Source organism: Dendropsophus ebraccatus, chromosome 1, assembly GCF_027789765.1.
Source record: "Dendropsophus ebraccatus isolate aDenEbr1 chromosome 1, aDenEbr1.pat, whole genome shotgun sequence".
NCBI lineage: Eukaryota > Metazoa > Chordata > Amphibia > Anura > Hylidae > Dendropsophus > Dendropsophus ebraccatus.
The window spans coordinates 82,118,192-82,190,280 of NC_091454.1; the positions used below are offsets into that span (position 1 = coordinate 82,118,192).

Below are 72,089 nucleotides of genomic sequence, written 5' to 3' on the forward strand. Positions count from 1 at the left end.
CTCTGTAAAAACTTCTCATACTGATATATTGCCCTGTAATGTGTCACAATGGGATCACACAGACACACATCAAGGTCCCAAACTGGGCTGAAATTACATTATTTATACCATTAACTTATTTATTACTGGGATTTAAGGCCAAAGGTGCCTCTAAATGGAAAAAAGTTTTATTTTATTCATCTGCATTTTTACATCTCATAAATAGTTTATCGTTCTATTCATATGTAGCTTAACAATTAACATGACAGAAGTATTTTTTGTCTAATTTCAACCTGTTTCTACTATTTACTTGCACTATACCATTATAAATGATGGCTGCACCATGATAGAAATGAAGCATTAGCCCCTCTGCCTTATGTCTGGGACCCTTTCGTTATAGATTGCAGGGTCCTCACTCCTTATGGTTATGTGTGTCTCTTTATTGTCTGATTTGTCTGTTTATGTGCTACCCTCAGATTTGTACAGGGCTGCGGAACATGCTTGCGCTATAAACATAACATGATGATGACTATGATACTGAAGATTATGATTATTATTATTATTATTATTATTATTATTATTAGGTACTATTGAGTAGTCACTGCAGACAAAATAAGCCTTCCCATAGGATATCCGACTAGGATGGCCTGGAAGAGAATAACTGGGGGCTATTAGCGATTATAATCCACGTCAATGATGTTGCAGGACATGGCTGTTTCTGTGTGTACAGACTTCTGCTGTACAATTCTATACAAATCTATAGGGGAACTATATCTGGAACAGTACTGCAAGATGTCTTGTAATTGTATGGAAAGGAATATGTGCAGTAGCTTCTATATTCTTCTATAAAGGTGCCGTTTACTACTATCGATATAGTTCAAGCACGACTACTACTGTACAGTAAATGTAACTAGATACTGTACTATCATTATGTATGTAATATTACTTTTCTTTTTACTATTATTACCTCTTTTATATTTTTCTATTACTTCAATTTCTTTTTGTTACTTTACAATTCAGATTTGCTACAACTACTACTATTACTGTTGATTCTATTATATTATTATTGCTATTATATCCGCTTTTTCTGCTACTTTTTCCACTTCCTGCAACATTGCGGAACCCTATTCATTTAGTTTCTTTTCCAAATCCAATTCATTTCTGTTCATATGAGTTAATTCATCTATTATATATGCCCCCAAGCCCTTCTTATTGCAGGGGCACCGGCTACAAAGTGTTCACCTCTCCTCTGCCAAGCTGTACAGGCCAGTCCTGTTATCATGTACAATGAGGTGAGGAGGGAAAGGCCACTGGGCTCTCTATTCCTCAATGACATCCCCCCTGACAGGTTGGCTGATTTCCCCCACTCATCATTAGGAAGATTGATGACAGGAGGTTCTGACACACTGGACTGGACACTGTCAGAGTTTATGCCTTTTTTTGTAGCTGTTTTATTTCTACAACCTTTTCTATAGAGTCGTCCTGGTAACCACAACCCCACCATATATATATATATATATATATATATATATATATATATATATATATATTTATATATATATATATATATATATATATATATATATATATACATACATACATATATGTATATATATATATATATATATATATATATATATATATATATGTATATATATATATATATATATATATATAGATATATATATATACAGTCCCTCATTCCAGTCTGCTGTCCGCCACAGATTGGTAAAGCCTGGGTTTCCGATGAGTGGCCCCAATGAAGGTAACATAGCCTGGGTGTGTATGGGCTCCTGCTGTTTACTAGCCTCCTATAAAGCGTGCACTTTTATTGCCATATAAAATCACTGTTGGGTTTCACATATGAAATCCATTTCAGGCAATCCCATTCTCTAATAAGGAATGGAGGGCTCTAGAAACAACTACCTAGGCGCTTGGCAGAGAGAGGAGAATACGTTGTGTAAGGAACCGATATCAGAAAGCGATGGGTCAGATGGGATGGACATGAAATACTGGATTCCATCAGGTGGGTCTGCGAACTTGGTCACATATCGTATTTTTCCTTAAAAAAAAAGACAAATTTCCAAGGTGAGTGTAAAGCATGTGCTTAGGATGCAAGGTCAGCTAGAAGGAGATCAATCCGAAATCTCTACCGGGGTCACTGATCTCCCAAACGTGGATAGCAATTTCCTATGAGCTAAGTGCATAAAATGAGTGCATGCCAGATAGATAGATAGATAGATAGATAGATAGATAGATAGATAGGAGATAGATAGATAGATAGATAGGAGATAGATAGATAGATAGGAGATAGATAGATAGATAGATAGATAGATAGATAGATAGATAGATAGATAGATAGGAGATAGCTAGATAGCTAGATAGATAGATAGATAGATAGATAGGAGATAGATAGATAGATAGATAGATAGATAGGAGATAGATAGATAGATAGATAGATAGATAGGAGATAGATAGATAGGTAGATAGATAGATAGGAGATAGATAGATAGCTAGATAGATAGATAGATAGATAGATAGATAGATAGGAGATAGATAGATAGATAGATAGGAGATAGATAGATAGATAGATAGATAGATAGATAGATAGGAGATAGATAGATAGGTAGATAGATAGATAGATAGATAGATAGGAGATAGATAGATAGATAGGAGACAGATAGATAGGTAGATAGATAGATAGATAGATAGGAGACAGATAGATAGATAGATAGATAGATAGGAGATAGATAGATAGATAGGAGATAGATAGATAGATAGATAGATAGATAGGAGATAGATAGATAGATAGATAGATAGATAGATTGGTAATAAATAAATAAATAGATAGATAGATAGATAGATAGAAGATAGATAGATAGATAGATAGATAGGAGATAGATAGATAGATAGATAGATAGATAGATAGATAGATAGGAGATAGATAGATAGATAGATAGATAGATAGGAGATAAATAGATTGGTCATAAATAGATAGATAGATAGATAGATAGATAGATATATTTATATGAGATAGATAGATAGATAGATAGATAGATAGATATATTTATATGAGATAGATACTGTATGAGATTGTAGAGGCGCTATCTTTGCATCATTCACTGGAACACACTATACATGCACACACACACACACACACAAATACACACACACATATATATATATATATATATATATATATATATATATATATATATATATATATATATTGCACAGTTTGAATAAGTCTTTGATCATTCACAAAGGACACAAAAAGTGTTTGCAGGTATGGGTACGAAACGTCTTACCAGCATGTCCAGAGCAGCTTTTGTTGTGTTGCTTTGCTAGTAGCCATTTACCTATTGGTATAAATTGATATTCCTCCCAGAAGCTCAATCGTTTGTGCATGTTTATCAAATCAGTAGCATAATGTAAACTCCATCTATCTCCTATCTATCTATCTATCTATCTATCTATCTATCTATCTATCTATCTATCTGTCTGTCTATCTGCCTGCAGCAAAGACAAAGTGAAGGTGGATGGTAGATAGGAAAGACTGAAGTAATGGGAAGCTTTGCTGGTCCTGGAGAATGGTCGCCCTGCTATATACAGCGGATATCTGCACATTACATAGGGATTATTAGTCTCTCTATATATAAGTAATCTCAGTGACATGTTAGGGTTAGGATTGCTTCAGATAATAAAGAGGGCTTCCTATTTACTGTTGGGATCCCTGAATCATCCCCTTGTTTGGCTTGGGATCTCGGGGCAGGGGGCAGGGTGGAGCCTGATGTTGGTGATGGGAGGCCTCCCCAGGCCCCTCAGCTGTATATAAGCCCCCTGTGGTCCCCCCTCCTGGACACACTGTTACTGCCTGGCTATAATAGGAGAAGCAGCAGCAGCAGGCTACATGATTATGGATTATCATCTAAGCGACAAATATTCGATAAAGAGCCAGGGTGGTAAAGGCGGCAGCGACTTCTACCTGGGGGCAGGGGGCGCCCTGGAGCATGTGATGGACACTCTGGACAATGACTCCTTCTACAACAAGAACCCAGTGGGCAAATGTGTGCAGGCCTTCAGTGCCATCCAGAGGAACGAGCACCATGTGCACAGGATAGACAGGAGCTCCCCTTGTCAGGACAGCAATGGTAAGGACACTGGCAGACAATGGGTTAATATTCTACACAATGCATAGAGCCTGGGATAAGGGGGTGCTCCTATGACCAGGGCACAACATGACCCAGGAACCTCTGTAACCTTCATAACATTGACTTTATAACCATTCTGTCTGTAATAACCAGTGATCTGATATCATCATCATTTATACCATTGTACTCATTATTACATGTGTGTATACTAACAGATTAAAAGGAAAAAATAAATGTATATATATATATATATATATATATATATATATATATATATTATTAATAAATATATTAGGAGATAAATGTGACAACTGATATAAATTTAAATATTATTCTGTAGTTATCACGTTATATGTTGAATCTACAATTATCACTACAATGCATGCTCATCTATCTATATACTGTACCTTATATATGCACATGCATTATATGTAGAATCTACAATTATCACTACAATGCCTACAATGCATGCTCATCTATCTATATACTGTACCTTATATATGCACATGCATTATATTTTGCATCTACAATTATCACTACAATGCCTATATTGCATGCTGACCTGTCTATATACTGTACCTTATATATGCACATGCATTATATTTTGTATCTACAATTATCACTACATTGCCTATATTGCATGCTGACCTGTCTATATACTGTACCTTATATATGCACATGCATTATATTTTGTATCTACAATTATCACTACATTGCCTATATTGCATGCTGACCTGCCTATATATTATACCGTACATGTGCCCAGGTCTCTATCTCCTGCTATACACCGTTGTCAGTAGGTAGGAGGCCAAGCAGTGATGGCTGTGTAATTTATCAGGTGTGTACTGGAGCAGAGTAATGGTGGCAGAATATAATGGGCACACATAGGCTTTCTCGTCCAGTTATCTGTCACGACTACTTCTTTTACCACTGGAAACAGAATACACCTTCCTTCATTATTATCTTCTGATGTAAGTGACAAAAGGACAACATACAGTCTCACCATAGTGTTCTCTCTGTCTATAAGCCGCCTCACAATACCTTGTGTATAAGAGTATTATCCAATCTGCCCTCATAGTCAGCCATTAGAACCTAACATAGACTGTTGTTGTGATGATGATGATGATGATGATGATGATGATGATGAATGATGATAATTCTTTTTATTGTCGTTGTCATCATCATCATCGTCATCATCATCATCATCATCATCAGTTTTCCGCTATTTGTCAGTATCTGGGATAAATCGCATTATAAGTTCTACAGCTAAAAGTTACTAACTAGGGATAGATAGATAGATAGATAGATAGATAGATAGATAGATAGATAGATAGGAGATAGATAATAGATAGATAGATAGGAGATAGATAGATAGATAGATAGATAGATAGGAGATAGATAGATAGATAGATAGATAGATAGATAGATAGATAGATAGGAGATGGATAGATAGATAGATAGATAATAGATAGATAGATAATAGATAGATAGATAGATAGATAGATAGATAGATAGATAGGAGATGGATAGATAGATAGATAGATAGATAGATAGTTAGATAATAGATAGATAGATAGATAGATAGATAGGAGATAGATAGATAGATAGATAATAGATAGATAGATAGATAGGAGATAGATAGATAGATGATATTAGATAGATAGATAGATAGATAGATAGATAGATAGATAGATAGATACTGTAGATAGATAGGAGATAGATAGATAGATAGATAGATAGATAGGAGATAGATAGATAAATAGATAGGAGATAGATAGATAGATAGATAGATAGATAGATAGGAGATAGATAGATAGATAGATAGATAGATAGATAGATAAATAGATAGATAGATAGATAGATAGATAGATAGATAGGAGATAGATAGATAGGGGATAGGAGATAGATAGATAGATAGATAGATAGATAGATAGATAGGAGATAGATAGATAGATAGAAAGGAAATAGATAGATAGAGATAGATAGATAGGAGATAGATAGATAGATAGATAGATAGATAGAATAGATAGATAGATAGATAGATAGATAGATAGATAGGAGATAGATAGATAGATAGATAGATAGGAGATAGATAGATAGATAGATAGGAGATAGATAGATAGATAGATAGATAGATAGGAGATAGATAGATAGATAGGAGATAGATAGATAGATAGAAAGGAAATAGATAGATAGATAGACAGACAGACAGATAGATAGATAGATAGATAGATAGAAAGGAAATAGATAGATAGACAGACAGATAGATAGATAGATAGACAGACAGATAGAGCTGCGACATTCTAGCTAGCCAGACAGAGCCAGTTGCAGGCAGGTAGTATCTCTGTAGAGAGGTGCCCCTGTGTAATGTTTCTGTGCAATCTGTGTCTCCGTCTCTGGCAGTGAACTATGGCCTGGCTAAGGTGGAGGGTCCGCAGCAGCCGCCGCAGCAGCAGGGGGTGCCCCTGGAGACGTGCTGCAGTGTGCGGGGGTCGCCGGTGAAGGGCATCCAGCAGCAGCAGCGGGAGGACAAGGGAGAGCTGGACGAGCTGGCGGATAAGTGTGACAGCAATGTGTCCAGCAGTAAGAAGCGGCGGCACCGCACCACCTTCACCAGTCTGCAGCTGGAGGAGCTGGAGAAAGTCTTCCAGAAGACCCACTACCCAGACGTCTATGTACGGGAGCAGCTGGCGCTCAGGACCGAGCTGACCGAGGCCCGGGTACAGGTGGGTGCCATCACTATGCCACACAGCCACAGGCACGGCTCACCATAGTGATAGCAGGGATCAGCCAGGTACTCTGGGCGACAATTGTGGCGTTTACTTATCCGCACTTACTGGGGAGGTAGCCTACCATTATATTTTATTTTGTATGAGATGTGGTTTTACGGCATTTTGCTCCACGACATGATCCTAGACACAGCAGGCTATTCAGTAAGTCGCATTATATGGAAAGGGATGCGTGAAAAACTCCACTCTGTGCATAGGAGAGATACAGCCAATGTCATGTTACTTATGATTTACTGACTGATTAAAACCCATAAAGATAGTCGTGAATATACATCATATCATCTGTAAAATAGAAAATATTAATGTGGTAAGAGGGATTGAGGGGTACAAAGAGAGTTTCCCTTGGATTTGTAATAATCACTTATTCCTGTCATTTTACAATTCATATTGGACGTGCTGTTCATTTTTTGTTTGCCTTACTCCCCTGGATACTCCATAGTGGAAAGGATGGTATACCAGATGCTATGTGCACTCCTCAGACATTAGTATGGGGCAAATGCAGTCTCCTTCTGGGTCTAATACAACTGCACTATATAAATGTATTGGAGGGGGGGGGGGGGGGGTTGGTCTGATAAAAAATGTTCCCAATAAATGTGCCACTTGTCAGTATACACACTCTGTAGCTACCAAAGTAAACAGTCTGGCCCATAGAGTAGGTTCCCATACTTCCACCAGACATCTGCACCTTTTCCATACTGTAAATCTGCTGCCTGTCATCTGGCTCTAGCAGTCATGTTCTGTATGAATATATTGTTATATACAGCACATTATAGAACTGTTTGTAAATCTGATGTAATCTCAACTGCAGGAAAGTCTGTAAGACAAATGTTATGTTCATACTGACATATTTCTTCATCACATTTATGGGATACATACTGATTCATAAATAATAAGTAATCAGGATCAGATTTTATTTTATTATTTTTTATGTATAGAATACAAAAAATGTATCTACCAATACTGGGGTCCTGTAAATAAAACAAACAAAAAAAAAATTAAATATATTAAATTAAAGTAAAAAAAAAAAGTGAAAAGTCAGCTTTTTCTTTTTAAAAAGACATCCTTTACTACAGCATTTTAATTGAAGTCAATGGAATGACGCATGTCCAGTGCACACAATGTATACAATAGCGGACGTTGTTTGCGTGGACGTCAAAATAATGGTCATGACAATTATTTTTGGATGGTTTTTGTAAACGACAGACGTTATTTTTTTGGTTGTTTACACAGTTTTTTTTTTTTTTACCATCCTTTCACCATCTTTACTATTATATTCAATGGACTTTTTAATTAAAGACACACCCAAAGGCCAATTAGTCCACCTGAACTAGAATAATGTATCAGCAGCTGTTATTGAAACACGAAATGACTGACGTAATTTTGAAAATAGCCACAGAGCGATATAATCTCAATTGCTCAGTCAGTGTTGAACAGTAGCACAACTAGCATTACAATGTTCCTGTATTTTACCTTTGCTGGTTGTACATATAATCATACAAATGTTGGCATATAAAGAATTCTTAGCTATACAGTACCTTCAGATGAGTTTGGCCTTAACCTGAGTAAAGAATCTTTAGTAATCATGTCATACAGCCTGTCCACTATTTACTTGGAAATATTTATTCAATTTCTGTGTCAACACTTCCTTGTGACCCCCATTGCTGATAGTGAGTGTAATACATATCTAAGCTGTCATCTGTGTGCTCATTGCTCTTTTTTGGTGCTACAAGTAAATGTTATTGAAAATATATTGGATTCCGTACATGTTAGGTAGTCCACACATAGTGGGACATTTACTAAGCAGTCTAATAAGTGCAACTATTCTAATGGGGATTGGTGTGTATTTTGTTCTAATATCTTGTGACTGATTCATTAACATGTAGTACTGCCATAGTAAATGCATCTAAATAAAAAGGCGCAAAAAAGGTGCAATTATAAAAAAATAGCGCAGTTTTATTTACCTGGTTCTGACCAGACATAAGCTTGCGCCTGTTTATGCGACTTCTCAAAAATTTGCAAATGATAAATTGGGCGCTAATCCTGGATTATGCAAACTTTTGGGTGAATACTTAAAACAGGCAGATTAAAAAAAAGTTGCATCTTAAAATATTCACCTGTCGAATACTGGTTCATAAATCGAACTTAGACCAAAAATGGGTGAAAAATGCAATTCACCAAAAATTAGGCGCAAAGCCCATGATAAATGTCTCCCATAGTATTTTGATGAGTATTTTTTAAGCAAAACCAGGAGAAGAACTGACACAGAAAAAAACGTGCACTTTTTGTTGTGTTTTGGACCCACTCCTAGTTTTGGGTAAAATACAGCCTGAAACATTGCCCATATAAAAAGCCAGCCCAAGGCTGTTTTTGCAATGGCTCTTTCTTTTGTAGTAGAAAGCTAAGTTCACATATGTTTTAGAGGCTCTTTTTGGATCCAGCATAAATTCTGGTAAAAAGCTGGAAAAGTAGTGCAGCATGCTTTGCAAATTTTTTTCTATTAACATTACCCCCACCATAACAGAAACCTGGTGTTCCCCATTACAGTCAATAGGGTCTGTCTGGCGCCATTGGTGTCTGTTGTGTGATGGATCTGGCACTTGCTTTATTTTGATTTTCTGTTCTTGTAACATAACAGAATAATGGAATTATGAGCACAGATGTGATCTTAGCCCTATGTTTGTATTTTCGTAAAGTTTCTTCACATGAGCCTGGTCCTCCCTCTAGATAGTCAGTTTTGCATCCGAAGTCATCAGTTGTGTTGGCTGACATCTTCCTAAGTTAAACAGATCAATGTATACAGTGTTTCTTTCCCCAGCTAATGGAAGCTGGACAGGTGCACAAAGTGTGTCTTTTAATGTAAGGGTCCATTTACACACAAAGATTATCTGACAGATTATCTGCCAAAGATTTGAAGCCAAAGCCAGAAACAGACTATGAACAGGGATCAGGTCATAAAGGAAAGCCTGAGATTTCTCCTCTTTTCAAATCCATTCCTTTCTTTGGCTTCAAATCTTTGAAAGATAAACTGTCAGATAATCTTTCTTTGTAAATTGACCCTAAGTTATTTATTGAGGCTTTTTTTTTTCTTTTGCTTAACTTATTAATTGTCCCACAAATTAGTATTATAATTATATATTAACGCTAACATCACTTTCCTGTATGTTTTATATTTGGCAGCTTATGTAGAAGCGCTGCTGATCTGATCCATAAAATAAGGTTACATCAGTTCAGCCATTTGTTTTTAAACCCTAAGCAGGATTCACAATTTTTCCACCAAATTTTCTCTTGATTTTTTTCACACCTAATCCCCAGCAGAAACTGAGTTACCCCAGCACAGTGGCTTATAGGGCAGCCAAGGGCAAATCCCACCAAGGGCAACAAAGAGCGCAAAGAGTTTGTATGTTCTCTCCATGTTTGCGTGGGTTCCTCCGGGTATTCCGGTTTCCTCCCAAAACATACAGATAGGTGAATTTAGATTGTGAGCCCTATTGGGGACAGGGAGCAATAATTGGCAAAAACTATGTGAAGTGCTGTGGAATCTGTGTGCGCTATACAAATAAAAAAAACATAAAAAAAAAAAAAACAAGCATTACCCCCAAAAAGGAAACGATCCAGCGGGGGTTAAAATTCTTCACTTTATTTCACCAGCATTACAGTATATAACATCCATAATTTCATAGTTGCTTGATATAAAACCTACGTGTTTTAGTTTAATTCAATCCAATCATAATCATGGTAACTGTGATTAAGATTGCTGGAAAGCAACTGAAACACATAGATTTTGTATGGTATTTGTATTACTATGGATATTATTCGTTTTAATGTTGGCAAAATAAAGAAGAGAAGAATTTTAACTCCTAGAAGTTCGCCAGATTGTAGGAGGGAATTTTAATTTTTGATTTTTTTTCCCAAGCTGCACTTTCTCTTTTATGCCATGTGCAAAATGTATAAAATTGTTACATGATGTATAATGAAATTGCATATTTTTTCCCTGTGCCACAGAAGTTGTGGTCGCTGTGGGAAAAAACACACATTGTGAGTTTCAGGAAGCTTAATAAATCTTGTATATAAAAAAGGTTCAGATAAGGCTGGGTCTACATGGCGATTCCTGGTCGCATAGCCAGAAAATGCCAGGCCATGGTTGCAGAAAATTCATATATATGGATTTTTTTGTGATTGTGGGGTCGCAGGTGCAGCTGTCTATGGGTTGCAACCCCATTCACTTGTATGAGATAAAGGTGTTGTGGTACTGGGAATCGCCATATAGCCCCCCTTATTTAATTCTTTTTTTTTTTTTTTTTACACTTTGGCCCAGATTTATAAAGCTTCCTGAGGCCCACACTATGTGGTTTTTCCCACAGTAACCATTTGCAACTTGTGTTTCTATATACCACAGCTTATTAAGCCATTAAACCTGTATTGTTCTTGCCTGTTGCCTATCTTTTGTATAGCGCTCTGGAATTAAGGGCGCTTTATAAATAAATAAATAAATTAATAATAATAATAAACCATGAGCTATGATTGGTTGCTCTGGGAAAAATAGACTGCATGGGTTTCAGGTACAGTAGCTTGATAAATATGGACCATTTCTTTAATTAAAAGGATCAGTTCCCTTTCTTTAGGATTGCTATAGGATAGATAAGATAGATAGGATAGATAAGAATAGAATACTATGTAAGCTCATGCATGTGAGCAGGGCCCTCACTCCTCATGTATGGATAATTATATGTAGATCTCTGTGATGTCTGATTTCTGTCTGTGTATGTACCCCCAGAATTGTAAAGTGCTGCGGAATCTGTAAAATCTTTCCTTTAGGATGGTTTCACATGGAGGACCAAGAAAAAAAGTGCATTTTTTGTGGCTTTTTTCAAGGCAAAAAACCCCACAAAAAGTATGTGTAAATGAAGCCTTTTTCGTTTATGTTCCACTTCTAGCTTTGGCTTACAAGTTCTGATACAAAATGCTGACCAAAATACCGCTGTGTGAAAACGGCCTTAATGAAATAATATCATTTCCTATTTACAAGAATAATATTTTTCAAAGTGGTTGACTTAGAGTTGTCTCAGTGTGTTCAGAGAATGTCTCACTTTATGAAATCACAGCACACTCTAGGTGTTGGCTTATTGCGCCTTTTTTTCCCCATTGTCTGCCAGATACGTTGGGAAAATTTCCTGACATTTTTGGCTAACATGTCTACAAAGCTTCATTGTACTGTATGCCAAAAGAGTGTCCCATTCCATACTTTTCTTTTGTATACAGTACCATTTCATCAACTGGAATGAAAAAAGCAAATGACAATGCAATTAATACAATTATATATATATATATATATATATATATATATATATAATGTGTATATATATACATATATATATATATATATATATATATATATATATATATAATATTTTCATGATCGTTAATATATCTGGGGCACACGTCCAGCAGGCCGCTATTTCAAAAATACTTCATATGTTATTTCCTGTGTACACAGGAAAACACAAATCCCTAAATAAATAACTGCTGTATGAACATAACCTGTAAAATACATATTTTTTAACAGTATTTTATTGTTTAAAATCAACTCATTATGACAGATTCTATTCATCCACCATGCAATTTATACATTCAGTAATTGGTGACTGGTTTACCTACCTTTAGGATATGTTCACACCCAATAAAATTGGAAAAAAAATAGTCAATACTTTTGAGGTTAAAATAAGGTCATATTTCAATAGGCTATATTCCCACTTCGGGAGCACAGTGGGAAAAGTCGTCTGTCTCGTACTATAGATGACCACTAGTAATGATCTTTATAAGCGGCTCTCTATATTATGAAAACCTTTCCCCGCTATGTTCCCAAAGTGGGAACATAGCCTTATAATGTTGCACTCCATTGACGTCAATACGAAATTAGATGGCTTTAAATTGTATTGCTGTTTCCATGGAACACATTACCGTTAGTGTAGTGAAACATTTTGCAATAGTGAAAAAAATATAGTGGAAAAAACTCTAGTGTAGTTGTGCTCGGGCCTTGCTTCAACTTGTACGACCATGTGGCTCATTTTTCCTCTGGTTTGTAAAATGCTGGGGGGAAACTAATGCTAAACTGATCTCACTGTTCTCAATGAGTTCATTAAAGGCATCTGGTGTGTCAGTGGGGACCCCAGACTGGTCTGGATGCCGGATAGGAAGATGCATCTTGAAGCACCTCACTATCTGGTGCTAACATTTCTGTACCAGAAAATATGGAAACACCTGATGATAACTGTTGCATTTTTGCATCCGTTGGCGTCATATTTTGCACAAAAAAAGAATACCCATACAGCATACTGTATATGTGAACCCAAAAGTGTTATGCTGACCTTTGGGTCCTGCTTTTTAGAAGACCACCAAAAAGACCAGGCTCTGCTCTATTTTGTGGCTCTTTTACATGTCTGTGCCTTCTAAAATCAATAAGTTTTTTTTTTTTTTTTTTTTATTAGATGAAACAAAAAAGCCTGATGTAAACCTAGCCCTCTTAACATCCTTTGTTGGAGGTGCGGCAGATCTCTGTAGGTCTTGTCCAGATTTCCTTCGCTGTGCTCAGCAGTGAATCCCACATGTGTTCTATATTCTTAGTTCCCATAGATTGATGATGTAGTGTGTTTTCATATTATAGATTCTGGAATTGTTCAGTCAGCTGAATGGAATGTCTTTGTGTGAAACATACTGTCATGAAATGCAGTGGTTTTAAGAAGACAAGAGAACCTGTGGCTCCTTAGCTTTGAGGTGCCAAACCACCAAATGGCTTCACATGCTATGCTATGATCGGTAGTTTACCAAACCATATGAGAGGTTAGTTCCCCAGCCTCCTAAATACCCATACGAGGCTGCAGAACCCATGCATGCGCCTTTTCCTTGTGTAACATATCATTAGGTTTCTAGTAACCTCCCCAGCATTCACCAGAAGTAAACCTGAAGCTAATTTATCTGACCAGTCACCTTTCCTGCTTCACATCAGTGGAGTAATTGGCACCCATTTAAAGGAGATTGTCAAGGTCTTTTTTCCCCCAGTGAAAGAGTCTCATTACTAAATTCTCCTAACATGTTCTCTCTGCTCCCTGGGGAGACTTCAGGAAATATTTTTTCCACCCACAGACATGATGAATACATTTACCAAGCTGATTTTTTTTCCTTTCTTTTATTCCTAGGCATTTATTTCACCAGTGCCATATTTATTGTCTCTCGGTAGCAGTAAATCTCTTTATTAACCGTTTGAAGATAGACTTTAGCAAAGAGGCCTCCTGTCCACTGGGAATGTTGGTGTTGGATACATATGAGAGCTGATGCTGAAAATGGCCCACATGAAATGACGCCATTACCAGCAATGCTGTGCTATGTATACCTTAAGGGGAGAATTTTTCATTATGCTTAGCAGTTTTTGGCTTTGAACTTAATTGAGTTATTTTCTACAAACTCTTTTAACAGCAAGGCTTGTTGTAAGTAAATACGTCGGACCAATAAAACAGGTTTCTAATGGAAGAAATCTGCTTTCTATTTATTACGTGTGATGCAGGTTGGGACAGCACTACACATGTCATTTAGGATCTGTATTCTATTATATTGATTATTAGTGGTAAAGGAAAATACATTGGACTTTCTTATTATTGTCACAATCGTCCTATACCAATTTACTTCTATTCCATAATAATCAAGGGCTTTCAGATTTGTAGATGATTCTTTACACCACGATGTGTCTCATTATAAAGAAGATTGATGTTTATATTGCCCCAATATTCACTACAGTCACCATAGCCACATTCAGCAATATAGACATAAACACGTTTATATAGTTAGGTCAGAAGGTTTAATGTGGTTTTAGATACAGTTTCAACCCTAACCAAAAGTGGATCCAAAAAAGAGAATTCAAAGTCTATTATAAAAATGCATTAAAAACTGCACAGTGTGAACAGTCTTACTGCTTATTAGCTTATCTGCAATTTTTTTTATAATCTGTGTCCTCAAAGGTTTAGCCAATAACTATAGTTATTTATTAACATAATATTCACAATATGGACTGGTTAGTCCTACAGTACAAGTGGCTGCAGTCACATACAGCAAGGAGAGAAAAAGTTTCCTCTGTTTAAAAAAAGACAGATATTAACACATAACTTTAATATACAAAAAAAGGAAGGACCTCTGGAAATGTCAAAAATAAAGCAAAGGTGGCCGAATTTGATATTTAACAAAACGTCAGTTTTTGCCGCGTTTTAACTGACTGCAATGGCAATGCATTGAAGTCAATGGGAAGACGGACGTCCAATGCGTACAATGCATTGCATAACGGACGTTTTTACAGCGGACGTCAAAATAATGAACATGATCATTATTTTCGGAAACTTTTGCAAACAGAGCAGTTTTTCTTTTTCCACTGTTCTTTCTGCATTTTTACTATTAAATTCAATGGCCTTTTCAATTAAGCCACAACCAAAGTCCAATTAGTGACCCCAAACGAAAATAATGTGCAAACACCAGTTATTGCACTAAGAGGAGGCCAGGCTGTTAAATGACGTCCGTTATTTTAGACTCAAAATAACAAACGTCATTTTAAACGGAGCTAAAAAAAATGTTATGTAAATATACAATAAAGGGCAACTTTTCTTTCAAATCAACTGGTGTCAGAAAGTGCCAGAGATTTTTAAATGACTTATATTTAAAAATCTTTAGTCTTCCAGTACTTATCAGCTGCGGTATGCCATAGGACATACAGCAGCTCATAAGTATTGGAGGACAAATCTCTGGCACTTTCTGACACCAGTTGATTTTAAAGAAAAAAACATTTTGCTGGAGTTGCCCTTTAAGAATGCATTCACACTAAGCCTCCTGTCTCCGCTCAAAGAAGTGGCATGTCATTTTTTTGAGTGGAGAGCTGTAGAAAGCGGAGGCACGGGCCCTCCCATAGATACACTGTTTGACACTGAGGCAGGAGGGATTCCGCAGTGTAGAGTCCAGCCGTGGAATTCTGTCGATTTTACTCAGTGTGAACGAATCCTAAGGCTAAAGTCAGGAAAATAAACTAAACATGAAACAGTATTTTGGAAACATGTATACCAATATATCTCTGTATACCAATTAATGCTTTATTTTTGTCATATTAATATATATGCATAAATCTGACCAAATGTGCAGTATGTATGAAGGTAGCCTAAGCCTGGGTTAAGATAAAGATGGTTCAGTAAAAATGAATGGTGATCATGGTGTATTTATAAAACAACAACAAACAAACAAACAAACAGAAAAACACAGAGTTTGCCTCAGTCCACACCAGTATTTTGTTTTCTGGAAAGTAAACATTTTACTTATTTCCCCAAAACATGTAAAAGAAACTCTACTATGAGAAATTGCATTAATTTATACGTAATTGACATGATCTGTTTGCTTCGGATCTAGGATGTGTTAAACGTATAGAACAGGAAATATAGAACCTAAAAAAAGAACCAGTTCTGGACCTGATTGAAAAATGAACTCATAATAAAATGTTATCAACTGCAATCAGATGAGTGAAACAAAGAAGAACACAACTGCAAAAGGACTTTGGTGTAGTGGCAGATTGCACAAGATATATATATATATATATATATATATATATATATATATATATATAATTTATATATATATATATATATATATATATACACACACACACACACACAGCAAGTTAGACAGAGCCCATGCTACAGCTTTACTTTTGATGAAGACAAAAAGATTTCAAGAATCTTTTAAAAAACTGTTGAAATACAAATATCGTTTTTATGCTATAGTTTTCAACTAGTTTATATTTATAGTTTAAATACATTATATATTAGATCTAATATTTTTGGGGGAGATCTTAAGGGTTATGTACTATACTATATATCATTATAATATATTTGACAAACTGAATATTGGTTTTGCTGCCAAGTTGTTATTAAAAACATATCCTGAATTCTGTGCAGCAAGGTGCAAAAATTCAACATGTTTAGTTAATAAAAATTCCATTTGTTATCAATATATTTTAGAGGAAGCATTTGGCCTTAAAGGGCTTGTGCAGATCACCATATAGATCTTGTCATCTTAGATAGCATTGTTACTTTTTAAAAGACTTTTGATTGTCTATATTTGGAAATTCTCCACAACACTCATATTTCTTTTTAATTTTTCATAAACATGAAAGTAGGACAAGAATTGTTTGCTTTTCTAAATTTAGTATGAGGGCTTGCTTGAGTGTCCAAAAAATAAGTAATGAACATTTGTGTTACTAGTTAAAATCACATTGATTTAGTAAAGTGAAATTCAGCAGTTTATAATCCAGGATTTATTCACACAAAATTCGCAAAATAATTGAATTCTGGCTTTCTTACGGAACCCAGCAACTTAGTAAAAAGGATCCCAGATATCCATGACCAAGATCTTTCATAAGCTCGTCTGCATTCAACAATCTTTTTTTTTTTTTTTTTTATAATAGAAATGCATGATAATAAGATAATTATATGGCTCTCAGCAAAAGGTTTAACGCCAACCTTCAGAATATGCGGCTGTATGTAAAGGCAGCATAGCAAATGGGAAGGTCCGCTCTATTAGTCAAAATGGCACAAAAATATTTGGTGACATTTGGTTATTAGGAGAGATTAGAAAATATACTGGGCACAAAGTTTATGAATATAGTGTATACATGAAGGAAGAAATTTCCTTGACCCTCCCTGTCCCTGCCCTGGTAGCAGTGATTTTAAACTTATTGCTGTATATCTGCATGCACAACTGCCTCTCAGTGACTCTAAGGAGAAATGGAAACACAAGATGATAGGCGCTCCCTGGGTGAATCAGTTTTACAGTAAAGTTAAAGGAATGGTAAGGAATGTGCTCACCTGGTAGGGTTGTACTTAGAGCACAACACCTTTTTGCGCATAGAAATAGAGACCTTAGTGCTGCCGCTCCAATGCCCAGGACAGGATGCCTCAAGTCGAAGGTTACAGGATGCAGAGAAGTGTGCAAAAGGAAAGTGTTGGCACGTTGATCAACACTTCCAAATAGGAGATCTTGTGGCGCACAGAGGTTCCCAGAACAACGTAATGGAACAAGATTGTTTATTAAAGCATAAAGGCAACGTGTTTCTAGGCTACCAAGCCTCTTTTTCAAGCCAAATGCATGAATACAGTGGCAGCATGGGGGTATTTAAAGAGCAAAGAAAACGCGCCAACCCTGTAATTAGGGAGTGGAGCTAGCTATCAGCCAGCGATCTGTTTCAATGTAAAACAATATATGACATAAAAACATAAAATAATTGTTGTAAAACTTCTAAAACCTTTAATCATGAACATGCAAAAGGGATGTGCTTATGTTTGTGATGTATACGTGAAGATAGAATGATTATCGGGCTTTGGGGATCACATGATATGGTCATGTGATCTATTCATGTGAAGCACTAGAGAATGAGCTGGATCCATAAGACTGAATATAATCCTTAATAGATGTGCGTGCACGCGCAATGACTGTAAGCTGATGTACACGGGAAAATGGAAACATATAGCTCAGTTCGAGTTATATCGGATGTGTGCACATGCGCGATGACACTAAGTAATCGGTTACTTAGTGTCATCGCGCATGCGCACACATCCGATATAACTCGAACTGAGCTATATGTTTCCATTTTCCCGTGTACATCAGCTTACAGTCATTGCGCGTGCACGCACATCTATTAAGGATTATATTCAGTCTTATGGATCCAGCTCATTCATGAACTTCAATCACTCCACCATTTTGTAGGAGCCCATTCTCTAGTGCTTCACATGAATAGATCACATGACCATATCATGTGATCCCCAAAGCCCGATAATCATTCTATCTTCACGTATACATCACAAACATAAGCACATCCCTTTTGCATGTTCATGATTAAAGGTTTTAGAAGTTTTACAACAATTATTTTATGTTTTTATGTCATATATTGTTTTACATTGAAACAGATCGCTGGCTGATAGCTAGCTCTGCCACCCTAATTACAGGGTTGGCGCGTTTTCTTTGCTCTTTAAATACCCCCATGCTGCCACTGTATTCATGCATTTGGCTTGAAAAAGAGGCTTGGTAGCCTAGAAACGCGTTGCCTTTATGCTTTAATAAACAATCTTGTTCCATTACGTTGTTCTGGAAACCTCTGTGCGCCACAAGATCTCCTATTTGGAAGTGTTGATCAACGTGCCAACACTTTCCTTTTGCACACTTCTCTGCATCATGAATACATTGGACATACATAAATAGTAATAAACAAACAAGCCAAAAGTTCAGCCTCAGCAATGTTTGTCCGGACCTGAACACTCAGCATTTGGCTCCCAGTTTCTGGAGAAGTTGTATGCAGCCCTAGGGCTGCCAGGAAAATATAGGTACAGCCTATCCATGGTTTCAAGTACTCCCTAGGGTGGCATCCTACTTTCCCTGCTGCTGGGAATCAAATGACAAGCGTCTCGGTTCGGACAAACATTGCCAAACCTGAACGTTTGGCAAATTCACTATTCACTCATTGCTACTTATAAAGTATGGAGCAGATGCATCAAGGACCCCCCTTGCGCAAACATTGTGTGGCTTTTTACTGCTTTGTGTTCTATTCACCATGTGGACTGAGAGGGGGAAGCAGGCACAGCATTGCATGTGGGGAGGCCTGTCCTCCCTGTGCACAAAATGTATTCATATTTTTGCTGCAATTGGGTAAATATAAGGCAAAATTCTTTTAGTCTGCCGTGCAGCAGCCTCCAATACGCTGGATTGATCAAGAGGCATGTGCCTCTTAAAGGGGCTGGCCACTTTATAGTAAAATAGTTTTGTGTGTAGTATAAGTGTATTCTCATTACTTACTGACAGCAGCTCCCTGCGTACCTTATGGAGCTAAAATCAGACTCCGCTCCTTCAGTCTGTGCTGCCCTGCTCTGTGGTGATTCTGTCCATAAGATGGCTGACATAGCGGAGCATATGACCATGCCCCACCCTCAGTGTCCTCCATAGACATATACATGCTCAGTGGTGGACACTGGGAGGCAGGGCCTGGTCACATGCTCCTCCATGTTGGCCATCTTATGGACAGCCTCACCACAGAGCAGGGCAGCAAAGCCTGGAGAAGGGGAGTCTGATTTTAGCTCTATGGGGTACACAGGGAGCTGCTGTCAGTATATACTGTAAGTACACTCACTCATACTGTACACTGAGCAGTTCCAGAGGAAAAAAAATTAAATTCCACTAATGCCAGAAATTTATACTGATTTGTAAACTAAATCAAGCCTTCCAGTACCTATCAGCTGCTGTAGGCAATGTAGGAGATGATATTTTTTGTTTCTGATCTGATACAGTGCTCTCTGCTGCCACCTCTGTCTATATTATGAATTTCCCAGTGCATTTTCCAGGTTTGCCCTGGGGGTTTGCTTCTGCTCTGTTCAGTTCCTGGTAGCAGGGAGTAATATGTCAGATTGGAAAGAATTACATAACTTCTTCCAGGGCATGGGGCAGCTGATAACTACTGGAAAGCTGTTGTTTTAAGTAATTTAAAAATCTGTATAACTGTCACCGGTTAATTTAAAAATATATATTTTTTTCTCCTTAACACCTTATTAATCTGTGAAAGAATGCTACAGGAAACTTTTCGATTCCCCAGCAGGTTCACCACAGGATAAGAGTGGTATTTCACAATTTACATTGAATCTAGTTGATTATGTAATACATGTTGGATCCACCAGAGAGAGACAGGCAGACAGACATACAGTCCTTGCAACTGCATTCTACTTTGAGTTACAAAGGAAGCTCCATAACCTGAAAAGTTATCCTCTATTAACTCTGAATTCCCTATGGGAGCATTTGAAGGTGGTTGTGTAACCCAGTCAACCCCCTAAAGCTATTATGCCATTAGGTAGAATTAATGCTGCAATAGACCTGACAACTCTTTTCCCACAGAAGCATCAGTAGCAAATGAAGGACTCCTATTGCTACTCCTTGTCATTTCTTTCAATAGTAACAGAAATAGAAAACTAATTGAAAAGGTGTGCGAGCCGGAGAGCCTTTATTTGCAGTTTGTGTGGCATTACAACACCACAACATGTTGATTGGTGGTGGCAGGACTAGTTGTACATCACATTCTTTTGCCTCTGGGGTTTCGTGTCTCCTGTCTCCATTGTAAGATAAAATTACTGTTCTGGATACCGGTTACCAATTTTATTTACTGATTGTCACATGGTGGCAAGTTCTTAAATGTTTAATGACAGAGTATGGCGATCTGAAGGAATGCATTGAAGTAAATATTAATATTCTGTATTGGGTTAAGCTGTTTAAGGTTAAGCAGATAGGTCATTAAAATTATTCTGGACTTGTTACCACAGTGCCTGGTCATCTAATAAAAATGTGTAGAGTAACAGGTTAAAATGATGGTAAATCATATTATTAATAAGGGACAAATAGATAGATAGATAGATAGATAGATAGGAGATATGGTGCGTTTACACAGACAGATTTATCTGAAAGATCTTTGAAGCCAAAACCAGGAGCAGACTATAAACAGGGATCAGGTCACAAAGGAAAGACTGGGATCTATCCTCTTTTCAAATCCATTCCTGGCTTTGGCTTCCAAAATCTGTCAGATAAATCTTTCTGTGTAAACGCACCCATAGATAGATAGATAGATAGATAGATAGATAAATAGATAGATAGGTGATAAGAGATAGATAGGAGATAGATAGGAGATAGATAACAGATAGATAGATAGGTAGATAGATAGGACATAGATAGATAGAAGATAGATAGTAAGATAGATAGATAGATAGATAGATAGATAGATAGGAGATAGATAGATAGAAGATAGATAGATAGGTAGATAGATAGATAGATAGGAGATAGATAGGAGATAGATAGATAGGAGATAGATAGATAGATAGATAGATAGATAGATAGGAGATAGCTAAATAGATAGATAATAGATAGACAGATAAATAGGAGATAGATAGATAGTATCTATCTATCTATCTTTCTATCTATCTATCTATCTATCTATCTATCTATTATCTATCTATCTATCTATCTATCTATCTATCCATCTCCTATCTACTATCTATCTATCTATCTATCTATCTATCTATTTATTATCTATCTATCTATCTATCTATCTATCTATCTATCTATCTATCTATCTATCTATCCATCTCCTATCTACTATCTATCTATCTATCTATCTATCTATCTGTCTATTATCTATCTATCTATCTATCTATCTATCTATCTATCTATCTATCTATCATCTATCTATATATCTTGAGAACGATTCTGAGAGGGAATCGAAACGTTGCATCCTTGTATTTTTTTGCACTTTGCAATAAACCACTACTTTTTTCACCTATGCTGGAGTGCTTGGAACTTTCGTTTTGTATTTGGGGATCCCTCCAGCCAAGGGACTTACATCCTACAGCACCCGCTACATCCACTAAGAAGTGCGGCTCCTACTTCTCCTCTATCTATCTATCTATCTATCTATCTATCTATCCAGGCCCGCTTCTGCCATGAGGCGGAATGAGCCTTCCGCCTCAGGCGGCAGATTTTGCGGTCCGGCAGGGGGCGGCATTATGTCCCCCCTGCTGTCATTTTTGTTAAGTATCACTTAACAAAAATGACAGCGGCCGCTCACCTGTCCTGTCGCCCGCGCTCTCCACATCCCGTCAGGTCCCGCGATGTCACCCTGCAGCTGTCACGGACCTCCAGGCTGTGGTGAGTGCCTGAGGGTCGGTGGGGGACGCGCTGGGGTGATCGGGTCGCGCGGGGCCGCCCCGCACGACCCAATCACCCCACTCACTCACCACAGCCTGGAGGTCCGTGACAGCTGCAGGGTGACATCGCGGGACCTGACGGGATGTGGAGACAGCGGAGAGCGCGGGCCGGCTGCGGCGTGGGACAGGTGAGCGGCTGGCTGCGGGGGTTGCAGGGGGCATGCCGGCCATCACTCGGGGCGGCCGCCTGAGGTTTGCCTCAGGCGGCAGAAACACCAGAATCGGCCCTGTATCTATCTATCTCCTTTCTATCTATCTATCTATCTATCTATCTATCTATCTATCTATCTATCTGTCCATCTCCTATCTATCTATCTATCTATCTTTCTATCCTATTATTTTAGGTGCATCCTAAATAAAATATACATTCTACATCATACCCATTAATCATTATGTGCCTCTGGAATATGCCACAGAGAAGGCACAGATATTTGCTTTTTCAGTGGCATATGCCAGGGGTAAGCCCTGCTCGCACGATGGGCAGCAGAAGCAACCTGGCAGGGTGGGAGGAGGTGTGGCCTTTTCCAATATAAGGCTATGTTCACACAACGTCAGTTCCGTAGTAATCACGGCCGTTGTTGCAATGGCCGTGATTAGTACGGAACTTAAGTTGTACTGAAGGCTGAGGGAATCCCGTCCGGAGTGTATACACATTGCATACACTACGGCCGGGATCTCTAGCGGCGCCACAAGTTTCTGCAGCCACTATTCATTGAGTAACGGCCGCAGAAAACCCTGTTAGTTCCCACAATGAAGCGTGTGGCTCGGGCCGCACGCTCCATTGTTTGCAGTGGGGAATTCTGATGCGGGCGCACACAGATGTGCTTGCATCCGAATTCAGCGGTAGCAAAGATCGTGATCTTTTCTGACACAGGCCGCTACGTGACCTGGCCGGGTCACGGAACGGCCAGACTGTTATGCTATGTGAACATGGCCCAATGGTGTAAACCATAGCAGGAATATACACTTGCACCAAAGGTTTCTGCACACGTCCTGCAACAGACACAGATCCCACAGTATTTACTAAAAGGGATGCTCCTCTTAGTAAATACAGTGGGGTAGTTGGGGATGGGACTTTGAGACCAGCGTATGAGTATGCCAATCTTAATAAATCTCATCCACTGTGTCGATCTAAGTTTTTACAGAGAAGTCTATAGTGTAGCCTGAGCTCAGATTTATCACAATGTTTTAAAACTCCATAAGGGTTAATTACCACATTGAAACCTTCTAGAACTGTGTATATGGAAACATATCAGTACAAAAAAATAAAGATAAGACTTAAGGCTGCATTATTGAAATTTAGATTCTTCACATAGCTTTATAACTTGGCTGTAGTTTAAGCTTCAACACTCAGCCCAAGTGGTTTTCTTTCCACAAGGCACTATTCAAGTGAGCTGTGGCTGCGTACATGCAACTGCTGGGCACCCAAACCATCTAAAAGCTCTTGGAAATATATATTTTAACAGATTATGTTGTTCTATGATGTAGTTGTATAACTTGGTGGTTAATATTTTGTATTCACCATGCACATTCTCAGAGAAACCTTTTTATCTTTTCAAGGTCTGGTTCCAAAACCGCAGAGCTAAGTGGAGAAAGAGAGAACGCTATGGTCAGATACAACAAGCCAAAAGCCACTTTGCTGCCACTTATGATATTTCTGTTCTGCCAAGGAGTGACAGCTACCCACAGGTAAATATGCGTGATGAAAATTTAGCCGATCAGGAAAAAATGGGCAGAATACAGAACTGTTATGTCAATATATCAGAGTAGGTATACAGAACCAACACATCCATTATTTTCATATGGCTTTATACATTGAAAGGATAATTATAAAGAGCATAGCCGTAAACAGTCAACAGCTCTAAATCATAGTATTGCTGTATGTACGATGTGGGCTGCTAAAATCACAGTGGAAACCTTCTAATATATCAGCAGAAGCACCTACATAATTAGTGGGAGACCGCAATTCACTCATAGGAATAAAATAGTAATATAACTTGTAAATTTTAAGGTTCACTTCACTTTCAGTAATCTGTCTGATTTGTTACTTACATAATGTAGTGAAGAACTACAGTATACCTCTTGTGTTTTATGTTAGTAGCTAGTGTTTAGAAAGTTAGCTGTAGCTCTGTCCATGCCATAGATATACCCCATATTTACATTAGTATATAGTATAATATCAACCACAAAGCCATAACACTAACAAAATATTTTAGGTTGGTCAATGAATGTATAGATATATAGGTAACATTACGTATAGTGGTAGTTCACTGTAGTCCTGTAATGTGTCTATAACAGGTATAAATAGCATTGCTTGTACACGTTTGTCCTTATTTTCAGAGATTTATAGTTTGTTTTGCTATTCAGTCCACTTTTTTTTTTAAATGTTGGAATGTTTTGCATTTTGTAAAAAAAAAAAAAATCTAACCTGCTGATAGTTTACTACCTAGTGGGCACTGGGTGTGGAGGATGAGGGTATGTCTGTTACCTTCATCCTCTGCACCATTCCTAAGCTGTAAGCTGTGAAATCCTCTGCTCAGTAAGCTGTTAGGAGCATTGGGGCGGGGCTACCTATCGGGCATTGACGCAGCTGGCCCTCTCCATTGAAAATAATTAGAAAGGGTGGGTCGGTGGGAATTGTAACGCCACCCCCAAGGCTCCTAATGGCTTACTGGGCAGAGGATTTTGACATTCAAAGTTTTAAGCACTGGCCCAGGTTTATCAATCTGTCTAAGAGAAAAATTGGACACATTTTTGTCTCAGCCGGACAGCAACCAATCACATTCCATTCTGAGAAATCAAAGCTGAGCTGTGATTGGTTGCTATTTGGTTTTCAAATTGATGTCTCGTTGCCACTGTTGTCTACGAAGAGGCTAAAGTGTCTAACATTTTGGCTATGTTCACACATTTTTTTTCAGCTCCGTTTGGAATGACGTCCGTTATTTTGGGTCTAAGATAACGGACGTCATTTAGCTGTCTGGCTTCTCCTCTGGCTCTTGGTACATTATTCCAGTTTGGGTTGCAAATTGGCCTTTGGGTGTGGCTTAACTCCTTAAAGACTGAGCCAATTTCCATTTTTGTGCTTTAGTTTTTTCCTCCTTGTGCTTAAAAGGTCATAGCGCTTGCATTTTTTTCACCTAGAGACCCACATGAGCCCTTATTTTTTGTGCCACTAATTGTACTTTGCAATGACAGGCTTAAGCAGAAAGTATGCTGGGGAACCAGAAAAAATTTTAATGTGTGGTGAAATTGAAAAAACAATATGTAACTTGCATACCTTTTATTTTATTTGGTTGTTTTTAAAAAATTAAAACCTTTTTTTTTTTAAATATATGTTCCCTAAAATTGCCCTATTACCATACGCTTAGCACTTTTATCCTTTGGTCTATGGGGCTGTGTGAGGTGTAATTTTTTGCGCCATGATGTGTACTTTCTATCAGTATCTTGATTGCGCATATGCAACTTTTTGATCGCTTTTTATTACAATTTTTCTGGATTTGATGCGACCAAAAATGCACAATTTTGCACTTTGGAATTTTTTTTGCGCTTATGCCGTTTAGCGTGCAAGATCAGGAATGTGATAATTTAATAGTTTGAGCGATTACACACGCGGCGATACCAAATACAGTGGTGCCTTGGATTACGAGCATAATTCGTTCTGGGACCGTGCTTGTAATCCAAATCCACTCTTAAACCAAAGCAAATTTTCCCATAAGAAATCACTGATATACAGACAATTGGTTCCACACCCCAAAAATAATGATTAATTATTCTGAATAACATGTAAAACAGATGAAACAAACATCCAGAAACAGCAGAATCTGTGATATTATAAGTTACTGTACAGTAATGGAGAAGATGGTAAACACAAGGACTGACAGAGACTGCAGGGAGCATGAAGGAATAAGCAGGGCAGATGTGGGCACATAAATGCAGCACTCTCTGTCCAGGGAGAGAGGGGTTACAGCTATGGAGAGATTACCTCCACAGTCCTGTCCCCTGATGTAAGCACCAGCCTAAAGTGGATCTGCCATGATTTGAAAGATGAAGAAGACTTCCATGGTCGGAGTACAGTGCTGTAGACCCCGCTATGCAGACCATGCCCCTCCTCCACTCGCGCTCCCACCTAGTACAGGGAGCTCTTAAACCAAAGCAATGCTCTTAAACCAAGTCACAATTTTGAAAAACTGTGAGTTCTTAAACCAAAACGCTCTTAAACCAAGTTACTCTTAAACCAAGGTACCACTGTATGTTTATTTATTTTTATATATAAAATGGGAAAAGGGGGTGATTCAAACTTTTATTAGGGGAGGGGATTTTTTTATTAAGAACATTTTTTTTATTTTTTTAAACACACACCAGAAGTCCCCCTGGCGGACTTCTAGTGTTACTGCACTGATCTTTCATAGAGATCTATGCAGTATAGATAAACTGCATAGACAGCTGCATTTAAAAAGCTAATTAGAGGGCACGGTTCCACGGTCCAATAGCGGCGGTTCAGACTGCAATGCATTTTATTGTAGTCAGTTAAATCAGTTAAATTTTAAATAGCAAAATCAGCTGCCTTTTCTCTATTTTTGAGATCGTTATCGCGAAAATTCGCCCGATAATCGTTCCGTGTAAACGTAGCGTTAGTGAGCTCCTATTGACAACCTATTTAGCTTAAAACATTATCTTGTAAATGGAAATAGATATTCTTTGGTAGGATTTAGGATGGAACTAACACAATATCTAATCTTTATAGCTCCCATGCCCTCAATTAATACCCTACATTTCATTTTTTTTTTTTTTAACAAAATAGGGTTAGTATAATTTTTGTTCCCATTTCTAGTGGAAATACAGTGTAAGGCCATGTACACACTATGTTAAACAAGTGTCAAATAACAGCCACTGTTTGACATGTTCCTGCAGCCGATACTATCATATTTTATTTGGATTGCGGGCACATTTGGGTGTACCTGCAAAACAAATCACCATTGAACTCTATGCAATGTACAGACGTCAGAACGGCCATACATTGTGTGAACAGAGCAGAACAATGGTCCTTGTTTATACTCTATGGTCCGGAAATAATTGATAATTATTTGACAATTATTGACAATTAATGTCAATTATTTTCGGGGCTGTACCAAACAAAAGTACAGTGTACGTGAACAACAGCTATTGTTTCCATACAGTTCAATACAGTTCAATATTTCAAGACAAGAACGGCTGTTGTTTTAATTGCCAACAACGGCCGTTCTTTTGTTTTAAAAACTACAGTGTGTGAACATGCCCTGATAGGATCTAAATGACAGAATATGGCTATGTTCACACATCGTTTAACAGCATCCGTTGCATAGCGGCGTGAACAGCGTCTGGAAATAATTGACTGGCATATTATTCTAACGCCTGTTCTAAAGATCGGGCGTTAGAATAACGATACATGAGCACAGCGGGTGGCATTGCATTGACTTCAATGCAATGCCGCCCCTGCAGTAAAGAACGGACGCTGAGGCAATTGCAATCAGCGTCCGTCCTTTACTAAAAAAAAACGATCTGTAACCTAACTACCTATCTGTTACCAATGAGGTAGTAATCTTTATTAGCTTCATGTATCATGTAGTTGACTATTATTGGGCAGGAACAGACAGAACAGCGCTGTTACTTGCGCTTTGTTATGTTTAGTTTCATTATTTCATTTTCTGCTGTGAGAAATTGCCTTAATGTAGAGCAAGCATTAGAAGGAAAACAAGTCGACCGCTGCCAAATCTGGAGGCACAGCAACTGAAATTCTTTAAGCTCTGAAGTATTTTACTGTAGGTCCTTTGGCTTTGTTGACTGCTGAATAAATAAACTGTTGGATATAAGATAGTATTGTACCTTTGGGGACTTTTTTTTAGTGAACCTTGGCCCCAGTGGTAAAGGATTGCTTAAAATAACCTTTTCCAGCCAATACATCTGTTTTCATTTTTTTTGCAGGGACTATTTCGCGTCTCCCCTTTTCTAAATGCAAGACAAACTTTTTTTCTTAGCCTTCAAAGAGCTGATACAAAAAGAGAGACATGTTTGGTTTTAGAAACTGAAATTGCTGCTGTCCATGTACTCCAGATTCCTAATATTCTTTAGTGTATATAACTAATTATGTCATTATACTTCTTACAGATAACACACACACACAGGCATCCACATGCACATACACACACACATATATTTTAACGCTACAGAAAAGATTTTACCTGTGATTAATTAAACTGCAATAACTTAAATAAATGCCCTCGCTTAATTAAAAGTGGGGACTGGATCAGATAACATTCTATGTCAGATGCTTACTTACCCTTTTACAAGAATCCTCTGCTAGAAGAACACCAGGGCTATGTTAACACAATGTTTTTTCAGCTCTGTTTAAAGTGATGTCTATCATTTTGAGTCTAAAATAGCGGACGTCATTTAGCAGCTTGGCCTCTCCTTAGTGCAATGACGGCTGTTGGTACATTATTCTAGTTTAGGAGGACTAATTGGACTTCAAGTGTGTCTTACGGTGAGAAAAGAAAAAACTGTGTATGAACAACTAATAAAAAGATTGCAAAAGATGTCTGGAAATATTGATCATGTTCATTATTTTGATGTCCGCAGTAAAAACATCCCTTAGTCAATACATTGTGTGCATTTGACGTTCGTCTTCCCATTATCTTCAATGCATTGCCATTGCAGTCAGTTAAATCGCGTCAAAAATGGGCGTTTTTTTAAATAGCCAAATCGGCCACCTTTTCTCTATTTTTGCCGCTGTGTGAACATAGCCCAGTACTGTAAATAGCACATAATAATTGAGGTCCCATTACAGATATTGCATTTGGGGGGGGGGGAGGTTCTGTCTCTGAGTTCAGTAGTAGTGTTGAGCAGAATCGCTGAACTGTTTGGGCTGAGCCCGAATGCCTTGCATTTGACTCTGAGCGGCTGGAGTTAGATGCCGTCTTCTTCTCCAGACTTCTTCTCCAACCTCTCCATACGCCGGGAGTCCAATGCCAATCGTTTGGGTTGGGAGGATGTTAGCTGAGCGGAACAGTTTGGTAAGCCCACTCAAATAGTCATTTTTATTTTTAACATATGCATAACATAAGACATTTGACCACTTGCAACATTTGTCGGTGAGTGTAAGGCTAGGTTCACACTGCGTTTTTGCAATCTGTTTTTTTTTCATCCGTTTTTTGCAGAAAACGGATGAAAAAAACAGATGCATTTGTGTGCATCCGTTTTGATCCATTTTTCCATTGGCTTCCATTGTAAAAAAAAACAAAAACGATCAAAACGGATACGTTTTTTTTTACGGGCACAAAAACATAGCTGACACTACTTTTGTGTCCGTTAAAAAAACGGATCCGTTTTGACAAAAAAAAGGTTGGAAAAAACGGATTGCAAAAACGCAGTGTGAACCTAGTCTAATGAAAATTTCATGTGAATACAGCTTAAAGTATAATGTCTGGGGCTATGAAAGCAGCAGCCAGGGTATGAAGATTGTTAGTTTTATATTGCCCTGTAGACTGTAGTTACCCTGGCCTTTAAAAACCTAACAAAAAAATTCTAAATTACTAATAGCAAAAAATGAAATAAAACAATCCTGAATATTTCCTTTTTTTCCTTCCTGAATATTTTTTTTTTTTTTTAGATACAAAACAACTTATGGACTGGTAACCCAAGTGGAGGATCTGTGGTGACTTCCTGTATGCTGCCTCGAGAACCTTCTTCTTGTATGTCACCTTATTCCCACTCTTCCCGCACCGATTCTTCATACGCAGGCTTCACAAATCATCAGAACCAGTTTAGTCATATGCCACTTAATAATTTCTTCACTGAATCCTTATTATCGGGTGCTACAAATGGACATTCCTTTGAAGCAAAACCAGAGTTCGAAAGACGATCATCCAGTATTGCAGTTCTTCGAATGAAAGCCAAAGAACACACAGCAAATATCTCATGGGCTATGTAAATTAACATTTTTTTTCTTTTTTTAAGTGAATACACTCTATTTTTAATATTTAACAATGTACAGTATAAAGACAGTGTGAAGATTATGTTCATGTTCAACTTGTGATTGTTTTTTCAAAGCTTGTAATCTATTTTATTTGTAAAAATAAATAGAAAATTGTAAAGGTCATCAATCTATTTTTTAGGAAGATACACATCAGTACATTTAGCATTCAGGTTTTATTTTTAAAATGAAGCTATGAGTTGGCTTTAAGGCTGTGTTCATGCATAGTATTTTGGTAAGTATTTTTACAACCAAAACCAGGATTGGGTTGCAGACACATAAAGGCTATGTTCACACAACATTTTTTCATCTCTGTTTAAAATGACATCCGTCATTTTGAGTGTCAAATAACGGACGTAATTTAGCAGCCTGACCTCCCCTTAGTACAATGACTGGTGTTTGTACATTATTCCAGTTTGGGGTTACTGATTGGACTTTGGATGCGGCTTAATTGAAAAGTCCATTGAATTTAATAGTAAAAACGGAGAAAGAACAGTGACAAAAGGAAAACTGTGTGTGAACTACAAATAAAAAACGTCCGCTGTTTGCAAAAAACGTCCGAAAATAATGATCATGTTCATTATTTTGACGCCCGCAGCAAAAACGGCCATTATTCAATACGTTGTGTGCATTGAACGTCCGTCTTCCTATTGACTTCAATGCATTGCATTGCATTCAGTTAAATCTCGTCAAAAACGGAAGTTATTTTAAATATGAAAATTGTCCGCCTTTTTAATATTTTTGACCTGGTGTGAACATAAAAGAAAAACTAATAAAAAAAATCTGTTTGCAAAAGACGTCCAAAAATAATTGTCATGATCATTATTTTGACGTCTGTGGTGATATCGTACGTCTTTCCATTGATTTCAACACATGGTATTGTAGTCAGTTAAATCGCGGCAATAACGGACGTTTTTTTAAATAGATAAAACGGACGCATTTTCTCTATTTTTGATGTTGTGTGAACATAACCTGTGAAAGGAATTTAGAAAAATCCTGTTCACGTAAACATAGGCCTAAATTTACCAATTTTTGCTTGTTTGTACTTGCTGAGTTATTTTGTCCTTGCACCAGTGTTATTTTATATTGTGGTGCACATTTGGCTGAGAATAAGGACTTCAAGTGTGTCCTCATGGCTTTTTACACCTCTCTTTCGGATGCAGTAAATAAGTGAGTAAATTTGTAAATTGTGAGTTTCATATAACTGTACCCACCATGCTTCCTTTTCAGGAATAAAAACCCAATACTCGAAGTCATTAAACTGTACCTATCAGTACTTCTGCTAATCCTACCGATGGTGAATTTCTCATTGCAGACGGTAATGCACACAACCTCCTTTTGAATCCAATTGGGGTTGTCTTGGTGTGTTCATAGCTATGGATAACTGAATTTCTGGCTGCAGAGAGAAATTCACTGCCGACCGGGTCAGTGAATATGCTGACAGGTACTTTAAAGTGTTGCAAAGAGGCTCACACACTCTATAAATGTTGACAGAAAACCAAGCGCTACTGTGTGGCGCATCAGGGGAGATGAGTTTGGTGCAGCACAATTAGTAAATCTGGACCATAGTGTGTGCCCACTGGGGTAAAATTTGATCAGGACCTTGTTAATTTTAAAAAGAGAAACAACATACTAATGAGTTCAATGAGTACAATTACAGCAATACCTTTCTTAAGGCTTTGAAATTTAAAACAATATTAAAACTATAATTTCAAGAACTTAGGCTCCATGCACACATCTGTGAGCGGCTGGTGGCATAATGCTGGCTCTGGCCAGAAGAGTCATTGTCAGCTCATCAGTGCCTCATTTACTGTATGTGCTCCTGACAAAAAGTGCATACAGTTAAATGGCCAGGCACAGCACCCTGCGGCACTTGCTCAGGTGCTGATGCTGGCTGGACTGGCTAGCAAGGCATTCATCAGTCCATCTAGTTTCCAGATGTGCATCTGGAGCTGTTCATAAGTCCGGATGCTCTTATAAGGTTTTTTGGGGCTTCTGCACCGTAATTCTAGGTGAAAATTCGGATTCATAATTTCCAGCATGGACACCCTTCAGAAAAAATCCTGAAGGGTGGCCATGCCTAATAGAACCCTATGGGTCCGTAAATTTATCTGGATTTGTGCATGGGTTCCTACAATTTAGAAAAAACTGTGGTTTAGGGTTGCTTAAAATCTCAGTTTACTTGCATCTATTTACACATACAGTATAACGCATTTCAGTACATGTCGGATGTTGTAATTCTGCAGTCAAGGGCACTATGTGTGTTAAGTCCACAGCAGTACAAGTGTCTTTCCTGGATCTTAGTTTGCTACAAGGTACGGCAATGTTCTCATGCAGTTTTTCGAGCCTTTCTTTCAGATATTTTTCTGTTCTGGCACAGTTTTTCAGCTGTTGTCTGCAATTAGTCCCTTTTCCCAGCAATTTACAGCTCAAAAGGCGGTGTGTGTACATAACCAATAATGTCATCTCAACCTGGAATCCCAAACGAGTAAAGATAAAAAAAAGAGTATAGAAGTGGCAAATAAAGTATTCTATAAAAATGGAAAACATGCAATTCCACAATTATTACATTTATTTACATAAAACCCAGTAAGTCAACTTTATGGGCACATTCCCACGAAAACAATGGCAGATTTACAGTACAAATAGCCTGAGGATATATTATTTATTATTAACCTACACAAAACCATTTTACAAGACTTTTTTTTTTTTTAATTTTACAAAATGTCGATGACAGTTATTCGTTTGCACATTTCTGGTAGAAAATATTTTAGTCATTTTATAGTCATTGTTGGGCCCTCAAAATCACAAATGAATTTTTGGGTAACCAACTACTTATCATATTTTATTCCTTGGACTTTTATAAAATCTTGTAGCAATTGGTTTTCCTATTGCGTTCTAAATCCATATAATTATAGATGGTAAAAATAGAAGAAATTGAGAAAATCGGTTTCCTAACTTATTTTGACCTTGTATCATTGACTATAAATAACAGATGTGGAAATCAAAATGATTTCCATTTGGATTAGACTTAGGCTGGGTTTACATATATCAGTTGGCATCAGTTGCGTTTTTTGCTTAAAAACTGACCACAACTGATGTCACAACTGATGCCAAAAATGCATCAGTTGTCATCAGTTTTTCTATCCGTCTTTTCATTAAAAACCATCAGTTGCCATCAGTTTCCATCAGTTGTCATCAGTTGTCACAAGTTGCGCTCATCAGTTGACATTTTTTTCCCCAGTATGTTTTCCTGTCATTTTCAATGGGATTTGCGGGGGAGCGCACGGGGGCTATATACTAACTGGGGGAGCTCACAGGGGGGCTATATACTACAAGGGGAGAGCGAACAGGGGGGCTATATGGGAGGGGGAGAGCGCACAGGGGGGCTATATGGGAGGGGGAGAGCGCACATGGGGGGCTATATACTATTGGGGGAGAGCGCACAGCAATGCTGTATACTAATTGGGGGAGAGCACACAGGGAAGCTAAATATTACTGGGGGGGCAACAGGGGGGCTATATACTACTGGAGGAGAAACAGGGGGGGTGATATACTACTGGGGGACCAAGGGGGGACTATAGGGGAGGGGGAGAGCACACAGGGGGAGATATATGTTTATTTTATGCTACTATTTGACTGAACGCCGGATGCCAGAGCCGAACGGCATGCGTCCTGCCCGGCGAGGCATCCGGCGCTCTATTCGATTGTATTGGTGCGGCGCCGCATCACCGGAGCGGCGGTCCGCCAGGACGCTGCAAGATGCGTCCTAACGCACCGACGGTCCGGTGATGCGGCGGCCACTATTTCCCGCCGCACATTTTGAACGATCCCATTGAAAACAATGGGATCAGTTCAAAGATGCGTTTCCCTCCGGCGCTTTTCTCCTGCGCCGGAGGGAAACGCCGCCGCACCGCCGGACATATGTAAACCCGGCCTTACAGTCAAAGAAAACTAGAAGGTCAAACATGGAATATTCTAAATTGTTAACATGTGAATATGAGGGTATACATCTATGTTGCAGATATCCTTTTCCCTAGCATGGTATGGAGATGCTGATACCATGGATGGCTGGGCCATATATAGCCTTTCCACCTTTACCACGTCATCTTAAATGCTAATACTTTCCACTCTCTGCTTTGATATTCCCTCTGACAGTATTTGCTGTGAAGGGAACAATTGTGGTAGTTTGTTTTCTCTTTGATTATAGCACTGTCCAGAAGAATTACACAGAAAATAACCCTCCCTAACTTAACTACGTGCAGAGAGCAATTTCTGTCAAGAAGAATTTCCTTATGCTGTAAAAATAAAGAGCAGGGGATGCCTCGAAGAGACAAGGCATACATACATAAGGAGCAGTGAAAGAGTTCATGTTAGAAGAGTTCCTTATATTTTTTCACTGTATAAAACATACCAGTATCTAAACTAACAGTAAAATTTACAAGATAACAGTGAATGGGCTGTAAAAAGTATTTTTAACTGTCTCTCCTTAATTTCATACAAACATACTGAAATACCACAGAAACTCCAAGCAATTATCGACCATATTTGACTGATTATGGGCCATTACGGTCGATAATCGCTTGGTGTAATAGCTACTGTTAAAGGGCAGCGATCACCCGACATGCGCGATGTTGGCTGATCCTTGTCTTTTAACATGCTGAAAAAAAACTTCAAGGGTAACAGGCGCTATCTCCTATGGACTCCCCTCACGCAGCTCCCTGCGGCCCCCCCCCGCTCTTACCTGTTCGTTGTTGGCGTGTGTAATGGTGCCAGCAGCAGGCGGGAAATGAGCAGCAAGCGAAAAGTGAAAAGTCTAGATATACAAAATGACCTGCAGGACTCTCTAGTGTTCATGAAGAAACCTGTGAAAAACTTTATTCCATCATACAGACAAAAACAGGTGTGAAAAAAAGAAAGAAAGATTAAGGAAGGAGAGCTTAACTTCATAACAATTTGTAGCAAACTCAGAATTTTATTCTTAATTAGTGATAGAATTGACTTCTAACGGCTATGTTCACATGACTTTTTTTTTTTATCTGTCCGTCTTTTTTCTCTCAAAATGGGTGCCTGTCATTACAATCATTGCTGTTGGTACATTATTCTAGTTCAGGTCCTTTTGGTTGTGGTTCTTTTTTAAACCCCCATTAAATTTAGTAGAAAAGATGGTTAAAGGATGGTGGGGGAAAAAAAGTGTGTGAACAACTAAAAATAGCATCCATTGTTTGCAAAATAACATCCGCGTTTAATTGTCATGAACATTAATTTGACATCTGCACAAAAACTATCCGTTATTCAATACACTGTGCATTGAATGGTCGTTATTCCATTGACTTTAATGTATTCAATTGACTTTAATTAAAATTGGACGTTATTTTAAAAAAAAAAAAAAAGCTGATGCCTTTCCTCTCTCTTTTTTTTTTTTTACACAGTGTTATCATAATAATTACACACCACAAGGGTATGATTTTAAAAATATTTAACAAATTTTATTAATATGATTAAAAAATCTTCAATCTTTAATAATACTGTGCAAAAGGATCCAGTAATAAAGACAACCACCTGCCACAGTATTTGCATCCTCTATTCTTTCAAAAGCTGGTCACAGTAAGCATATAAATCAGATTGACTATAAACATGCAGTGTATCCATATGGCCTCCTAGGTCCAGTAAACAGCAGTATACTGTACATAACCTGTTTTGCTACAAGCCCATATCATATCATGTGCTTACCCACAGTAGCGTGTGGCATCCATAACCCTGATGCGCGTTTTGCGTGCGTTGCTTTCTCAAGGGCCCTCTGATTTATATGCTTACTGTGACCAGCTTTTGAATGAATAGAGGATACAAATACTGTGGCAGGTGGTTGTCTTGTTGTCATGTTAAAGGACAACTCCCACAAAATTTTTTTTTGGCTTTTTTTTAACACGCATTACAAAGTTATATAACTTTGTAATGTGGTTAAATGCCTTGTGTGGCCCCTTCCCCCACTTTCCGACCCCCCCCCCCCCCCCCCCCCGGAAGTTAAAGAATGTATACATTACCTATTACGATCGTCACGGTCCTCTTCTCCCGGGCGGCATCTGGTGACGACGACATCAGAGCCTGGGGGCGGTCCGGGTCTTCTTCCTCCTTGGCGTCTTCATTGAAAGTGAATGGGATGGAAAAGGCTGCTGGTGCACATGCGCACCAGCAGCCTTTTCATTGGCTGGAGTGCATCACATGGCTTCCAGCAAGCTGGAAGCCATGTGATGCGCTCCAGCCAATGAAAAGGCTGCCGGTGCGCAAGTGCACTGGCAGCCTTTTCTCTCCCATGGACCCGGAAGTAAGAGGCATCTCTGGACAGCGGACGCAGGTGACGGTGAGGCGTACGGCGAGCGAACCGGAGGGATGGTGAGTATGGTGTCTGTGTGTGTCTGTGTTTTTTTTTTGGGGGGGGGTCCCCCGCCGGAGTTGTCCTTTAATAAAATTTGTTAAATATTTTTAAAATCATAGCCAAAATCATAGACAAATTATGTTATCGTCAGTTAACTTTGTAAAGCAGGTTACAGTTTTGATTGCCCATAGGAACTATTGTGTATAAACAGTGTGAACATAGCCATTGGGGAATACAGACATACTGAGTGTAAATTGCATTTTTGTTGCAATTTTTTAGCTATTTTGCAGTAAATTGTATAATTTTGGTAAACTAGTGCTATGTATGAACACAGCCTCACACTTACTCAATATTAGCTCAGTATTAGGCTATGTTCCCCCACAGTATTTCTGTCAGTCCTTTGGTCAGTCTTTTTTCAACCAAAACCATACATGGAACTGACAGAGCAAAATTACAGTGGGAAGATTTACATAGTTTCTGTTTTTTCAACCCATTCCTGGATTTGGTTAAAAAAAAAAGTGAACATTCACCCACTCACAACAGCAAAGCGGGATTTTAAATATTTGCCAATTTCATTCTATAAATACTATAAAAATATTCATTACTTACTTTTATTTTTAAATGGATTCTGCATTGCTGCCTGGGCTCTGCCTCCTTTTGTAGATGTAAATAGGTTTCCTGTATCATACTTGATGTCAGAGATGTTCACAGTGCAAAGGTCATGCCAGTCTCGACATGGCTCTATTTCCTGGAAGCTATACCTGGTTCTCTATTTATGGCATCTGGTACGACATCCTATTTACAGCTATGGAAGAGTAGGGAGGCAGAGTGCAGGGAGCTGTACAGAATCTATGCACAGCTCTAATGTGTATGAATTTTGTATAGCGACTTATACAGGGCCGGCTCCAGGTTTTTGTGGGCCCTTGGGTGACAAAGCCTTCATGAGCCCCTCATTTACACACTATGCACAATAACGTGAGACAACACTAACATGTACAAACATACATTATTGACATAGACACTGACTGACTGACACACAGCAGTTACAGCTCAGTCTTCTCCCTCTTTCTCTCTGTCGGGTGCTCTCCACACAGCAAGGTTGAGGATCTTTAGGTCATGTGATCAGGTCCTTTCCCCTTTTCTTTCTCTGTGCAGGTCCGGCTCTGTCTCCTGTGATGATGATTAGTTTTCACCCTGCACTACAGTGAGCAGGCTGAACATCAGAAAACCAGGCCCCTCTCCCGCTCTGGGCCCCTAGAGATGCTATGGTTTCAGAGCCTAAGCTCTCTTCATCAGATACAAATGCACTGTATCTGATGAAGAGAGCTTAGGCTCTGAAAACGCGTTATATTTGTGCTATCTGAAATAAACGCTTCTGATTGCTTTCACCTAAAACTTTGGTCCCTTGACTTTGTGAAGACAGCACTGGTGTTTCCAAGGAGTTTGGCAATTTTTCCTTTTTCCTTTCCTGCAATTTTACACGGGCCCCCACATAGGGAGCATCCCGGCGTGCTACTCCATACTAGCTTGCAGTCTTCAGCACCAGGACCATTCGGACTCTACATCGGTACCCCATTTCAGGGGTGATATGCAAGTGGCATCAAGGTGAGCCTCCTACTTACCTCACCTTCCTTCTTCCTTACTGTACGGTATCACACGAGGCGCCGCCTCTTGCCTGTTTTCTTTTTCCTCTGATAAATGTTTCCACAAAAGGAATTAAAATGTCAAAAATGTACCACGAACCCTTGTGAAAAAATAAAAAATAATATGCTGTATCTGGAGAATTGCTGCATGCTTTGATTTACTTCTCCTCCCCTTTCCCCTGTCACATTCCAAACTACTTGGGATAAGTCAGAAAGTAGCAGTCTAGAAAAAAAAGTCAGTTATGGAGTTCAGAAATGCAGAATACAAGCATGAGATGATTTATAAGAACTGTATGGTCTGGAAATGGAGGAAGATACACTTTGATTTGTGCAGATTTACTAATGACTATGTTTATACACAGTAAAAAAAGCGCAAAATACAGCCGTCATTTTGAGTGAAAATAAAAGAACATGTGAACAGTTGTGGTGGTTTTGGTGGTCTCCTTAAAGGAGCCATCCCCTTTCTAGGTCCTTCAATGGAGGGATATCTGGCTAGCCCCGTGTTTTGAGACCAAGTGTGAACATAGCCTAAAGGCCCTATTACACGGGCCGACCTTAAGGAGCAAACGAGCGCTGTCAGTGCTCATTTGCTCCTGGTTCCCTGCTCGCCGCTGCCGCTATTCCGCGCAGCGGCAGAGAGCGGGTGAGTCCGGGGGGACGGGGAGGTGCGGGGGGGCTGCGTGGGTGATCGCTGATCGTCCAGGCAGCCCATAGAGTATAGCGGCGGTCTGCTGCCGCCGCTTCTTTTCCATGGAGTGGTGGCAGCATATCGCTGCTATATAAGTCGATAGTCTTTCAACATGTTCAAAGACAAATGACTTCAACGATCAGCCGACATGAACGATTTCTGATGATCGTTGTCTCCTATTCCACGGGACGATTATGAATACGGCCGATAATCGTTCTGTGGAATAGAGCCTTAACTGTAACCCGAACTGATCATCGTGGTATTGTGCTATGTGTTTCTGCAAGGTGCTGATTACAGACGAGCGAGCCTCAAGCACGCTTGGGTCATAAGCTGTGTTCACACACAGTTTTTTTGGTGAGTACTTGTGATTGGAACAAACAGAGAAAACCTATAATGGAAAGTTGGAAATTGCTCAGAAAGCAGTTATAAAGAAAAAAAAAAACTATACTTACAACCCTCCAGTAGGTGCTATACTTACTATGGTAGTACAGTGAGGTCACTGTCTGCGAAGAGAAGGGGCTATAGTCAGAAGCCAAGAGCTAAAGGCTGGAGATACTCTTTTCAGCTACAATGTACCTCTCAGCCCTGCTTCCCTAGAGATCACCTACTGTATGCTGCTCTTCAGTAAAACCACTGACCTGTAACCTCTGACGTGATGTGTGATGAGCAGCAACTACAATCAAGACACATGAGCTTTCTCTGCAGGAAACTGTCCTCTCTTTCAGGCTGTGTTTGTCAGTTTGGTACACACAGCAGAGAAAAACACCCCATTTCTGCAGACTGTCCATAAATTCATGCACGTCTGGCAGGGGCGGATTAACTTTACCATAGGCCCCGGGCTGTTCACCAAGCCTGGGCTCCCCCACCCCACTGTAACTATGGAAGCACTAGCCTGGCGTTCATAGTACAAGACAGATAACATCATGATGTCCTGATTTGTGCAAAATTGCCATTAAAAACATTGATTTTTTGCAAATCATGGCGGAAGTGTAGCCAGGAGACAGTACACCACTGAAAGTATAAGTCTTTTTGGGTGGTCATGGGCCCCCCAGGAGCTCAGGGCCCCGGGCTACCGCCCGAAACGCCCCTGTTATAATCCACTACTGACGTCTGGCACCCCCACTTTCCCTTTCCTATGCTTTTCCAAACTATCCAGGCTCATCTTTCTGTCTAGGCCATACATTGTGGTTCCTTCCCTGTGCCAGTCACTGTATTGGTTGCCGTTCACCTGCGAATTCTCACCCATAAAGCCACAGTGCTTACCCTTCCCAAATCTCTGTCTACAGCCCTACCTGGAATGTATGTTCTTACAATAAAATAAGGCTTACTACCTTCATAATCCACACCTCCCGCTCCCATCTATAAGACTTTTTCTTGTGGCACAGTTATTTATAATGCACTACTACAGACAATTGTACCTCAGTTTTAATTACTGTCGTTATATCTTTCAAAATCTAAATCAACAGTAGATGTGATATAAAGCATGTCTGCAATTTTTTAGTTATCATGGAAAACACGTTACTTCCTTTTTTTTAGTGTTTTTTTTTTCTCATTTAGAAAACAGGAAGTCCTGTGTATCCCAGGCCATCTGAGCGCTCACAGAGAAGGCAGTCATGTGAAGTCAAGTTCAGCTTTTAATTGTAACGACAGTGACACTTTAAAGCATATCTTTTTACACAGGCTTGTCACATTCCACAAACTGAACCATTTTCTTTTATCACCATGATAACTTCATCCCCTGTTCATTCAGCAGTATCCCTTTACACTTTGTGTACCCTAAAGCACTTCATATCAGTGCACACACAGATAGTGACTGAATGTAGTTTTATGTGCATTACCCTATCTAGTATACAAGACGACTTAAGCCTGTATTTCCAAAACTGATTATATGCTTTGTGAGCAGGTCCTTTCCTACCATTTTTTGGACCCGAAAGAAATGTCTGATTTTGTCTATGTACGTATCCTCTGAATTGTAAGGTGCTGCAGAATAGGTTGGAGTTATAAAAAGAAAGATAATTATTATATGTTAGTGGGATAACAATCCTATTAAGGGTCGCTCTATTGGCCCAATGTGTGGCTGTGTGCAGCCACAAACAAGCAGCGATCAGTGAGAGTTTGCAGTACCTTTACAAGGTGTGATTAATGCTGCTGTTTAGACAGAGAGGTGTGTGGCCAAAAAAAATGATTTAAAGGAGAAGTCCAGTGAAAATTTTTATTGACATATCGTATTGCCCCCCAAAAGTTATACAAATCCCCAATATACACTTATTACAGGAAATGCTTATAAAGTGTTTTTTTCCCTGCACTTACTACTGCATCAAGGCTTCACTTTCTGGATAAAATGGTGATGTTATGACCCGACTTCCAGAGCTGTGCGGACTGTGGCTGCTGGAGAGGATCATGGCAGGGGGACACTGAGGGACACAGTGCACTGGAGGGACACGGAGCATCCCTCTGCCATCATCCTCTCCAGCAGCCACAGTCCGCACAGCTCTGGGAGTCGGGTCGTGACATCACCATTTTATCCAGGAAGTGAAGCCTTGATGCAGTAGTAAGTGCAGGGAAAAAGGCATTTTATAAGCATTTCCTGTAATAAGTGTATATTGGGGATTTGTATAACACTTTAATAGAAAACTTTGCTGGACTTCTTTAACCTGCCACACAAAAGATCCAATTAGCTCACTCATCGGCTGATCGCTTGCCCTTGTGCACAGGTAAATGAGCTACATAGAAATGCTTATTAGGCAATAGGTGTACTATGCAAAGATTCTGGAATAAAGTTAAGTTCTATTCCTTTGGATAGGGCTGAGCTGCAATACCAGACATTGTGCACGGATAGCGTATATGTAGAAAAAAGGAAAAAGATACAGCTCACCAGTAGATGAAATTCAGCAGCAAAAAATGGAGTGGAGAGGAGGGTGCTCAAACTTCTAAGCACTGGCCAGACGCTGGATGGAAGACTTAGCTGAGGATAAAGGTGTGGGAGTCGGCACTCCTGGACGTAGACGATTAAAAATGATCTTTTATCCGTGCATTTAAAAACTGGTAGTGTGCATGGCACAAATAAAAGTTAATTTTTAATCGTCTACGTCCAGGAGTGCCGACTTCCACACCTTTATCCTCAGCTAAATTGTGCAAGAATGTTGGTGCTACTTTGTCTAATACAAAGTCATGATATTTGGATATCCTAGCTACCAGGCTGCATCCACTTCACATATTATAACATTTCCTGGTAATATACCATCATTTATTATAAATACACAACTTCTTTAGCATTTTTGAACTTTTTCATAATACAGTATTTAAAGTGTAACTACCATTTAAAAAGAACTTCTGACATGTCATAGCGCCTGCTAATACAAGCAGCCTACGGAGCTCCCCATAGCAGAGATGAAGGGGCAGAGCACATGGAAGCCCCTTCGTTCTAGCTATCGCAGGGTTCTCAGCAGCCGGACCCCGACCAATATACACTTCTGACATGTCACTATGTCATTTCAGAAGATTTTTTAAATGGTAGTAACACTTTAAGTATTTTGTGTAATAATGAGCACATATATATCTCCAAACATTTTATTAGTAGAGATTGCCATCATAAGCATATAGTGAACAGCCCTAGTATAAAAACAGTAAAAGAAACAGTCATATGAACCATTAGAGAACATTACTTTATTCTAGAAAGATGGTTTAATGCCAAGCATCACAGGATCTACCTGAAGGGGTGTCCCAGCACACCCGTCAGTCTACCATTGTATTTACAACTCCAGGGGTGGTAAAAGAGGAAGGGAAAGGTAAAATGAAACTGACTAAAGAAATACTATGGATTTTTACACCCTTGGTTTAGGCAGAGCCTTTATAGCAGTTGAGTTGGGAAATCTGTTTTCTTTTTCTTATTTAATACCATGAAAGTGTAACATCAGCTCATTCATGAGCAGTTTCCTTAAGAACATGATCCAAAGAGAGTAATCCTGTAAGAAGTTCCATAAACAGCCCCCCTAAGGAGAGGAGCCACAATCTCTTCTTGCAGGAAAATCCAAGAATTGGAGCTATATGTAGGGGGATCTTGCCATGACTGGAATGTGGGATAGAGTAAATAAATATTTTGATGCTGGTAAATAACCTTTTATCTTCTATATAGTGCCTATGGATAAGGGCAGAAACTACAAAGCAAAGTGTGCCACAATTCCGGCTCAAATTGCACCAAAAGTGCTGTACATGCCATGTGCCACAGCTATTATTTGTTATATAAATAAGGTATAAAAAGGTATAAATAAGGTATAAAAATAACATATTCTGTAACACTAAGCAACATTCTCCTGGCACTAAGATGACGGCCATGAGATGTTAATCTAATGCAACATGCTCCAAACTTATCATACAGCATGCATCTCTGCAAATACTTTATCTGTCACCTATCTTTATAATGTATTATTTTTTTGTCTTTACACTCTACAGCATGGGTCTCCAAACTGCGGCCTTCCAGCTGTTGCAAAACTACGATTCCCATCATGCCTGGACAGCCGAATCCAAAGATTTAGCTGTCCAGGCATGATGGGAGTTGTGGTTTCGCAACAGCTGGAGGGCCGCAGTTTGGAGACCCATGCCCTACAGGCTCTGGAAAGTAGGCCTCACACAGGGTATCTTAAAACAGACTATCCTGCATTAGAACCCCCAACTGGTAATTGGAATAAGCCAAGGAGTAACAGAGCTATTTGGAGGACCCTTTGGGCTTAGTCTCCTCAGGCCTGTATAGGCAATGACAATCTCTTTGGCAAAGTCTAGGTCATATCTCTGGAGGTCCCTCTTATGTACACTTTCTGGTGGTTGTCACTGCTATCATACTACTTTGCAGCTATCTATACCTTAAAGTGGTATTCCCATCTCAGTTTATAATCCTCTATCCATAGGATAGAAATAAAAAGTTCATCGCTGGGGGGCAGACCGCTGATTCTCCATTGATCCTCAGAATGGAGAAGCAATAAATGGAGCACTCATCGCGGAGACTCTCTATCAACTCTCTATTGCGTTATTGAATGTTTCTAAGCGCTGAACATCAGACAGGGATGTAAGGGAGGAAGTAGCAAGTGGACAGACAATATGAAAAAAGAAAAACAAAGGGCATAACATAAGGGGAAGGTTAGTGAAAAGATCACAGAAATGATGAGGCTAAACTTTCAAAGTTCCCCTGATACAAAGAAAGGGCTAGAGAGCTAGGATTACAGAGTTTGTATCTACTTTTGCAGATTGGAGGTACCCCTAAAAGCAGACTTTGTAATTATCAGAACCTCTGAAAAACAAAAGAATGGGCTTTGTCAAAAGCCATCATGTTTTTGATACAAATGAGATGGTTTAGGTGTTCCAACCTTTGGATTCTTGGTGTGGGATGGTTAGGCAAAAAACCTTGTCACAACCTTGGAAATTACTTACATTAAGCCAACAATGAAATTACATGAGTTACATTAACTGAGTAAACGGAAGGTGGAGGGGCAGAGGCAATGTCAATTATATGATCTCTGCTGTGAATATGGTATTCTGTACCCTGCTTATTGTTCTGATGGATGACTTTAGAGCAGTGTTTCTGAGTGTTTAGAGGATTTCCCATACAAAGAACACCTGTGATAATACCTGATTCACTGAACATAATTATCTCACCTGGGAAATACTAAGGAAATCCTCAAAACATGACCTGTTGGTGGGTCTTGAGGACGTGAGTTGAGAAACACTGCTCTAGAGGCCATATATTAGGACATTACATCAACAGTGCATTGTATTATTTAAAAAGAAACACAGTCCTACAGTTCACACTGCGCAAAATTCATTTACTTAAGTATATGTCTGTATATTTATTGAAATAAAGTGTATTATTGTGTGCCTAAAGCCATATCTACTTTACATCCACAAGATAGAAGAAACTGCTACCTGACGACACTAAAGATTCAGTGTTGTATCCAACATGTGATAATCAGAAAAAGTTGTGAATCTGTCATTTGGAATAAAGAAATTAGGAAATTCCACACATTAAAAAAGAAAGTGCATATATCATGGTAATAGTTTACTTTGAGATCCTAGAATTCAGAATCTTTGATAATCTGGTAACTATACATTTTTTTTTACATTTATATTTGTATGTGTGTTTCTTTAGATCCTCAAATTGCTGATAGAGTTGCATAAAAATCCCTAGAGCTGTATTAGGACTGCTTTGTATCACATCTAACCATTCGAATGTGAACCCAAAGTATCACACTGGCCATCAGCTGCCCTCTGAATACTCCTTTTCTCTCTGATCTAGCCAGATCACTCTTGGAACTCAGAGATGGATGAGCTTCTACCACAGTCACAAGAGAAGGAAAACATCTCTTTATGTAGAGCAACAGACGAGATCCATCATGAGGGGAATGGATTTGACCTTGTCAAGTGGACCAAAGTAATTAATTTAAGGACTCCTACAGGGAGGCTGTTTTTACAGATCACCAGATTGAATGTGTTCGTGCTATGATCACTGCTTCCTTACAATAACTTCATCTAGACACTTTGTAGTGATGTGGCGAGGTGAGAGTTATTTCAACATCAAACAGAAGAGAAAATCTGGGATTTAAATATTACAGGAAAATATTTTAATAAATATTGTTTCCTCTACAAAGTTCTCTTTTACATTATAAATGGATGTTAAATCTCTTTATTTTTGATCATTTTAAACAACAGTCATGTACATACAGCCTGCAATGCATATGTGGTTAAATGATGAATTATTTAAAGTGTACCAATCATTTGGCGACCACAGTAGGACACGCTGTTAATTACGATTAATAGTCAAGAGTGTGTTGGATTAGTTACTACTCCACAAATAACAAATGTACAAAAGCTAGATATTATGCTGACCTATGGCATTACTTTGACTAATAATTAATATGCAACACATAATATACAATAAATGTGCATTTTTATACTACCCCTGTGAAAGCATAATGACCAAAAGTTAAATGTAGAATAACAGTTATAAACATTCTAAGAAATTGGAGGGACTATTTTTTTATGTAAAGAGGCTAAATCTGCTAAACTGCAACAATTGTCTCCATACATTGTACTTTATCACAGCCTTTTATATATGTTCACACTGCTAACAGGAAATGCTTTCCAGACTGTGCCTTAAAAATATAGAATTGCTATGGTGTGGGCAGAGGTTACAGACTTGTGCCATTAGCAGTGGATGTTAGCTACAACATTCAGACTGACCTTCCACTATAACAACAGAGATACAGGTCCTGGCTGCCTAAAAAGTTCAGAAGCTCTCTTTGTCACCCTATCAGGCTTTGATGGTTTGCCGTGACAACAAGCAACAAAAGCCCCTATACCAGCCATGACTATTTGCCTATTAAAGGGGTAGTGCGGTGCTAAACAATTATTCACAAAATAACACACATTACAAAGTTATACAACTTTGTAATGTACTGTATGTTATGTTAGTGAATGGCCCCCTTCCCTGTGTTTCCCCGTACCCACGCCACCCCCGGAAGTGTGATGCACTATACTCACCTGATTCGTGTCGAATCTCTCCGACCGTCCCTCGTGCTGGCCCCCCTCTGCCGCGTCATCAGCTGCTCAGCCGCGATTGGCTGAGCATAACTGTGCTCAGCCAATCGCGGCTGAGCACAGTTATGACACGTCAGAGGGGGGCCGGCACGAGGGACGGTTGGAGAGATTCAGACGGCCGCCAGAAGATGACATCATTGTCACAAGATGACGGACAGGGGTCGACAAGAATCAGGTGAGTATAGTGCATCACACATCCGGGGGTGGCGTGGGTACGGGGAAGGGGGCCATTCGCATACATAACATACATTACAAAGTTGTATAACTTTGTAATGTGTGTTTTTTTGTGAATAATTGTTTAGCGCCGCACTACCCCTTTAATGATAGTCCCCTAATGGTAACTTATTTATAGTACACATTAAAGGGGTTGTTCACCAAAACTTTTTTCTTTCAAGTCAACTGGTGCCAGAAAGTGCCAGAGATTTAAAAGTTACTTCTTTTAATATATCTTGTCTTCCAGTACTTATCAACTGCTGTATGTCCTGCAGGAATTGGTATTCTTTCCAGTTTGGAGAGCAGGAGAGGTTTCTATGGGCATTTGCTACTGCTCTGGGAAGTTCCTGGCATTGACAGAGTAGGCAGCAGAGAGCACAGTGTCAGACTGCAAAGAATACATCGCTTCCTGCAGGGCATACAGCAGCTGATAAGTACTGGAAGACTGGAGATTTTTTTAATAGAAGTAAATTTTGAAATCTTCTGGTACCATTTGATTTGAAAGAAATCTCAAAAAACAAAATCCATTTTCTATGTTTTCCATTCCATGTTTCTAAGATCCTAATTAGTATAATAAAAACAATTAAAAGTTTTTAAAATGCTTAAAAATATCACACAAAAAAGGAAGACAGTAAACACTTTTTTATTCATAGGTGAATATGTTTGCTACTTTCCAAACATTTAGACAGGAATCTGCTTTTTAATTATGATTATAATTTTTGTCTGGTCTGCAGTCTTATCAATGAGAAGCCAGGACCCTAGGTTCACCCTTCACTTTAGTGTTATGTTAAATGAACACATTTTACTCACAAAGAAAGATATGAAAGCATATGCATTAACTAAGCCATTGATTTCAATGGAGAAACATATGCAAATGTGTAATTAACATTTGCATAATCTTTTTTTTGGCTGTTTCCTTTGGATGCAGAATTGCTGCTAACTATCTTTTTGCAACAAACAAAAGAAACATATACAGTATATTGTACATTGTTTTGTATAATTTACTTCAATGGGGAACTTACAGCTTTTTCACTGCATATGATTATGCAATAAACAGCATACGTTAAATGTGCTCGAAAACTTTTCAGTGAAACATAGCACAAAAACAAAGTGTGGACACAGCCTAACAGTCTGTTGTCCTGCAATGTTTATTCCCTTATTGTAGGGGGAAAAAAAATTCCATCCCTACTCCAAATCTGGAAATCAGAATAAATCCTAAGGCCAATGATCCATCACTGGTAATCTACTACATAGAATTGTATACAGTGGGGCATTGGATTACGAGCATAGACATAGAGCAGAGACTGCGGGAAGAAATGGGCAGGGCAGATTTGGGCACAGTATAGCAGCACTCTCTGTCCAGGGAGAGAGGGGTTACAGCTATGGAGAGATTACCTCCACAGTCCTGTCCCCTGATGCAAGCCCCAGCCTGAAGTGGGTGTGCTATGATTTGGAAGGTGAGGGAGACTTCCTGGTTCAGAGTACAGTGCTGTGGACCACACTATGCAGACCATGTCCCTCCTACACTCGCACTCCCACCCAGTACAGGAAGCTCTTAAACCAAAGCAATGCCCTTAAACCCAGTTACAATTTTTAAAAAACTGTGAGCGCTCCTTGCAAACTTCTCTCAATCCAAGTTACTCTTAAACCAAGGTTCCACTCTATAACTTGATTCTTTGCAATAAAAACGGTGGGTAAACAATGGCCCCAAAACCCTTCTTTGAAATGAAGCCCTGTAACTCAACATCAGAGAGGAGACGCTGACAGGCTCATGTTAGAGATGCAATACACTTCCTTTATTTGAATGCAACACATTTCAGGGGTCTGACTACTACCTTCATCAGACACAATACAGACTATGCAAAACCTCTTTTTATAATAAAAACAATACATGACCCGAAACGACTTCTGGTAAAAGGGAAGTTCTTCCCGGTCATATATTATGTTTTTACTATAAAAAAAACTTGTGTATGGTCTGTATTATGCCTAAAGAAGGGACATTCGGACCTCCGTAAATGCGCTGCATTCAAATAAAGAAGTGTATTGCATCTTTAACAGTCTGTCCGTGTCTCCTCTCTTATTGGGATATGGGGCTTCATTTCAAAGAAGGGTTTTGGTGTCATTGATTACCCACCATTTTTCATTGCAAAGAATCTAACTTCTACACCAAATTTCCAACAAGAGTATCTGATGGTGGTCGGCAGCAACTCTCGTTGCTTATGTGGCATTAACATAAAGTATACCACAGAGACTCACATCTTTTTTTGTTTAAGAAGTTAAAAAAGGTTTTGAGCTAGAATGGGCCAAGAAGTTCCATTTTGAATAATGTTGAAAATAATAATTTGAAAAAGGTAAAAATTTTAAAAATAGAAGTCTATTCATTCTGTTGTTTGAATTATGTGCCTATAGTGTTATTCCTTTAGCATAATTTCAAGTATAAGTATTTATTTTGGTTTAAACATCAAACAACATGTATGCTTTTAAATTGCAAACCTTGGTTAAATGTTTTTTGGCACATGAATTATACTGTGTGATGAGAATGACCACTTCCCATAACTTTTAAGTACTTAAAAGAAGTTGCAAAATGTGGCTTTTTTTGTTTTCTTCATAAATCTATCTGTGTTTATATAACCTTCAATGTCCATCTTCCTTTTAAATATGGCTTAAGTATTTTACACAATTTATGAGCTCTGAGGGATGTTGGATGGATCTCTACATTGTTATGGTATTAAGCAATGTTGCTGAGCTTAAAGCCAACAGGATAACAGGTGAAAGGGGAAAGAAGGCTTTTCACACAAATTATAGAAGACACTTTTTAATGTCATTGATAGCGCATCTAGAATGAATTATCATTTTGATAGCTTTGTATACAGTGGTGCTTAAAAGCTTGGGAACCTTTTTTTATGTTTTTTTAAATCATAATATGACCTGAAACTACACCAGATTTTCACACAAGATCTAAAAAATAGTAGAGAAGCAAATAAAGTAAATGAACAAAAATATTAAACTTGGTTATTTATTGAGGAAAATGATCTGATTATACATATCACAGAGTGGCAAACGTATGTAAACCTCTAGAATTGACAGATAATCTGCAGATGAAATTAAAGTCCTGATGATATATAGCAATAGATAATGTTTTACTGTATTAGCCAAAACAATCCTTGTGATGGTAAATGCTTGTAAACTCGCCTGAGGAAGAAGTCTATGTACTTTAAGAGCTCTTGAAAATACTTTTTCTTATGTCTTACCAATAAAGGTATGACTCCTACAATACTTTGTTTCCTTTTGACCATCACATCAGTCATTAGGATGACTGTCAGGCATGAGTGGGTGAACTGGTTTATTTAAGGGATGGAGATCTATCAAAGTTTGAGCTTCTCAACATACATTTGTGAAAATGTACCTTGGCGTATGAGATTTCTAAAGACTAAAGGAGATTAATTGATGATGTTGATTGGGTGGCAAAAGGTATAAAAACCATCACTAAAGAGTTTGGACTCCACCAATCCACAGTCAGATAAAATGTATACAATTGGAGGAAATTAAAGACCATTATTAGTCTCCCCTGGAGTCGTTGACTATGATTGTGACAAGACTGAGGCATATAACAGTTGGCAAGATTGCAAAGAACCCACGGGAACCCACGGTGAGTCCACTATCAGAGAACACTGAACAAAAATGATGTGTGGCAGGATTGCAAGGAGAAAAAATGAACACTGCCTGTCTGCAGTCTCTGTAGAAAGGAAATTACTGCATTACAGCATAAAAAACTCATAGCATCCATGAAACACAGTGGTGGTAGTATCAAGGTTTGGGTCTTCTTTGCTGCTAGGACAGCTTTTCATTATTAATGGAACCAGGGCCGATTCTAGCTTTTCTGCTGCCTGAGGTGAGAACTGAAATAGCACCTCCCCCCACCATACTGAGATCAACATCATATAAACACCATATTCTACACATCCTGAACACACTACCCCTGCTTAATGACTGATCAATACCACCAGTACTGCTACTGAATAAAAACCACTGTATAGAGTCCAGCATTACCCCCACACAGTGACAGTATAGTGATCAGGGTGCAGTTACATCCAGTGATTCACAGGTGATGTCTTCTCTCCCCAGAGTTGTTCACTTTCTCTTTTCTTCTCCATTCAGATCTGGCTCCATTAGCCATGACTTGTCCCTGCAGCATGTATCGGACAGACATTTTAGGCTCCACAACTTACCAACACTCTCTTTACTCCTATACAATACATAGTGCCCATAGAAACATAGAAACATAGAAGATTGTCGGCAGAAAAAGACCACTGGGTCCATCTAGTCCGCCCTTTTAGTATTTTCTTCCTTATTATCTTAGGATAGATATATGTCTATCCCAGGCGTGTTTAAATTCTGTTATTGTAGATTTACCAACCACCTCTGCTGGAAGTTTGTTCCAGGTATCTACCACTCTTTCAGTAAAATAATATTTTCTTACATTGCTTCTGATCTTTCCCCCAACTAACCTCTCACTGTGTCCTCTTGTTCTTGAGCTCAGTTTTTTACTAAAAACACTCCCCTCTTGAACCTTATTTAGTCCCTTAACATACTTAAAGGTTTCAATCATGTCCCCCCTTTCCCGTCTTTCCTCCAGACTATACAGATTCAAATCCTTAAGTCTTTCCTGATATGGTTTATGCCTCACACCCTCCACCATTTTTGTAGCTCGTCTTTGGACCCGTTCTATTTTATCAATGTCCTTTTTTAGGTGAGGTCTCCAGAACTGGACACAGTATTCCAGATGTGGCCTCACCAGAGCTCTATACAGCGGGATCACAATCTCCCTCTTCCTACTGGTTATACCTCTAGCTATACACCCCAGCATACGATTTGCTTTCCCCACCGCCTGGTTGCACTGGTGACTCATTTTAAGGCTTTCAGAAATCATTACCCCTAAATCCTTCTCTTCTGAAGTCTTTTCCAACACAGTACTGCCGATGTGATACTCGGATAGAGGATTCCTCCTCCCCAAGTGCATTATTTTACATTTGGAAACGTTGAACTTCAATTTCCACTGTTTGGACCACGTATCTAGCAAAGCTAAATCATTTTCCATATTACTGACACCTCCAGGAATATCCACCCTATTGCACACTTTTGTGTCGTCAGCAAACAGACAAACTTTACCTATCAACCCTTCTCCTATGTCACTTACAAACATATTAAAAAGAATAGGACCCAGAACAGACCCTTGTGGCACACCACTTGTAACCAGTCTCTGCTCAGAATATACACCATTAACAACAACCCTCTGATATCTCTCCTTCAGCCAACCACAAATCCACTGAACTATCCAGGGATTTAGTCCAATTTTCTCCAACTTCTCTATCAGCTCTTTATGGGGAACTGTATCAAAAGCTTTGCTGAAGTCCAGATAGGCGATATCCACAGCACCACCTTCATCCAGCACTTTTGTGGCATAATCAAAGAAATCAATGAGATTAGTCTGACATGATCGGCCCTCAGTAAAGCCATGCTGGTTTGGATCCATCAAATTGTTGATTCTTAGGTGATCCATTATCTTCTTTTTTAGAAGAGTTTCCATCATTTTCACTACTACAGATGTCAGGCTCACTGGCCTGTAGTTACTAGGCTCTTCTCTATTCCCCTTCTTGTGGATTGGTATAACATTGGCTGTTCTCCAATCATCGGGGACATCTCCTGTTAGCAGGGATTGGTTATACAGATCTGTCAGGGGGGCAGCAATCACAGATCTGAGTTCTTTAAGAACCCCCCAACATGAATAGTTCCCCCTATTTGACACCCACACAGTAACTAGCCCCTTCTCTTCCTCCATGCTATAAATATCTCTCTTTTTCCCAGACACTTAATGAGATCTCTTCTGCACCTCCACACTATTATAATCCCCCCATCTCCCCATGTAGTCATAATCTACTTCCCATGTCCCCATGTAGTTATAATCCCCGTCTCCTCATGTAAACATAATCCCCCATCCTGTGCCCCTATGTAGTCATAATCTCCCCTGCTGTGTCCCCATCTCATAGTCCCCCTGCTGTGTCCCCATCTCATAATCCCCCATGTCCCCCAATCTCCTCATAATCCCCCATCTCCTTATAGTCCCCTCTGTGTCCCAATCACTTTATAATCACTTCCTTCTGTGTCCCCCAATTTCCTCATAATCCTCCCCATCCCCCTCCTCAAAATCCCCCTGTATCCCCATCTCCTCATAATCCCTGTGTCCCCATCTCCTCATAATCCCCCCTGTGTCCCCATCTCCTCATATTCCCCCCTGTGTCCCCATCTCCTTATATCCCCCCCCTGTATCCCCATCCCCTTATATTCCCCCCCTGTGCCCCCCCCCCCCCATCTTCAGCAAAGCAAAAAAAAAACAAAACAATCCGGCTACTCACCTCACCATTCGCTCCCACGCTGCTGTGTCCTCCTGGATGCTTCCTGGTTTAGGCTGCTCACAGATCTCATAGAGCAGTCTGACCAGGAAGACATTACTGTCTGCTCCAGATCCCTTCTAGATCGCAGCCCTAACACAGCCTGTGATCTAGAAGTTAATGGCACAGAGCAGAAAGCTGATGGCTTCCTGCTCTGAGCTTCCTGTCAGCTGTGTGTGCGCCCTAAGGACACAGCTGACAGAAGGTGCGCCCATGCATGCAGTGCAAAGAAGGCAGTCTGGCATCAGTCTGGAGTCCCTGCTTCTGCATGTATATTGCGTGGGCGGTATGCTATTAGCGTAGCACATCCTGGAATATGCACACAAGAGCAGAGACATCAGTCTATGGCTGATCTCTCTGCTCCTGTTGTCAGTGACCGGTCATGCATGTAATATATGCATGGCTTCTCACTGTCCAGGAGCAGCTGGTGCCACCCCCTACAGGGTCCTATGATCTGCCGCCCAAAGCAAAGACTTCACTTCGCCTCATGGCAGATGCTGCCCTGGATGGAACAACTAATTCTGAATTATACCAAATTATAACAAATTATAAAGAAAATTATGAGGACATTTGTCCGTGAGTTGAATGTCAAGGGAAGCAAAACAGTGACCCTAAGCACCCTAACAAGTCACTATACCACAGAATGGTTAAAGAAAAAAGTTCTGACCTTACTTTAAACCCGTAACAAGACCATGATGTACCTTGTATGTTAGGGGAGTTCAGAGAGGGAAGGCGCCGCAATCCCTGCTGCTTTCTGCTGCCCGAGACAGCGGCTATTAGTGGGTGGGGCCGATCGCCACGCCCACTAATAAGGGCATTTAAATGCAGCTGTCAGACATGACAGCTGCATTTAAATGCCTTGCAGTGCCCCTCCATGGGGGTCTAGTGGGGGGATTCCTTCTCCTTACCCAGCTGGGCCTTAGCATTGGAATGATGCTGATCCTGGCTTGACAATCGATGTATCTGGTCTGCAGCAGAACAGAGTAATAGAGCACTCATCCATTAGATCTTTATTAAGTATACTATACTGATCTCTGTGACGGACTAGTGTAGTTGTATTAGAAGTCCCAAATGGTGACTGCTAACTAATATGAATGTTAAAAAAAGGGTTTTTTTATTAATAAAAAATTCCCTTCCCTAATAAAAGTTTGAATCACCCTCTTTTCCCATTGAATAAATAAAAAAGAAACAAAAGAAACCAAACATATTTGGTAGATCCACGTGGGTAATCGTCCGAACTATAAAATTATTCCATTCCTGATCTTGCAAGGTAAACAGGGTAAGCGCAAAAAAATTCCAAACTGCAAAATTGTGCATTTTTGGTTGCATCAAATCCATCAAATAAGCAAACAAGGCACCGATAGAACACATCATGGCGCAAAAAAATCACATATCACACAGCCCCATAGACCAAATGATAACAGAGCGTTATAAGGATGGGAATAGAGCAACTTTAAGGAACATTTAGTTTTTAAAAAAAAGCTGTCAAAAATATAAAAGTTATCGTTGTAATCGTACCGGCTTGAGGAACATAGATAACAAGTCAGTTTTACCATAGGGTGAACGGTGTAAACACAACCACCGCCCCTTTCCCCCCTCCCAAATAAAAAAAAAGGGGTTTTATTTTCAATTTCAATTTCACCAGTCATACTTTTTTTCTAGTTTGGCAGCATACTTTTTGCAAAAATCTGTCATTGCAAAGTACAATTAGCGGCACGAAAAACAAGGGTTCATGTGGGTCTGTAGGTAAAAAAAATACAAGCACTATGGCCTTTTAAGCACTAGGAGGAAAAAACAAAAGTGCAAAAATGAAAATTGGCTCAGACCTTAAGGGGTTAATAAAATTGTGGAGGGACAGTTTATGGAAAGAACCCACTAATATTACAATCAAAGCTGTTTTGCACAGATGGACTACAGTTCTTCCAAACTGATGTACAGAACTATTTAATAAATACTGGAAAAATTTTAGCTTTATAAGAGGGTCATGTCAGTTACTAAAAGCAAAGCTTCAAGTATTTACCAATCACAGATATGTGATATTGGATTATTTCCCTCACAAAATAAATTACCAGGTTTGAAATGGTTCTCTTTATCTAAGGGTCTATTTACACAGAAAGATTATCTGACAGATTATCTGCCAAAGATTTGAAGCCAAAGCCAGGAATGGATTTGAAAAGAGGAGAAATCTCAGGCTTTCCTTTATGACTTGATCTCTGTTTATAGTCTGTTCCTGGCTTTGGCTTCAAATCTTTGGCAGATAATCTTTCTGTGTAAATGGACCCTGAGACTTACACAAATAGGCTATGTTGACACAACATCAAAAATAGAGAAAAGGCGTCCGATTTTCATATTTAAAATAACGTCCGTTTTTGACACAATTTAACTGACTGCAATGGCAATACATTGAAGTCAATGGGAAGACGGACGTCCAATGCTCACAATGCATTGAATAATGGATGTTTTTACCGCGGAGGGCAAAATAATGAACATGATCATTATTTTCGGACGTCTTTTGCTAACAGCGACCGTTTTTTATTAGTAGTTCACACACAGTTTTTCTTTTGTCACCGTTCTTTCTCCGTTTTCACTAATAAATTCTATGGACTTTTCAATTAAGGCACACCCAAAGGCCAATTAGTAACCCAAACTAGAATAATGTACAAACACCAGTCATTGCACTAAGGGAAGGCCAGACAGCTAAATGACGTCCGTTATTTTAGCTTGAAAATACTGGACGTTATTTTAAACAGAGCTGAAAAAAATTTGCTTGAACATAGCCATAGCATGTATGTGTAGGTCACATTCATGCAAACATAGAAACATTTGAAGGGAATGTAAACTTTCAAACACCATTATATGTTAATGCTTGGACAAGCCTGTATTCAAAATGTTCCACTTTGAACCTTTTGTTTATATTTTTGTTTAACCCCTTCCCAACCCAGGGTGTCCCATTATGGCATGGGTTATAAAAGAGAGTATGGTGCTGGTTTAGGTGTTGAGTAGTGATGAGCGAGTACTAAAATGCTCGGGTGCTCGTTACTCTAAACAAATATCTCCCGATACTCGAGTGCTCGTTTCGAGTAACAAACCCCATTGAAGTCAATGGGAGACTCGAGCATTTTTGCAGGGGACCCAAGTTCGGTAGAGGGAAGGTCGTGTGAAAACCCGTCAACCTTAGAAATTGATTGAAACACAACGGACACGGACAGGAAACAGCAGGGGCAGCATGTATGCATGCCTCTAAGGCTGCCTATTGGCTCCATTATGCCTATTTTGTGCAACAGCCTGGTTAAAACAGAGGGACAGCAATGCATTCTGGAACCTGTAGTACTGAGTACATCTGCTCAACCAGGAAATACAAAAACACAAAACAGAACAAAAAAACACAAAACTAATGGATTTTTGGTAGTTTCAAAACTGGGATAGATAGGTAATAAATAATGCTATATGCTTCTGCAGAAGTTTCATTTTTTCTTGCCTTGATCCACAGTTCCCCTTTAAAAAAAATAAGACAATATTAAATTAAGAAAAAAGTACAATATATCTATACATGGTGTCTTAGTAAGGGGTGGTGTGGTACATAATAGTGCAAATGTTTTTTTTTTTTTGGGGGGGGGGAAAGCACACATCTTTCTAAACTATCAGTGGTAAAAGTGAACACAAACTGTGGAATCAAACAACAACCAATGAAAAGTGAGATAAGTGCAGAACTTTAAACTTTTACAATGTGAACTATGAACTGAAAACTATGAACCTAACAATAGTGACATCCCATTCCCTAGTTGACAAGTCACAATTCTAAGTGCTAACTGGTTTAAGTGCTAACAAACAAGCATGAGCACAGCTAGATAGATTTCTCTCTCATACTGTGAAAACTTACAATATGTATATATCCCAACAAATTAAACTGAAGGGTAACCATCATTTCCAAACTTCTGACATGTCACCAAACGTGTTAGGGTCCAAGTGCTGACCCTAACCCTACTTGCTTAAAGGAAGGGGCAGAGGGCCCTCCGCAGAGTGCGGCATCTGTTCCTTCCTGATCATCACTTCCCGGATAGACAAACAGAAACAAAAAGGTGACGACCTGACCACCTCTGCCCTATTTTGGCAATTCTTGGGGGTAAGGAAGCTGACATGTCAATATGAAAGTTATAGTCACGTCAATCGTTCTATGAAGTGATAGTTACCCTCCCCTTTAAGGCACAAACAGCATTAACAAACTATTAACTGTGGCGGTGTGTATCCTAAACGTCATTTTTTTCCACTCCATTTCCTCACTCTCCTCCTCACTTTGAGTTACATCCATGACAACAACCTCACTGTCTGACAACCGGGTCTCATCGTCATCATCAGACACCTCTTCCAACCCCACTTGCAAATCCTCACTCTCATCACCCACTGACTGCGTGAGCTGCATAGTTTGGGCATCAGGACAGATCTACTGCTCCGGTTGCTGTGACTCAGGGAAGGGTCCAGAAAGCAGTTCCTGGGAGCATGGTGGTGGATCTGAATGCCTTCTTCCCTGGAGGGGCCAGGCTGTGGGGAAGGAGGCTGAGCTAATGGAGCAAGGGTTCCACTCCCTTAGGTAGCGTGGCTGGACTGCGTGGAAGACTGGGTGGTGGATAAGTTACTGGACACATTATCCGCTATCCATGTGATCACCTGTTCACACTGCTGCGGTTTCAATATCGGTCTACCTTGAGACCCCGTAAGTTGGGCAAAGAAGCTAGGGAGTGGACGTTTGTGGTGTGCCACTGTTACATCCTCAACAGGTGCTGCTGTGTCACCCTGCCCTGAACCACGGCCTCCTGGGGTTCACCATTTTATGGACACTGCACAGTATGGAACTTAGATAGGCCTTGCGTATGAAATACAGAAATCAGGAAAAATACTTGTGCTCCCACAAGTTTTGGGGGGGCTGTACGGTAGTGGCTGGACCTAGATACACGCTGTGATACCCCCTTACAATGAGCAGTGAAGTTTTATAAAGGTGTACTACAAATCCCAGCAATACAGTGTAGTACCCACTAGTTTAGGGGGGGGGGGGCTGTACGGTACTATCTGGTAGTGGCTGGACCTAGATACATGCTGTGATACCCCCTTAAAATGAGCAGTGAAGTTTTATAAAGGTGTACTACAAATCCCAGCAATCCAATGCAGTACAGCAGGACCACCAGCCCCAAAATCAAAAAAGATTACACTGAACAATTCTTAGGGGTCTGTATGCAACACCTAATGCCCCCTTTCTGCTAGCATCCGGTCACCACAGTGTGCTGGTTAAATCGCGGTAGCAGCACTGCAAGTCCCAGCCAGCAGTCTGTAGTAATACTATTAAAAAACGATTTGAAGCCCTGAAAAGAGCTGTTTGTTTATATTGCTAGTATTCCCTGCCTACTGGAACGCTAAATCCTACACTGACGCTCTCCCTGACCAGCAGCAGCTCTGTCCCTGATCTCTCACAGCATGCGTCTGAAGCGCGCACTGCTGGCGCCAAGTTTTATATGGCAGGGTCCTCTGATCTGGCCAACCAATCGCTGCTATGGACATGTATGGGTCCCACGTCATCGCAGGATGTACCAAAGAGTCTCCTGCATGTTTATTGGCTGAGAAATAGCGCCCAAACTTACAGGAAACGGATGATGAGATTTCCTCGAGTATCGCGAGATGCTCGTCCGAGTAATGAGTACCATCGAGTACCCTAATACTCGATCGAGTACCAAGCTTGGACGAGCAGGCTCGCTCATCACTAGTGTTGAGTCAATGCAATACCTGTTAGGTGACAGTTAGCAGCCAGTAATGACTCCCATTAAAAATGACTACATTGCCTGTTTAATGCTTAAATTAATAGCAATTTTGGAATCTAAACAGTATTTAGATAAGTCATTGGCTATGTTCACACTACTTTAAAAAACAGAACAGGCTTTTTCTATTTAAAAAGGCGTCCATTTTTATAATGATTTAATTGACTTCAATGCAATGCACTGAAGTCAATGGACTGACGGACATCAGTTTGATACACTGCTCTCTGCTGCCACCTTTGTCTGTGACAGGAACTGTCCAGAGCTGTAGAGGTTTTCTGTGGAGATTTGCTTCTGCTCTGGACAGTTCCTGTCATGGACAGAGGTGGCAGCAGAGAGCACTGGGTTGGACTGGAAAGAAAACACAACTTCCTGTAGAGCATACAGCAGCTGATAAGTACTGGAAGACTTGAGATTTGTAAACCAAAGTAATTTACAAATCTGTATAACTTTCTGACACCAGTTGATTTGAAAACATTTTCATTTCCCCTTTAATTACTTGTTTATTATTGTTACTTTTTTTTTTTAAATGATTTGAACTGTTATCTAAAATGTACACAGGTTACTTGCACTAATGCCCATGTATTTCATTTATGCAGATGTCTCATGTCAAGTCCTAATCTTATACCAAGCCTTAGCTCTGCCTAGTAGATACATTACTTGATCCCAGGGTTAAAGGTCAGTCATTTCTTGACTAATGTACCTCATTAGAAGAGAAAAGCAAAATGTCTCCGGCAATCCTGATTCTGTGAAATATAACAGAGCCATTTTTAATCACTTTGAACGGCTTTCTCAAGCTGAAAGAAACATCAAGTTTCCCAGTCATTTGAAGCAATGGTAATTATTTGTCCGCTACAAACCTCCTCTAATTGCTGACAATAATTAACCCTCGGGTGCTTATGTTTATCCTGACACATTTCCAGTGGCTTCTAAGGGGAAACTCTAATTCATTCATGAACTAGTGCTGATTAACAGCATCATACCCTGTGGAAGCTCAGAAATGCAATGGCAATGAAGGAATCAGAAGTTTCATTGTAAACACTAAAATTATACAGAAATCAATATCCATAGTCATAAAATCTATTACTACATTCACATTTTTGGAACACTCCCCCCCCCCCATACTAACTAGTCATTTCAAGAGACCACTCTTACAGAGGCGTGTCACAAATTTTAAACATAACTTTTAATATTAAGGCTTAAAAAGTTAAAAACTGCCACATACATAAATATATTAAACCTAAACAGGTTTATATATTAAAATATATTAAACCCCACAGGTTTAGGGTGCTTAGTCAGTCTTGTAAACTAAACCCCCAGGACCGCAAACAAACTAATGGGTATAATGTGGTATAACAGTACACGTGTGGATAAACACCAAGCACCAACCAAAATCCAACGTGTTTCCCCGAGTATCAAACATGGTTCATCAGGGGTTAATATGGTAAACTAGCATTGACAATATTACTTATAGTAATGCCCCAACCGAACATAAACTGTGCATTCCCATTCAGCAAGGGGTAAGTATGATGGCGCCAACATGCAATTCATAATACCATAGAGTACTTAACAATCCACCGCTATGACAGAGTATTGCGTGACAAGTATTCATCACGCCGGTCTTATCATAGACCCTACACCACGCTCTGAGGGGACGCCGCCATACTTACCCCTTGCTGAATGGGAATGCAGAGTTAATGTTCGGTTGGTGCATAACTCAAAGTAATAGTTGACAATGCTAGTTTAACCGTATTAACCCCATACTCTGAATGGTTTTAGAAATCTATGGGGTAATCCACGTAACCCAAAAAAGATGGAGATGCCCAGCTCTAAATGTCAAAACTAATTTCTAAATAGAATATAAGTATCTTTATTGAACAACAAGAGAATTAAACAAAGGGAAACACCAAGACACATTAAAAACACTTAAAAAACACAAAACAAGAAAGCATGATTGTAATCATGTTTTCAGGGCCAATACTGGAGGAAAATGTACTCCAAACTAGATGTCTCTACCCCTATACAAAAGAGTCACACTGTCCATGTGCAAATGTGCAAAGTAGTCCTCATAAGTTCAAAAGATAAAGTGCCAATACAGCGTTCTATATGTGAAAAAATTGATGAAAGAAATACTAAGAACAGTGCATAAAAATCTCTACCACATTAGTGACATTTCCCTTAGTACAAATATATACAGCAATGCAAGCCATAAAGTGTAAACACAGGGAGAGCACAATGTGGGAGGGCGGCACAGAGTCAATAACTATTAAATGAACGAGGACAAAAATAATGAGTAAAGAACATGAACACGGACAGGAGGGGAGAGGCAAACAACAAATAGCTACGGCCCAGGGATGTCCTACGTGTTCCGTCCTGCTCCCAGGACTTCCTAAGATGTGTTTGTGTTATAAAGATGCTTTGTGTTATAAAGTATTTTTAATGTGTCTTGGTGTTTCCTTTTGTTTATTTCTCTTGTTGTTCAATGAAGATACTTATATTCTATTCAGGCGTGCCATTGCCCTTTTTGAATACGTACTTTTTTTTTGCTAGTTTGGTTTAGCTATGGGGTAATCCAGAGATCCAAGGAGAGCACTATTGGCGGTACAGTATCACAATCATCGGTTCAGATAGATGTCTTTTTATTGTGCTCTTAGTAGACCACACATTTCAGGGCTTTTAGACCCTTTTTTCAAGTATCAGAGACGTCATAATAAACAGTAAACTCAGCTGTTTAAAAAGTGGATGTGTGGTGGGACCAGGCACGTGCCCACCTCCTCCATTTTTATGTAAACAAAAGTATTAGTAATAAAAACATATATAATGTGTTCATCCTATGTATTCATCCTATTCCATCCATCCTATGGAATCAATAATAGTGATGTCACTAGATGAGCTGATCATGTGACTGGTGGGAAACTGATAAATGAATAGATGAATAAATTACAATTGAAACACATATAAAATATGTGAGGTACATAAAGCTTAACTAGACTTGTAGATTAAAAGACTGGAACAAAACTTCCGTACATGAGCTACACTCGGTAGATTGTCAGTAAACCCGCTACTAGACCTGTATGTGTGGAATGATCTTACTCTAGGACCATGCAGCACCACATTTGCAGCTTAGGTCAACTATCAGAGGATGGTGAAAGATGCGATATCATGTGCTTTCTATTTGAAGGGGCAAGCGTTGCTGTAGCTGGGGATGAATGGTAATGCATGGTCAGAACAGCATACTGTATGTAAGATATAAAATATATAATATGAAGTTGCAAGGAGGGATAGAATAGAGTGATTTATATAAGGGGAGAGATATTTGGAAGTAAGTGGCTGGATGGAAACAACCTGAGGAACCGGTGCTATAGGCTTCTAGCTATGGGACCCTATATAGCAAAGGGTCTATATAGTAATGTCCATTCAGAACTCTAAATGATTTGTAAATACATGATATATCCATTGTATTTAATCTAATTATACTTTCTAAAAATGTTGCAATTTGCTGTCAATCATTTCAGTATTTGTAGTTCGGTAAATTCACAGAGGTTACTGTACCTCTCCTATAGAAATGTCCTATACTGATATACACCAGGACAGTGAATGTATCATACACAACCAGGGAACTGTATATGTTTAAGTAGTTTATTGTAGTTAATACAGAGGACTTTTTAACTTGCTTTATATTAAATGCTTTTAATTGATACCTATTACAAGTATAATATATTGCACAAAAGCAAGTTACATTGGTATGGTAACAAAATATCCTGCAGTGAATGTATAATTCATAAAGATAACACTAAGACATCATAGTGTATACAACAGTCAGGGTAATTGACATCAACTGTGTACAAAATCTGGTAAAACATTTGAATTAATTTTTTTTCTTGTCATTTGTAACATCATTTGTATATCTTTGTTAAAATTGCAACCATCATTATAATAACTTGTTCTTGCAAAATGTATTTCTAATGAGGACGATGGAATTACATAGTTACCTTCATCTTTTTAGATCTTTACGGACAAAAAGAGAAAATCAACTTCTTATGCCCGTCTCCCAAGTTTCTAGGTATCAGTGTATGGGATTTGGGGTTGGAATATAATGTATGAGGTTGCAGATCCCATGGCAAATTAAAGGTATTATCTGGGACTAGAAAACCATAGCTGCCTTCTTTCAAAAACAGCACCCCACCTGTCCCCAGTTTGTGCGGTATTTTAGTTCAGCTTCATTGAAGTAAATGGATCTGAGTAATGCCACACATAACATGGGGACATATGTGGTTGTATTTTATTTTTGGAAAAAGCAGCTACGTTTTTCTAAACCTGGACAACCCATTGCAGTAGCAAGACCCATTCAGCCAATTGCTATGGAGTACTGTCTTGTTATAAGGTAATCGTGCCAGTTACACATATGAACGGAATCTTCCTTGTTCTCTTTTACTTTCTACCTTGCCCTCTCTATGTATCAGGGATAAAACTGAATAATGAAGAGCTGCAATATTTAACACCTCTCAGCTAGAGGTGACCTAGGAGTTACTAATAATGTGACTGTGAACATCATTATGTTTTCTTGATATTATAATCACCTAAACCTGAATAATACAGTATTAGTTCTATACGGAGCCTGCCTCCTGTAATCAGTTATACCAAGCGCAGATCTGGGTAGTGAAACACATTGCCTTGTGCCTCATCCGGCTATACCTAATGATTAGAGATGAGTGGACCGGGTTCGGGTTCGAGTCCGTCCGAACCCGAACGTTCGGCATATGATTAGTGGTGGCTGCTGAATTTGGATAAAGCTCTAAGGTTGTCTGGATACAGCCAATAACTATATCAATGTTTTCCACATAGCCTTAGGGCTTTATCCAAGTTCAGCAGCCACCGCTAATCAAATGCCGAAAGTTCGGGTTCGGATCGACTCGAGCATGCTCAAGGTTCGCTCATCTCTACTAATGATATAATGATCGGAGGCAGCAGTCTCAGCACTGGGACCCAACCAATCTTCAAGGGGTACTCTGGAGAGTCATTTTTCGAAACATTGCTTTAATAAAGTTGTAATATAATTTCATTAAAATTCATGTATATTTTAACTTTAAACAACCACTTCTGTTAAGTGGCAGTAATAAGGGGTGAGCAGTTCCTGGCCTTCTGCTCTGATGACAGCTCCCCCTCTGGGTGCTTTATATCCATAAAAGAATGTACAGTACACAGGAATTTTTTTTTGGGAGAGGGAGATCATGAACGTTGGTGTGAGCAGAGGGACCCATATCTCCCCTTATTGCTGCCACTTAACGGAAGTAGATCCATAAAGAAAAAAGTATGTCTTTATTTTAATGTATTATTGAAAAAATAAAAATAAATAAATTTGACTCTCCGGATTAGCCCTTTAATTTTTTTACATGTCTGTGCAATGTGGCAAAAGTTTATTTAAATAAGGATAGGAACAATTTAAGGCTACACAAAGTAAAATAATACAAAAAAAAAAACAACCTGTAGAACTTGAACAGGTTTTATTTTGAAATAATGGCCATTATTTGGCTGCAAAATGTTGTCCGTCCCAAAAAAATGACTGCCAAACGGCCAAAAAAGTCATGTGGTCGTGGCCATATGGTATATTGGTGTAATGTAAGCAATCTTTCAAAATACTTCAGCATGTAATTTATGCAATTGCAGCTTTTTGGGGGTACATTTGTGATTTGGTCACCAGTTTTATCTCTGACAGGTGTGGTAGGCTTGACTTAACTGGAGTAAGGTGTGTAGACATATTTATTATTTTGACCTTTAAAAGGTTGCAATATTGTTGCTTAAAGTGGTTATCCAGGCTTAGAAAACATGTCTGCCTACTAACAGAAAAAGCACAACTCTTGTCCTCAGTTTGATGGGGGTTTTCAGCTCAGTCCCATTTCAATACCACACACAACCTGAAGACAGGGGTGGTGCCGTTATAGCAAAAAAGTAGTTGTGCTTTCTTCTGATCCTGGATGACCCCTTTAATCTCCACTTAGTGGGCCGTGTTGAGATACACAAAGCAAAATAGTGATTTAAAAATGTGCAAAATTCTTGATACATCTTGTGATAATACAATAAATTTGGATACATCATATGACAGATCTGCCAAAGCCTCATGGCTTCCATTACCATCAGAAGCCATGACACAAACGTGAACATTGCTTAATATTTTAAGTAAATGTTTATTTTAACAGTTGTTTTATCTGCCCTGTGATTTATGATCTAATGAGAGTATCAGTGCAATGAGTTTGATTGTATCTCCTATTTTTGTTTATTACAGCATATTTGTATATTGTTTTCATTGTTATTACTACAGTTATAAATCGGTCTTATTTAAAGTGATAGGAAGTAATAAACAGAAGTAATTTCAGCAACAGGATTCTTCATAGGAGTCTAGAGGAACAATAATGTTTTAGGCATTCAAATTCTTTTTCATAAGGAAACTGACATAGTACTAATCCTAATATACTGTATATATATATATATATATATATATATATATATACAAACAAGGCAAGAGGCGGCACTCCAATTTAAAGTGAACAAAAAGTGGTGTTTATTCACCCAGTATGCAACGTTTCAATCTACTCGTTGAGATCTTTGTCACAGACAAAGATCTCAACGAGTAGATTGAAACGTTGCATACTGGGTGAATAAACACCACTTTTTGTTCACTTTAAATTGGAGTGCCGCCTCTTGCCTTGTTTGTGAATTACCTTGGAACCTGGGTCTGGAACCTTGGGGCAGAGCACCCGACTTGAGCCTTGAGCCCACAGTGCCGTTTAGCAACCCTACAGATTTATATATATATATATATATATATATATATATATATATATTAGGTGCTGGGATTAAGGGACATTGTGGACATAAAGGGATAATGTGAAACTACATTCTACCATTTCTGAAACAACAATCCCTTAGTTTTTTTGCTCTAATTCTATATATTGGTAAAGTAGTTCTGGTCAGATTTCACTGGGAAAGTTGTCCAACTTTAGTTGAGTAGCTATTAAGTAGCAATTTAAAGTAGATCATCTAGCCTTTGTTTTCTCAAGTGCTAATCTGTGACAATTAGATGCATACTATCAACAGTGTAATGGTGGATTGAAAGAATTAACACATCTCAGATTAGGACAGAAACCATGCTGTCTTCTACCTACTAGCCCAAACAGAAGGGAGATGTCAAAATATTTGTTAAGTTAATTCCTCTTCTCAGCATGCACTATACAGTATTTTGTAGCAGGCTCCTCAGTGATTTTCTTTTTACCATCCCAGACAGTGGAACAGTTTATAGTTATCTGCAACAAAATTATCAGGTGTCAAGTAATTAGCTTCAGACGCGGAAAGAGCAGTTATAAGGAGGTTTCACGCACAAATGTTTGGTCGTTCTATTTCACTCAATCTACAGTCATGCAAATTGTGGAGAAAGACACCACTAGAGGTAAAGAATAGATTAGCAGATGATCAGACACTGGTTTACTGTTTTCATGGGCCATGATGCTTTGAAATGAAGCCAGAAGCAAAATTTTTTAGTTTTTCTATCGAAACACCATAATTAGTCCAACAACACATCAACATTTTTTTATTAAAAGTTTTAAATGTCAAATTAGATGAGAGGTAAAAATTGGAGACACTTCAATAAATCAAATGGAATATTATTACTCATAGATTGTAAACCCTCATGGGTTGTAATGTTTCTGTTTGTTAACCCCTGTCGCTTGTATAGCACTATGGAATCAAGGGCGCTTTATAAATAAATAATTTTAATATTCTGTGTAAGCGGCTATTATATTTAAATCCTTTAAAGGAGTTGTTAATTAACCTTGGACTTAATTGAATCCGAGTGATTTTCTCCAATGCTTTTGGCAATGATCAACAGAAAAAAATTGCCTTATTAAAAAGATAGGGAAAGAGTCATAGAATGATGCACTAAATATTATATAGTTTGAGATTGCAGAAATAACATAAAAAAGAGAATAATCCACAATTAGATTTGCCTACCCTTGTTTTTTCCTAATTTCATTACCAGTATTCCAGCCCCTTTAAAAAAATTGGATACTTACTCTGGGCGATATAAAAACGGCCTGCACCTGAAAATACACCATCTTCTGGTCTCTGCCACTAACCACTGGTTCCTGTGACACCCAACCGCACAGACACATAATAGTAAGGTGTAGCATAAACATCTCCTAACAGAGTATCATGAAATCATAAGCCCCTAAAATAATACAGAAGTTTAAATCATACCCCCTAAATAAATGCTGAACAAATACAGACAACCTAAAAGCTATGTTCATACAACGTCAAAAAAAAAGAGAAAAGGCTTCCGCTTTTTCTATTTTAAAAGAAGTCCGTTATTGCTGCGATTTAATAGATTTCAATAACGGATGTTGTCTGCACGGATGTTAACATAAAGATCATGTCAATCATGTTTGGACGTCTTTTGCAAACACTGGATGTTATTTACATACAGTTTTTAATTTTTCACTGTCCTTTCACCCTCTCTACTATTAAATTCAATGGAGATTTATCAAACAAGTTAATACAGACCCCTTTAGAAAAATTTACCTCAGACAAACTCAATAATAAAGATATACATTCAAAAGTGCACATCAAATTGCTATAAATAGTATTTTATTAACCTCTTAAGGACCCATGACGTACCGGTACGTCATGGATCACTGTCACTTAAGGATCCATGACGTACCGGTACGCTGGCCCTTTAAACGGGCGCCGCACGAAATCGCGCGGCGCTCTGGTAAAGATGGCTGCTGATTCTATCAGCAGCCATCTTCATGTGTCACATAGGGGGCAAGTTCCCTGCCCCCCGTGACGACGATCGCTGTGATTGGCAGATGACTTGTCATCTGCCAATCACAGCGATTTGCTGTATTTCCGGGACCGGACCCTGGCACAGAGCTGTGATTGGTGCTGTCCAAGACAGCACCAACCACAGCAGTGCCTGGGCATCACCTGCCCTTAGATCCGGCCCCCTGATCGCCCGTGATTGGCCGGCTGCCGCCAGCCGGCCAATTACGGGCGATCCGCACTACTACCCCCATCATCACCTTCTCTGCTTGCTAAGAATGTGCAGCAGAGAAGGTGATGATGGGGGTGGTGAGTCCTGTGCCCGGCGCCCGATGCGGTCCTGGAGTTTGCCGGGCGCCGGGTGCCTCCTCCCCCCGTGCTGCCTCCTCCTCCGGTAACAGGGAGATGATAATCTATCTCCCTGTTACCGGAGGAGGAGGCAGCTCGCGGGGAGGAGGCACCCGGCACACTCCAGGACTGCACCGGGTGCTTCCTCCTTCCCCTGGGCTGCATGCCTCCCCCAATCCCCCTCCGCAACACCCCCCCTCCCCCCCCGGATACCTCCTCCTCCAGTGTCCTCTGCCAGCTCCCCCCTGTCCAGCTCCAGACTCCCCCCCTGTCCAGCTCCAGGCTCCCCCCTCCCTGTCAAGGCAGCTTACCCCTGTCCAGGCAGCCCCCCCTGTCCTGCCAGCACCCCCCCCGTCCTGCCAGCACCCTCCCCTGTCCTGCCAGCACACCCCCCGTCCTGCCAGCACCCCCCCTGTCCTGCAAGCCCCCCTGTTCTGCCAGCACCCCTTCTGTCCTGCCAGCACCCCCCTGTCCTGCAAGCCCCCCTGTCCTGCCAGCACCCCCCCTGTCCTGCAAGCCCCCCCTGTCCTGCCAGCACCCCCACTCTGTCCTGCCAGCACCCCCTCCTCTGTCCTGCCAGTCCCCCTTAGTCCTGCCAACCCCGCCGTACTGCCAGCCCCCCCTCCGTCCTGACACCCCCCTCAGTCCTGTCAGCCCTCCCTCAGTCCTGCCAGCCCCCCCTCAGTCCTGCCAGCCCCCTCCGTACTGTCAGCCCCCCTCCATCCTTCCAGCCCCCCTCAGTCCGGCCACCCCCCTCCATACTGTCAGCCCCCCCTCCGTCCTGCCACCCCCTCCATCCTGCCAGCCCCCCTCCATCCTGCCAGCCCCCCTCAGTCCTGCCAGCCCCCCTCAGTCCTGCCAGCCCCGTCCGTACTGTTAGCCCCCCCTCCGTCCTGCCACCCCCCTCCGTCCTGCCAGCCCCCCCTTTGTCCTGCCAGCCCACCCCCCCTCCGTCCTGCCACCCCCTCTCTCCTCCCACCCTCTCCTCTTACCCTCTCCCCTCCATCCTGCCACCCTCCCCTCTTACCCTCTCTCCCCTGCCACCCTCTCCTCTTACCCTCTCTCCTCCGTCCTGCTGCCCCTCTTACCCTCTCCGCTGCCACCCTCCCCTCTTACCCTCTCTCCCCTGCCACCCTCTCCTCCTACCCTCTCTGCTCTCCCCTCCGTCCTGCCGCACCTCTCCCCTCCCCTGCCACCCTCTCCTCTTACCCTCTCTGCTGCAACCCTCCCCTCTCACCCTCTCTCCCCTGCCGCCCCTCTCCTCTTACCCTCTCCCCTCTGTCCTGCCGCCCCTCTACTCTTACCCTCTCCCCTCTGTCCTGCTGCCCCTCTACTCTTACCCTCTCCCCTCTGTCCTGCCGCCCCTCCCCTGCCACCCTCTCCTTCTACCCTCTCCCCTCCCCTGCCACTCTCTCCTCTTACCCTCTCCGCTGCCACCCTCCCCTCTTACCCTCTCTCCCCTGCCACCCTCTCCTCCTACCCTCTCTGCTTTCCCCTCCGTCCTGCCGCCCTTCTCCCCTCCCCTCCCACCCTCTCCTCTTACCCTCTTCGCTGCCACCCTCCCCTCTTAAAAAACACACGAATAAAATGTAAAAACAGTACATAAAACACTAACACTTACACGTGTAAAAGCATAACACTTACACACCCCTCTAAGGATGCCTTCACACACATTGGATCCGCAGGGGATTTCACGCTGCAGATTCGCAGCGAAATCCGCTGCGGATCCAGCGCCAGTGCATCCCTATGAGAATACATACATGCAGCAGGAATTACATCCCGCTGCCTGTATGTAAGTTAACCCCCCGATGGCCGGAGCATACATCACCTCCTCCCCACTCTGGTTTGCTTCGGGGGTTCTCAGCAGGACATCCCGCTCAGCCAATCAGTGGCTGCGGCGGGGCAGCTCACTGATTGGCTGTGCGGGATGAGCAGACGCCGGGAGCCCCGAAGCAAGCCGGAGCGGGGAGGAGGCAAAGTATGCTCCGGCCAGCGGGCGTTAACTTACATATAGGCAGAGGGATGTCAATCATAGGGATGCACTGACGCTGGATCCGCAGTGTGCGTATCCGGTGTGTGAAGACATCCTAAAGAAAAAAAACAAAATGGCCCACAGGTTGTTCTCGGCTGAAGAGGCATTCGCCTGGATTGCATCCGATACTGATACAACCAGTGAGGGAGAAGAGGATAATACCTCGTTCCCTCTTCCTTCCTCTTTTTCCTCATCGTCATCACCATTTAGTGATAACAAGCCCCCAAGGCGCTGCCCCAGGACTAGGCCCCAGGAAGCCCCACAAGCCCCCCCAAGTGACCCCACCCCGTATGAACCACAGATTCCTGAGTTCGTTGGGGTCACTTGTGGGGGGTTTCCTCTGTTTTGGCAGCACGGGGGCTCTGAGAGCCCTTCGTCCTCCATTCTGGCCAAATCCAGCTTCCAAAATCCAAATTGTGCTCCTTCCCTTTGGAGGCTTTCCGTGCGGTTACTTTGCACTTTGTGTCCCCATGTGGAGTACTCTTGTAATCAGGGGAAACTGCGCTACGTGATTAGGCATTTATTTTTTTCTTTTAACCCCTTGTGAACATGAAAAATTCAAAGTTACACCAACGTTTTAGTGTAAAAAATTAAATTTTTCATTTTAACAGCACATTGTTCCACATTTGTGCCTGTCACCAGTGGGGTCCATATGCTCACTATTCCCCTTGTTACATTCCTTGAGGGGTGTAGTTTCCATAATGGGGTCACTTGTGGGGGGTTTCCAATGTTTTGGCAGCACGGGCACTTTGCGAACCCGACATGGCCTTCGTCCTCCATTCCAGCCTCTAAATGGCGCTCTGTCCCTTTGGTTGCTTGCCCTGTGCCCATATGGCACATTATATCCACATGTGGGGTATTTTCTTACTCAGGGGAAATTACCCTACATGTTTTGTGTTAATTTTCTCTTTTAACCCCTTGTGGAAATCAAGGCTAGACCAACATTTAGTGTAAAAGAAAATTAAATTTTTACACTAAATCATTGATCTAGTTTTCATTTTTTTCATTTTCACAAGGGGTTAAAAGATAAAAAAACACGAAATGTGTAGAACAATTTTCCCTGAGTACGGAAATACCCCACATGTGGACATAAAGCGCCATGTGGGTGCAGGGTAAGCCTCCAAAGGGAAGGAGCGCCATTTGGCTAGAATGGATGGTGAATGCCATGTCGCATTTACAAAGGCCCTGTGTTGCCAAGACATTGAAAACCCCTCAGAAGTGACCCCATTCTGGAAACTACACCCCTCAAGGAATCTAATAAGGGGTGCAGTGAGCATATGGACCCCTCAATCACTGGCACATTTGTGCTGTGAAAATGAAAAAATGAAATTTTTCACTTTCACGTCACATTGTTCCACATTTGTGCCCGTCACCAGTGGGGTCCATATGCTCTTTGCACCCCTTA

General features: G+C 39.9%; 1 protein-coding gene across 1 annotated transcript; it reads left to right on the forward strand.

Annotated features, from left to right (window-relative positions):
• Positions 1–3,889: 3,889 nt before the first annotated feature.
• On the forward strand, positions 3,890–30,764 carry ALX1 (ALX homeobox 1). The gene is made up of 4 exons (XM_069955712.1): positions 3,890–4,130; positions 6,534–6,856; positions 24,289–24,417; positions 30,374–30,764. Exons 1-4 carry the CDS (start codon positions 3,890–3,892, stop codon positions 30,692–30,694), a joined length of 1,014 nt encoding a protein of 337 aa, XP_069811813.1. The 3' UTR covers positions 30,695–30,764.
• Positions 30,765–72,089: the final 41,325 nt, after the last annotated feature.

Coding starts and splice junctions, on each gene's coding strand:
- ALX1 (XM_069955712.1), top strand. CDS start 3,890: ATGATTATGGATTATCATCTAAGCGACAAATATTCGATAAAGAGCCAG. Junction 6,857..24,288: donor TGACCGAGGCCCGGGTACAG/GTGGGTGCCATC, acceptor TATCTTTTCAAG/GTCTGGTTCCAAAACCGCAG. Junction 24,418..30,373: donor GGAGTGACAGCTACCCACAG/GTAAATATGCGT, acceptor TTTTTTTTTTAG/ATACAAAACAACTTATGGAC.